General features: G+C 40.8%; 2 protein-coding genes across 2 annotated transcripts; one reads left to right on the top strand and one right to left on the bottom strand.

Annotated features, from left to right (window-relative positions):
* Nucleotides 1–2,658: 2,658 nt before the first annotated feature.
* Nucleotides 2,659–4,335, bottom strand: LOC106610932 (oligodendrocyte transcription factor 3-like). Its single transcript, XM_014210621.3, has one exon. The coding sequence runs from the start codon at nt 4,139–4,141 to the stop codon at nt 3,392–3,394; it is 750 nt and encodes a 249-aa protein (XP_014066096.1). The 5' UTR covers nt 4,142–4,335; the 3' UTR covers nt 2,659–3,391.
* A 32,771-nt stretch (nt 4,336–37,106) lies between these two features.
* Nucleotides 37,107–56,124, top strand: LOC106610821 (tumor necrosis factor alpha-induced protein 3). Its single transcript, XM_014210436.3, has 9 exons — nt 37,107–37,396; nt 38,396–38,737; nt 47,163–47,353; nt 51,177–51,318; nt 51,584–51,754; nt 51,952–52,132; nt 52,359–53,146; nt 53,447–53,646; nt 53,772–56,124. Exons 2-9 carry the CDS (start codon nt 38,431–38,433, stop codon nt 54,048–54,050), a joined length of 2,259 nt encoding a protein of 752 aa, XP_014065911.1. The 5' UTR covers nt 37,107–37,396; nt 38,396–38,430; the 3' UTR covers nt 54,051–56,124.
* Nucleotides 56,125–72,089: the final 15,965 nt, after the last annotated feature.

Consider the following 72,089-nt stretch of genomic DNA (forward strand, 5'->3'; position numbering starts at 1 on the left):
ACCTGACAGGTGTGGCATATCAAGAAACTGATTAAAAAGCATGATCATTACACAGGTTCACCTTGTGCTGGGGACAATAAAAGGCCACTCATTTTAGAGAATTTGGCAGTATGTCCAACCGGCCTCACAACTGCAGACCACATGTAACCACGCCAGCCCAGGACCTCCACATTCGGCTTCTTCATCTGCAGAATCGTCTGAGACCAGCCACCCGGGCAGCTAATGAAACTGAGGAGTATTTCTGTCTGTAATAAAGCCCTTTTGTGGGAAAAACTCATTCTGATTTGCTGGGCCTGGCTCCCCAGTGGGTGGGCCTGGCTCCCAAGTGGATGGGCCTATGCCCTCCTGGGCCCACCCATGGCTGCACCCTTGCCCAGTCATGGGAAATCCATAGATTAAGGCCTAATGAATTTCTTTAAATTGAGTGATTTTCTTAAATTAACTGAAATTGTTGTTATTGTTATATTAAGACTTTACCTAATATCAACCGTTGGAAGTGTGGGTGGTGTTGGCTAGTTTAGGATACATGCCATGCTAATGTTGACAAGTTGGAGACATATTATTTTGGGAAAGTTAAGCCTAAAATGTAGGCCTATTGTGCATTATTCTTCATTATCGGGTGTTTAGATCAATGCTCTCTCTAAACATTTCTGTCAACACAAAAAAATCACTATATAATGCATGAGGATTTTGTATAATTCATTCTATAAAAATAGTTTCTCGGTAGGCTACATACAGTATATATAGATCAATGTCAATAATGTCTCAAATGTGGATTCTGATGGGATCAATACATTTATGCTAGTCAGGTCTAATAAGATGCTTATGTTTTTCTTAATTATGTTACGATAACTATTACATCTTATATATATATATATATATATATATAGTGTAGAAAACTCCAAAGGCAATCAAGGACTATGCCCACACATTTTCTGCAGAGACTGCCAGACTGCCAGATAACCAAGTGGTGTTAGTTAACCACTGGCCAGATAACCACTGCCAGATAACCACTGCCAGATAACCACTGGTGTTAGTTGCTACATCAAAACTCTCCTAACCTCCATTGGTTGTAATGTGTATTCAGAACTACTTCTGAACCCGTGAAATGTAGTGGACGTTCATACAACAGATTATAATAGGCCCACTTGTAAATATTACTAACTGCACTGGATATTATATTGCCAACCTGAAAAACAAATACTTTGCTCACACCTCACCACAATGAATTAACAGAAACAAATAAAAGTTAGCAAGTATCCTATTATGTTAAGCAGTCATTAGGCCTACCTCTTATGTGGATCTAAAATATCTATAGACTGTCTACAAACATTTTATATAGTCTAGATAAGTTAGGTCTACATAGTTACATAATTATTAAAAAGTTACATTAAAATTCAGGCATTATTGACATACTGCATGATTCCAATCACTCAAGGACTCCATAGGCTACTAGATCTAACCTATATTTAAACTTGGCTTTAAATCTATGAATAAATAGCCAAACCTATATGTAGACATGGCTTTAAATCTATGAATAAATAACCAAACTTATATTTAGACTTGGCTTTAAATCTATGAATAAATAAGCAACATATATTTAGACTTGGCTTTAAATCTATGAATAAATAACCAAACTTATATTTAGACTTGGCTTTAAATCTATGAATAAATAAGCAACATATATTTAGACTTGGCTTTAAATCTATGAATAAATAAGCAACATATATGTACACTTGGCTTTAAATCTATGATTAAATAAGCAACATATATTTAGACTTGGCTTTAAATCTATGAATAAATAACAAAACCCATATGTAGACATTGCTTTAAATCTATGAATAAATAATCAAACTCATATTTAGACTTGGCTTTAAATCTATGAATAAATAAGCAACATATATTTAGACTTGGCTTTAAATCTATGAATAAATAACCAAACTTATATTTAGACTTGGCTTTAAATCTATGAATAAATAAGCAACATATATTTAGACTTGGCTTTAAATCTATGAATAAATAACCAAATGTGTATTTAGACATGGCTTTAAATCTATGTATAAATAACCAAACGTATATTTAGACTTTAAATCTATGAATAAATAACCAAATGTATATTTACACTTGGTTTTAAATCTATGAATAAATAACCAAACTTATATTTAGACTTGGCTTTAAATCTATGAATAAATAAGCAACATATATTTAGACTTGGCTTTAAATCTATGAATAAATAACCAAATGTGTATTTAGACATGGCTTTAAATCTATGTATAAATAACCAAACGTATATTTAGACTTTAAATCTATGAATAAATAACCAAATGTATATATACACTTGGTTTTAAATCTATGAATAAATAACCAAACGTGTATTTAGACTTGACTTTAAATCTATGAATAAATAAGCAACATATATTTAGACTTGGCTTTAAATCTATGAATAAATAACCAAACGTGTATTTAGACTTGACTTTAAATCTATGAATAAATAAGCAACATATATTTAGACTTGGCTTTACATCTACGAATAAATAAGCAGACATATATTTAGACTTTAAATCTATGAATAAATAATCCACAGGAATAAATGTCCTTAATTGAGGCTATGTTAGATACATCCTGACATGGTATGGACAGGCAATGCAGCATACATGGTTCATTATATCAGTTTTATTGACATTTCATCCAGGAACACTGGGCAATAATAAATATTTCATTAGTCATCAATACAAAAATAAAGACGCGGGGTCTCCGGACATAAAACATTATTTCCAGCAAAACAATCATGCAGCCATGCTAAAGAAGTTCAACATATGGACAATACGCCACCGCAAAGCTAAAAGTATTTTCTGAATTCTATGGAGTCATCAAGAGCCATATAAGTTCAACCTTTCCGAACTTAATATATAAATCATACAATTTTCATACACTGTAGAATGCGATTTCACCATCCTTGTTACAAGGAAAGGGCATTCTTCACTTTCACAAATGATGCCAAAACAAACATATTAAATCTACTTGCAACTTTTTTCACCCTTTCGGGTGAGCAAGTATTTTGTGCTACGATCAGCTTCAGTGCTCCAAACATGAGGTCCTATTCAGACATCTCCAGCTTAATGCTTTAGGTTTTTTTTCACAGAGCGTCTTGTAAGAAACATATTTACATAGCGTGAATGCATCTCTGGTGACACCAAATGAACAGCTACATTTTTACCGTGAAAAAAGTATTTTCACAGGGTCTTTGTTACAAGGAGGAATACTTTACGGTTCTCATACGCAAAACAAATAAACAGACATACAATGCATGCATGGAGGTCAATTCTTCATGTCCAATTCATAATTTACTGTACTGTACATCTTGACACCATTCTGTATCGGATGTCCCGAATTACTTCATCACATCCTTGTTTCCGTTCGTAAGTCTCGTCAGTCCCGCTGAACTGATAGGAATATGAGGGGGTGGAGGTACTTGGCATATGGGGCACGGGCATGGTAAACCTGCCCAGTGTTGGAAGCCGCTGCCGAGCTGAAGAGGGTGTGCAGGGGCACTCTTCATTAAGGAGTGAGGCGCTCGGATGGAGGTAAGTCCAGGTAAAGTGGTGGTGAGGGTAGAGGATGTGGACGAGGACAGCGCGCTCCCGAGCAGCGGATGCACCTGATGCGCCGGGTTGCCAGAGTGCCCGCTCACTGTCCCGCAGTGGAACGCAGAATGATGTCCGCCGTAGATTTCTCCAACCAGCCTTTTCATCTCGTCCATGGAGCTGTTGAGCATCAGGATGTAGTTTCTGGCGAGCAGGAGAGTGGCAATCTTCGACAGCTTTCTCACAGACGGGCCGTGTGCGTAAGGCATAACTTCCCGGAGGCCGTCCATCGCCAGGTTCAAGTCGTGCATCCTCTTGCGCTCTCGCCCGTTGATTTTCAGCCTTAGATGCTGAATCTCTTGCTCGGTCACCTGCTTCTTGAGTTTGTACTTGCTCCCGCCAGATGACGTCTTTTCCCCGTGCCTGGAAAGGTGCTCGCTCGTCATCTTCTGGAGGAGTTCGTTCTGCGCCGAGGACACTGAACTGAGGTGGTCTCTGAGATACATCCCATCCATGTCTGGTGAGGAAGATCTGCTCGAGCTGGAGTCGGAATGCATTTTATTAGCTCGGTTTGGGTAGGAGGTCGCTGCTTCCCTCTATCTCTGCCTCTATTTTTAAGTCACACTCGATCACCTGCTTCTGTCGTTTGAGTTTGGTCCTCTTTTTGGGATGGAGGTCTATGAGGGCATGAATGGACGCACTGGGCTTGTTGGCCGTATAGCTGCGCGTAATCTTATCCCGCGGGTGCACCTCTTCTTGCTCTGTGGTGGGGTAAAAGACTGCTCCGAGTATTTATAGTGCGGTTGAGAAGGGGAACAAAAGGAACCCTCCTATTGATAATAATGGTCTTGTTAGGATGACGTCCCCATTATACAGGGCGGTGTGCTTTGACTGTCCCATTGACCAAAGGGACATCTATTCCTATTAATTCTAATGCCACCGCGGGGGGAACACTTCAATCCTGGATAATCTGAACCAAGACAACTTGAAAACACTGCTTTCTAGAAATAATAACGAGTTAGTCTGAAATTATTGTTTCATCAGCTTCACTTTGTAATGTATTTTTGTAACGCTTTTATTAAAACTGTTTATCACTCAAATTCTGGAAAACTTAGAGTGGTGTAACGTAGTCATGCATCGTGTTTTAGTGATTGCGTGTATGGGATCGGCTACTATATTATCTGCTTCGCTAGAAAATGTCCATCCACAATTGAACTTTGTCGTGCTGTCGAGAGAAGGGGAATAACATTGATGACCAACCAGCGTGATCTTTGTGCACGAGCAGCAGCATATTATATATTCCCTAACACCATATTAATAGCCTAATAAGAATATATTTGTATTTATTATTTATTTAACCTTTATTTAGCTAACTAATAAGAAAATCGATTCAAAGTCTACTCAGCCTCATGACGTTTCAGCTTAATCAGCAATGAACCTGAACTTCGTGAAAAGATATTGATTTAGAATTTGATAAAATAAAAATAAGGTAGCCTCTCACACTCCTTTTACATCAATTAGATAAAATAATATATACGATGCTATCACTATAACGTGCTATAATGTGCACTTTATTTGTTAATTCATTCATTATCAGATCTTGTATGAGAACTTATATTCTTTTGACCTAAATTGACAAATTTGGTGTCTCTCACTGTTCTCAGCCATGCAGGAATCCACATAACATTGGCTATATGTTCTCTGCTGATTGTAGTGTTATACAATGTCCTTCCGCCCTAAGTACACACCTGCCATAACATGACATTCAGATTGGATAGGAATTTATTCTACCATCACAATTATAGGCCACGTATGACATCCAAAAATAGTTATCCCGATCAGAGGCCAAGCTGGAGGCCAAGCTGGAACTGGAATGGGCCAGGAGGAATGATGCACCACTGCAACAGAATAGGCTATGACATTTCCAATCAAAAACTACATGTGCTTTCCGTTTAGTTATACACATTTTTCACACAAATAGACGTAGTGCATTTTTTTTATTAAATAGAGGATTTTCTATTATGTTGAAAATATGTTTGAATTGATTATGACAACCACAACTATTCTTCTTATTATTACAATGTTATTTCATTAGCCTGTAGTTAGTGCTTTCATTCTTGTTGCTACAAATATAGACGTAGGCCTACTTTTTTAACCGCTAAACATTTCATTACGGGGCTTACTACATTTGGAGGTTAAATTAGACCCCCTCCAGAATGGAAACCAAACCGACTTGAAGATCAATTGTCCAAATATAGCATCGCAACCCGGATTTCCTCAGGTGGTTGGTTTTAGTAGGCCTGTACTCTACGTGTGCATAGCCTACTGATATTACATTAGGCCTAAATATTTATTCTTTTATTTCTTTTATTTGTACTTAACCTTTATTTAAGTAGGCAAATCAGTTAAGGACAAATTCTTATTTACAATGACGGCCTGCCAAAAGGCAAAGTCCTCCTGCGCGGGCAGGGGCTGATATATTGCTCATGTGAACATGTGGTAGAACTTTATAGCATATTTTGCCACCATTCCGAACGTTGAATTGTGTATAGTTTAAATTAAATATCTGTTCAATTCATACAGAACATTATCTATTTTTTTCTAAAAGTTTTATTGGGCTAGCTATAGGCCATTTCATTTGGCTGCTTGTTTAGTTGCTGTAAGTACGTCATTTAAATGAGTCTACAAAGGAATCTCAGTCCTTTTATCAGATAACTTTCTGGGAATATAATGTCTCCTCATAATAATGTTTCATTTGTGATGAGTTTCAGCAGTATTGTGATGGACGTCGATCAATTCATAAAACAGAAAACATGAACTAAATAATAGATTTAAAAAGTATATGTACAATGTTAATAATAATAATAATAACATAGATCCTCTAGTCATGAATAATACGATCGTTGCTGTCCATTAACCTTTGATCCTTAAAATAAATTAATATATCCTTCAACCAGAATGTATGGCAGTGCTTACACATCAGCGAATCATATCTTGTAGAAATGTTGACGTAGAACTATAGAACTTGTTGATGCAAACTTTGTTGGAAAAACTTTGCCAAGAAAATGCTAATGTCTAGAATAATGACAACCTTGCATGTAGAAACCAGCCATTATCACTTACTTAATAATTTCAGCTACATTATATTGGAGTTCAACCCATACATGTACTGTATACAATCATTAGAGAGATGACTGAAGTCCAGAAGGTAACTTAAATTCAATATAATTTAAACCAACTCTGTGATGAAGTATCCTAAAACAACACTGGGAACCATATTATTGAGTTTAAGAAAACATTGAGACTAATTCCTATCTTCAAAGGGGTATACTCATGTATTTTGTCATGGAGGAGAGGAATAATTGAATGCACAGTAATTGGAGGGGTACAGGCATCATCCACCCCATAATACAAGCCACAAAACAATTCAATCTCATAATGTTCTTGGTGTTCCACAGCAATAAACACCCCGCCCCCCAAAAAATAAATAAAATGTGTATTCACCATGTCTCTGTTGGAATAGAATAGAAACCAACCCTCATAAAGGTGCTGCAATGCAAAGAAAAGCGCTGGACTTCTTTGCTCTCTCTTGGTGCCATTTGAAAATGTAAGCTTTGAATACCAATTGCTTGAACTGGACATATGTGAATCCCTTTTAATCCCACTAATCCTGTCCCCAAGTGTTTCTTTGTCTGTCGGGCAACCACATAGATCTAAGTGAAAGTGTTTCTAATCCAGGCAATGTGGAGAACTGTCTCAGTGAGAGAGCCAGGGGAAGAGGGAACTGCTCTGAGGCACAGGGAGGTGAAAGGAAGGTGTCATGGTGGTTTGTGAGACTGTGGAGTGGTGGTGGTGGTGTGTGTGTGTGTGTGGGGGGGGGGGGGGGGGGCTTGCCTACTCTCAACTACCCCAGGGGAGGGAAGCACCAATCAGCAGAATGAGTGAGGCCCCTCCCACCATTTCGCCAGTGAACAGGGCACACGCACCAAGGACCAGGACATTGGCCGAAATTGAGGATTTTAAAAAAAAGTCCCCCTTATTCAGCAGTACAGTCCCAGCAGGTTACCTAAAATGTGCCTCAATTCATTCCTTAAGACCCTCCTCTTTTTCATCATTCACCCCGTACCACACTTTCTCTCTTCCCCACGGTCTCGCCAGTTCCTCCCAAAACAGACCTGATACCACGTTGTTGGTCAGCTTGGAATGGTGGCAGAGAACATAATCTCTCCAAAGAGTGGACATAACAAGGCTGTTTGAAAAAGCCCCATTGTGTGTAGACAGATGTTTAACGTGTTCATACAGTTCACACAAGATACTTGAACGTTGTTCAAAAAGTAGTTGAGATATTTGAAAGTAAATCTGATTTAAAAAATGGTGAATATAAATAGATACTTGTATTGTGTCCTCATATCATAATAACATACAATGTACCAAACATTAGGAACACCTTCCTAATATTGAGTTGCACCCCCTTTGCCCTCAGAACAGACTGAATTCTTCAGGGCATGGACTCTACAAGGTGTTCGAATACCTGCCACATTAATGCTGGCTCATGTTGACACAAATTACTTGTTCTAAATTCGTGACAGGCACACATAAAAGTCAACTTTTTCCTGTACAGTACATGATTTTGTATACAGTGCATTTCAATCCAACCCAGACTTGCAGGACTGTTCAGCTTCCTTGACCATGCAGGGCTGACAATGTGGTCCATCAAGAGGTTTATGTCTGTCCACACTAAAACAAGTACAGTCAATCCAGGAAACGGTTGAGCGTGAAAAAACCCAGCAGCATTGCAGTTCTTAATTAACACATTCAAACTAGTGCACCTGGCACCTACTACCATACCCCTCTCAAAAGCACTTACATCTTTTGTCATGCTCATTCACCCTCTGAATGGCACACATACACAATCCATGTCTCAATTGTCAAGGCTTAAAAATCTTTCTTTAACCTGTCTTCTCCCCTTCATATACACTGATTGAAGTGGATTTAACAAGTGACATCAATAAGGGATCATAGCTTTCACCGGATTCACCTGGTCAGTCTATGTCATTGAAAGAGCAGGTGTTCCTCATGTTTTGTACACTCGGTGTACAACACACACACCACATTTGATTTCCAGTGTTGCGGGAGTTTAGATGCTCAGTGTCTTCTAAGTCATCATGACCAGAATTGGGATTGACTGTACTTGTTTCAATGTGGAGAGACATAAACCTCTGGGTTGGATTGAAATGCACTGTATACAAAATCATGTACTGTACAGGAAAAAGTATAATTTTTTTGTGTGCCTGTCACGAATTTAGAAGAAGTAATTTGTGTCTATTTCACAATAATCTGTGATAGTAGAGTCCCACAGCGGTCAAACAGGGAAATGGTTCCAATAGTTTAACCACCATTCATTTTTCCCATAGGGGATTTAGAAACACTTAAAATAAAGTCTGTGTTTCGTGTAGGCTTACCCTGGTGTTGGTGTCTGAAGACCAGCACAATCCTCCGGCACAATGACCAACACTGAACAGCCCTGGATTACACCTTTGTGATATTCTATAATAACTGATTCACTGGTTACACAATGGTGCAGCGAGTAACACCATGGTGCAGTGAGTAACATCATGGTGCAGTGAGTAACATCATGGTGCAGTAACATCATGGTGCAGTAACACAATGGTGCAGTGAGTAACACCATGGTGCAGTGAGTAACATCATGGTGCAGTGAGTAACATCATGGTGCAGCAACACCATGGTGCAGTGAGTAACATCATGGTGCAGTGAGTAACATCATGGTGCAGTAACATCATGGTGCAGTAACACAATGGTGCAGCGAGTAACACCATGGTGCAGTGAGTAATATCATGGTGCAGTGAGTAACATCATGGTGCAGTAACACCATGGTGCAGTGAGTAACATCATGGTGCAGTGAGTAACATCATGGTGCAGTGAGTAACATCATGGTGCAGTAACATCATGGTGCAGTAACACAATGGTGCAGCGAGTAACACCATGGTGCAGTGAGTAATATCATGGTGCAGTGAGTAACATCATGGTGCAGTAACACCATGGTGCAGTGAGTAACATCATGGTGCAGTGAGTAACATCATGGTGCAGTGAGTAACATCATGGTGCAGTGAGTAACATCATGGTGCAGTGAGTAACATCATGGTGCAGTGAGTAACATCATGGTGCAGTAACACCATGGTGCAGTGAGTAACATCATTGTGCAGTGAGTAACATCATGGTGCAGTGAGTAACATCATGGTGCAGTAACATCATGGTGCAGTAACATCATGGTGCAGTAACACAATGGTGTAGCGAGTAACACCATGGTGCAGTGAGTAATATCATGGTGCAGTGAGTAACATCATGGTGCAGTAACACCATGGTGCAGTGAGTAACATCATGGTGCAGTGAGTAACATCATGGTGCAGTGAGTAACATCATGGTGCAGTGAGTAACACCATGGTGCAGTGAGTAACACCATGGTGCAGTGAGTAACATCATGGTGCAGTAACACCATGGCGCAGTGAGTAACATCATGGTGCAGTAAGTAACATCATGGTGCAGTGAGTAACATCATGGTGCAGTAACATCATGGTGCAGTAACACAATGGTGCAGTGAGTAACATCATGGTGCAGTGAGTAACATCATGGTGCAGTAACACCATGGTGCAGTGAGTAACATCATGGTGGAGTGAGTAACATCATGGTGCAGTGAGTAATATCATGGTGCAGTAACATCATGGTGCAGTGAGTAACATCATGGTGCAGTAACACAATGGTGCAGCGAGTAACACCATGGTACAGTGAGTAACACCATGCTGCAGTGAGTAATATCATGGTGCAGTGAGTAACATCATGGTGCAGTAACACCATGGTGCAGTGAGTAACATCATGGTGCAGTGAGTAACATCATGGTGCAGTGAGCAACATCATGGTGCAGTGAGTAACATCATGGTGCAGTAACATCATGGTGCAGTAACATCATGGTGCTGTAACACAATGGTGCAGCGAGTAACATCATGGTGCAGTGAGTAACATCATGGTGCAGTAACACCATGGTGCAGTGAGTAACATCATGGTGCAGTGAGTAACATCATGGTGCAGTGAGTAACATCAAGGTGCAGTGACACCATGGTGCAGTGAGTAACACCATGGTGCAGTGAGTAACATCATGGTGCAGTGAGTAACATCATGGTGCAGTAACACCATGGTGCAGTGAGTAACATCATTGTGCAGTGAGTAACATCATGTTGCAGTGAGTAACATCATGGTGCAGTAACATAATGGTGCAGTGAGTAACATCATGGTCCAGTGAGTAACATCATGGTGCAGTGAGTAACATCATGGTGCAGTAACACCATGGTGCAGTGAGTAACATCATGGTGCAGTGAGTAACATCATGGTGCAGTGAGTAACATCATGGTGCAGTAACATCATGGTGCAGTAACATCATGGTGCAGTGAGTAACATGGTGCAGTGAGTAATATCATGGTGCAGTAAAACCATGGTGCAGTGAGTAACATTATGGTGCAGTGAGTAACATCATGGTACAGTAAGTAACATCATGGTGCAGTAAAACAATGGTGCAGCGAGTAACACCATGGTTGAGTGAGTAACACCATGGTGCAGTGAGTAACACCATGGTGCAGTGAGTAACACAATGGTGCAGTGAGTAACACCATGGTGCAGTGAGTAACACCATGGTGCAGTGTGTAACATCATGGTTCAGTGAGTAACACCATGGTGCAGCGCGTAACACCATCGTGCAGTGAGTAACACAATGGTGCAGTGAGTAACACAATGGTGCAGTGAGTAACACCATGGTGCAGTGCGTAACACCATGGTGCAGTGACAAAAAATATGTTTCTTTGAGTTTTTGAGTTTCTTTGGGCCGTACTGTTGTACATCCAAAAATATACTTAAATTATCTTGTGTTCATTAAGTTTCGCTATTAGGTTTCATCAGTCAGAACAGATAAACACCTGATCATCAGCTTTTAATGAAGGTCTTTGTAACCAGTTTTTGCATTAATTTTGCGGCCATTGGAATATGAGTGTATTCAGACTGAGACAGTAACTGCATTCTGAACACATAATATACACATGACCAGGATCTGGGTTGCGTTCATGTCACGACTTCTGCCGAAGTCAGTGCCCCTCCTTGCTCGGGTGGTGCTTGGCGATCAACGTCACCGGTCTTTTAGCCATCATCGATCAGTTTTCATTTTCCATTCGTTTTGTCTTGTCTTCCTACACACCTGTTTCCAATCCAATTCATAATGTTGTGTATTTAACCCTCTGTTTCCCCTCATGTCCTTGTCGGTGATTGTTTTTGATGTTATGTTAGGTGGGTTTGTGTATCGGGGTGCGACGGGTAATTTTACCCATTTATTTTGTAAATTGGTTTTGGAGTTGGTTTTGTTATTAAATACTCCATGTTAACCAACTTGGTTTCTCCTGCACCTGACTTCCCTGCCACCTACATACAAGAACATGACAGTTCAGGAGTGTGCAACGTACCGAACATTGCAGATAGAAATTCCACGAATAGTATATCTGAACGGCCGAACTTTGTAACATTCCTGAACAGACCCATGATCCCCTGGTCTCAGCACATGCAACATAAGTCATTTAAGAGGACTAATTCAGCAGAAACACAATATATACTGAACCAAAATATATATGTTTTATGAGCTGAAATAAAAGATGCCAGAATTGCTCCATATGCTCAAAAAGTGTATATCTCTCAAATGTTGTGCACAAATTTGTTTACATCCCTGTTAGTGAGCATTTTTCCTTTGCCAAGGTAATACATCCACCTGACAGGTGTGGCATGTCAAGAAGCTGATTAAACAGCATGATCATTACAAAAGTTTACATTCTGCATGGGACAATAAAAGGCCACTCTAAAATGTGCAGTTTTGTCACACAACAATGCTACAGATGTCTCAAGTTTTAAGGGAGCGTGCAATTGACGTGCTGACTGCAGGAATGTACACCAGAGCTGTTGCCAGAGAATTTGATGTTAATTTCTCTACCATAAGCAACATTCCAACGTTGTTTTAGAGAATTTGGCAGTACGTCCGACCAGCCACAAAACCGCAGACCATGTGTTTAACCATGCCAGCCCCGAACCTCCACACCCGGCTTCTTCACCTGCGGGATTGTCTGACACCAGCCACCCGGACAGATGATGAAATTGTGGGTTTGCACAACAAAATAATTTCTGCACAAACTGGCAGAAACCGTCTCAGAGAAGATAATTTGTGTGCTCGTCGTCCTCAACAGGGTCTTGACCTGACTGCAGTTCGGCTTCGTAACTGACTTCAGGGGGAAAATGCTCACCTTCGATGACCACTAGCATGCTGGAGAAGTGTGCTCTTCACGGATTAATCCATGTTTCAACTGTACCGGGCAGATGGTAGACAGCATGTATGGAGTTGTGTGGGCGAGCGGTTTGCTGATGTCAACGTTGTAAACAGAATGCCCCATGGAGGCAGTAGGGTTATGGTATGGGCAGGCATAAGCTACAGACAATGAACACAATTGCATTTTATCAATGGCAATTTGAATGCACAGAGATACTGTGACAAGATCCTGAGGCCCATTGTAGTGCCATTCATCCGCTGCCATCACCTCATGTTTCAGCATGATAATGCACGGCCCCATGTCGCAAGGACATGTTCACAATTCATGGAAGCTGAAAATATCCCAGTTATTCCATGGCCTGCATACTCACCATGTCACCCATTGAGCACGTTTTGGATGCTCTGGATCGATGTGTACGATAGCATGTTCCAGTTCTCGCAAATATCCAGCAACTTCGCACAGCTATTGAAGAGGCATGGGACAACATTCCACAATCAACAGCCTGATCAACTCTATGATCAGGAGATGTGTCAGGTTGCATGAGGCAAATGGTGGTCACACCAGATACTGACTGGTTTTCTAATCCATGCTCCTACTTAAAAAAAAAAAAGGTATCTGTGACCAACAGATGCATATCTGAATTCCCATTCATGTGAAATCCATAGATTAAGTCCTAATTAATTTATTTGTATTGACTGATTTCCTTATATGAACTGTAACTCAGTAAAATCTTTGAAATTGTTGCATGTTGCGTTTATACTTTTGTTGAGTGTAATTAGCAACACAACAAACCACAGCTTTCAGCCGCTCCAGGGTGGCCAACACGGCCCAGTAATGGCCCAATAACCCACCAGGGCCCAACAGTAGTAAAGTGTGAATGAATTAGCAATAGTCAGCATGTAGGGCTCCCGAGTGGTGCAGCGGTCTAAGGCACTGCATCTCAGCAACACCAATATCTGTGGCTCAGTTGGTAGAGCATGGTGTGTGCAACGCCAGGGTTGTGGGTTCGATTCCCACGGGGGGCCAGTACATTTTTTTTTTTATTTCATAAAAATCCATGAAATGAAATGTATGCATTCACTACTGTAAGTCGCTCTGGATAAGAGTGTCTGCTAAATGACTAAAATGTAAATGTAAAAATCTCAGTGCAAGAGGTGACACCACAGTCCCTGGTTTGAATCCAGACACATCCGGCTGTGATTGGGAGTCTCATAGGGCGGTACACAATTGGCACAACATTGTCCGGGATTGGCCGGGGTAGGCTGTCAACATAATTAAGAATTTGTTCTTAACTGACTTGCCTAGTTAAATAAAAAAAATGTAAAGCCAGTGGCAGCCAGACAGAATGAGTTCCCTGGTTTGATGAGAATCAACGTGCCACTATAAGACTGAGAGAGGAGTCAAGGTCAGAGGTCGTCTTGGAGGCCGTCGATGTTGTGCTGAATGTTGAAGGAGTTGGTTTGATAGTGTTGTTGCACAAAACAAATGGAATTTAATCACTATACATTTCAGTTTTCGTCTGTTAATAAGAAAGTTGCCATTTAGATATTAAACTTCAAGGAGTTACCACTCTTTTCTCTAGACTAGAGCCTTAGCAAAGTTGAATCCATTAGGCTACTCTGCACTGTAAAACTATGAAACATGTTACTAACAAATTTATAACCTTAACATCAGTGTTTAAAACTTAAATATTAGGCATTATGATTTGCCAAGTGTTGTAATCTTAAACACAGGCATTTAAAATGCAAGATTAAACATGATAGTCAGCTTTTTACAGTCAGTTTCCAACCAGGAGAACACCTGCAGTGCTTTCAGATAGTATACAGTACATATCCCTTGACTTATTCCACATTTTGTTGTGTTACAGCCTGAATCATTATTTATTTTTTTACTCTGACCCATCTACACACAATACCCCATAATGACAAGTGAAAATATTTTTCAAAACTTTGGCAAATTTATTGAAAATTAAATACATAAATATCTAATTTATATAAGTATTCACAATACTTCTATAAAGTCAATAATTTATAGAAGCACCTTTGGCAGCGATTACAGCTGTGAGTCTGACATTGCTCGTCCATATATTTCTATATTCTTAATTCCATTCCTTTACTTAGATGTGTGTGTATGGGGTATATGTTGTGGAATTGTTAGATATTACTTGTTAGATATTACTGCACTGTCAGAGCTAGAAACACAAGCATTTCGCTACACCCGCAATAACATCTGCTAAACACGTGTATGTGACCAATACAATTTGATTTGAGATTTGATTTGATCTCTCAGATTCACTCGAAAGGCATGATGGGAAATTGCCAAATACGGCTTTACACCCTACAGTGTTAAAAACAACATCTCCAGTGTTTAGTGTTTAAAACTTAAACACCTTGTGCTGAATAAACGTGTTCATGTGTTTAAATAGTGTTGCAACAAATAAACACGTTCTGGTGTTTACCGTCTAAACACTGTGACATGTTTTCATCAAAACTCGAAATGCCTTAACGTGTTTAAAGTGTTACAGAAAAGTGCTTAGTTATGTGTTCAGATGCTAAACACTTGGTTTTACAGTGTACAAATGTAGGATCTTAATATTTGTGAGTTTGCTACAGCAGGAAAATAATCCTGCAGCAACAGGAAATGGGAATTATAATGTGGATTATAATTAACAGACATTTCTGTAGGGGTTGATAAGGGAAAATCATGTCTGAAATTTTAAAGTGGAAATTACAAACTTCAGAAGTTTTAAATCTTTTCCATTGCAGGAAAGTTCTCCAGCAGCAGGGTGATCAAATTAAGATCCTAAATCTGTACATAAAAATGCAGAGAAAACGTAGCAAAATAAATGTTAAGAAATGTATTACTTAAAATACTTTGCCAATCCAGATATCATGAGGTTTGCTGAGTGAAATAAGATATATCAATAACACTTTATGTTCCTTGATTCTGTATTCTGTTATCTGACAAATAGACAAATTAGACCTTCAAATTAGAAATATTTCACTAACATTACAATCAAACGATAAAAGCTCCCTAATAGCTCCACTTAGGATATTTGGGTTCTAATTAATATTTGAAAGGTTGTTTTGTTCAGAGAACACATTCACATTAATTAGGCAAAACAAAAAAACAAAATGTCAGCGCTAAATATGTACCTTCATGTTCTTTGTTGAATTAAAATGTTCAGAAACAAAAATCACTCTTAAGCTGTTTGAGGCATTCCGTGTTATTTAGTTCACAAAGCTATAACTCACTTTTCAATCAAAACTCCCTACCCATTACCACTGTTTAAAGGCGTTACAATATTGAAGCAAGCACTTGATCTAGTTCAAAACACTTTGAACTATCAAGTAAGTCATGTCTTGATGAATAGGACTGCATTTTAAGCTCTGAACAATGACCTTGTAAATGCAGTGAGGACGCGTACGTCAACAGTTTGTTCCCACTCATCTCAATCTTTTCCATCCATTGACAGGATGGGAATTCATATAAAAAATGTAAGCTATGACCTGTTGATTTTGGAGGGATACGATGATAGTGGCATTACTGGTAGAGATGGGAGGTCAATGATATTAGGACGAACATGCACTGTTTTTAAACATCCTCAAAACATTTACATTTACATTTCCTCCGTTATAGTGGCTGAGTGCTTGTATGCCTGCTCTCAAGCAGCCAGATGGCCCACATGCCCTGGTTTAGCATTAGCATGGCTCTGTTTGTCTGGCAGGTAGAACGCAAGTACCACTGTTAGCATGCTCACTAGAGACTTGGACTACATCGCTGTGGAGGCCCCTCAATGCCTTCTTTTAACCGTCCCTTTCACTGAGGACAATTGTTAGTTTCCCATGGCCTCTTTTCAGGCTCAGTTTCAGCCTGGCAGACCCTATTCTGCTTTTTATGTTACTTTGTGTCTGGTTCGCCCCCTTCCTATGGGTGCACATGACCAGAAAATGAAGGTTTGCATGGGGGCTCCCCAAGAAGGGAGTAGAAGAGAACAGATTAACATGTTAACTTGGCAGATAAACTGAAGAGAGGAGGGCTGCATTGTGATAGAGAGGGGTTACATGTAAATAGAATAGGGACTGGCCTTGCTTTAGCTGCCAACAGGGGCTGGTAAAAAGCCCACTGGTCATTGTCTGAGCAATCTGAGAGGGGTTGTTTAATTAATTACACATTCGTACATATCGGCAAAGTGGGAGGTAAGGAGTTGAAAATGCAGATGTGTGTGTGTTTGTGTCAAAAAAACAGTCTAGAAAAAAACCTTGATCCTGTCCAAAGGGCATCTTGAACCAAAAGGACCATGCAGTCTCAGTAAACAATAGAGAATAGGGAGGGGTTCTCCTCCCCACCCATAATGCTGAATAGCATGGTGGCCCTGCTTGTTCCTCGTCAGCAATAAAATGACCAGGTCCTACAGAGTTCTCCTTGTACCGTCTTGATGAACAACTAGCACCATATGTTGCCTATACTCCATCCACAGAGCGTAAGGTTCAATAGGTCTGAAGACGGCCCAGATAAGTTTACTAGTTTACTAATAACACATTGGGTAAACATAGTCTTTATCAGCTAAGAGATCCCCATCAGGAATGGTCTATAGTTTACAGTTGGACGGGAACTTCTTCCTCCCTGTCATCATTAACATCTGTCTCAGACCACTAGCACACCCCTTGTCGACAGTCTGGGAGGGGACACACTTTACAACAGCTGTTCACTGAGGAATGTTTTCTTTAATAGCTTTTTGTCATTCTTGTGCAAAATAATGTCACAATTCAGATTTGACCAAATAGGAAATGTCAGTGTTGTCAAGTAGAGAGTACACTGTGACCTTTTGAATAATAAACCCCTTTATGATATGGTTTCCCTCTGAGGAAGAACCTGTTGAGGACCTGATCCCGGTATTGGGATTTATTGTCAAGAGACCATGGCGGGAAATTCAAAACTGCAAGAATCTAATAATTTCAATTTCTCAAACAATCAACTATTTTTCACCATTTGAAAGATAAACATCTCCTAAATCCAACCACATTGTCCGATTTCAAAGAGGCTTTACGGCGAAAGCATAAAGTTAGGTTATGTTAGGAGAGTACATTGAAAATAGCTGTGTGTAATGTTTTGTCAAGTCAAAGACAGGCGTCACCAAAAGCAGATAACCAGCTAAAATTATGCCCTAACCTTTGACAATCTTCCTCAGATGACACTCCTAGGACATTATGTTATACAATACATGCATTTTTTGTTCCATCAAGTTCATATTTATATCCAAAAACAGCATTTTACAGTAGCGGTGAAATTCAGATTTTTTTTTCCCTCAAATGCTTCCTGTGAATCAGCGTTACAATTTACAAAATTACTATTCCAAAACATTGGTAAATTATAATATTGTCATTCAAAGAATTATAGATTAACATCTCGTAAATGCTACCGCATTGCCAGATTTCAAAATAACTTTACTGGGAAATCACACTTTGCAATAAACGGGGTGCTATGCTAAGAACATGCTAAGAACAATAGGCTAGGATATACAGGTTAGCAATATCTAATATCAATAATACTATTGTAAATAAAACCTTACCTTTGATTATCTTCATCAGAAGGCACTTCCAGGAATCCCAGGTCCACAACAAATGTGGTTTCTTTCGACAAAGTTCATAATTTATGTCCAAATAACTCCAAGTTGTTCAATGTTGTTAGGCTCCTCAAAATGTAGGGTGGGGGGGGGGGGGCACGCCGAAAAGTAAAAACATCAGTAATATTTCAACCCGACCTCTCCTGTGTCTTGAAAAACGTTTTTGAAAAATGTCTCGCCTCACATGCACGCGCAGGTGCGCACAATAATGAAGTGACAACATCCCAGGGACGTCAACTTCCCTGCATTCTAATTCGGTCTCTGTTCATCATAGACGCTTCAAACAACTTTATAAAGATCGTTGACATCTAGTGGAAGCCGTAGGAAGTGCAAAATGAATCGTTTGTCACTGTGTGATCTATTAGCAATGACTCGAAAATAGTACAGCCACAAAATTCTAATTTCCTGGTTGTATTTTTCTCAGGTTTTTGCCTGCCATATGAGTTTTGTTATACTTACAGACACCATTCAAACTGTTTTAGAAAATTCAGAGTGTTTTCTATCCAAATCTGTTAATAATATGCATATCCTAGCTTCTGAGTTGGTGTAGGAGGCAGTTAAAAATGGGTACATATTTTTTTCAAAATTCTCAATACTGCCCCCTAGCCCGTAGAGGTTAACTAAAATTTAAGAGCAGTTTTTGCAAACATTCCCCATTCTTTTCCAGAATGGGTAAGTATTTTGTGGCCATGAAGATTATGTCAAAACAAATGAACAAGCTACCCCCATCATTTCAAGGAGTGTACTTGCAGCACCCTACTGTCTCTAAGGAAACTGTTCGAAAATGTGCTTTTCTGAGCAGTCTTTTTCCTTTAGTCTAGGCTGGATGTTAGCCCTGGGGGTCACTCCTGAACAAACGGGATGTTAGCCCTGGGGTTCACTCCTGAACTAATGGGATGTTGGCCTGGGGGTCACTCCTGAACAAACAGAATGTTAGCCCTGGTGGACAATCCTGAAAAGAAACAGGATGTTAGTGGCTCCTCCCCTTTTGCACTCATGTCTTTTTCTTTCTTTCTTTTTATTGCACCCAATCACAAGACTCACAGGCGGGATGTCTTGACTAACCACAAGACTCACAGGCGGGATGTCTCGACCAACCACAAGACTCGCAGGCGGATGATTCGACCAACCAAAAGACTCGCAGGCGGATGATTCGACCAACCACAAGACTCACAGATGGGATGTCTCGACCAGTCACAACACTCACCGGCGGGATGTCTTGACCAATAACAAGACTGACAGGCGGGATGTCTCGACCAATAACAAGACTGACAGGCGGGATGTCTCGACCAACCACAACACTCACAGGCGGAACGTCTCGACCAACCACAACACTCACAGGCGGAACGTCTCGACCAAACTGTAGCAAGAGAAAGGGCTGTGGCAGAACAAGAAAATAAATGCAAAGCCTTCCTGTAAACACTGCAAAGAAAGTAAAATCTCATGGTACAGCACATAAAAGGGAAATTGTCTCAAAACTGTCTCAACAACGAAGAATTCATGAGTGCTAGTTTCCCTTCTATGGATAGTTATAGTATGAAAGAGTCGTCTAGTCAGGATGATACTCCTAAAGCTGATAGAGATTTTTGGGAGAGTTGTGGGATGTGTCTTTAAAAGAGCATGTGACCTTTGCCTCCTGCCTGTCAATCATTCATATTAAGAGCATGGGTGGGTACCCTCCTCACTAACCTGATGACTATTAGCTGGCCTCATGTAGTCATTAGAACTATTAAACTCTCACATGAAACAGAGCACAGCTCTCATTCTCTCCGCTGGGAGCCTAGACCAGACCCACCACTGAGACAACACACCTCCATGTTCACCACGCAGCAGTCCCCTGGGAGCCTAGACCAGACCCACCACTGAGACAACACACCTCCATGTTCACCACGCAGCAGTCCCCTGGGAGCCTAGACCAGACCCACCACTGAGACAACACACCTCCATGTTCACCACGCAGCAGTCCCCTGGGAGCCTAGACCAGACCCACCACTGAGACAACACACCTCCATGTTCACCACGCAGCAGTCCCCTGGGAGCCTAGACCAGACCCACCACTGAGACAACACACCTCCATGTTCACCACGCAGCAGTCCCCTGGGAGCCTAGACCAGACCCACCACTGAGACAACACACCTCCATGTTCACCACGCAGCAGTCCCCTGGGAGCCTAGACCAGACCCACCACTGAGACAACACACCTCCATGTTCACCACGCAGCAGTCCCCTGGGAGCCTAGACCAGACCCACCACTGAGACAACACACCTCCATGTTCACCACGCAGCAGTCCCCTGGGAGCCTAGACCAGACCCACCACTGAGACAACACACCTCCATGTTCACCACGCAGCAGTCCCCTGGGAGCCTAGACCAGACCCACCACTGAGACAACACACCTCGTTATCAGTGTGGCCTCCAGCTCACTTCACAGGGCCGGTTCAAAGTTCAACTACTATTGAGGTAATTAAGGCACGAGTAATAATAATCATTTGGTGGGTGCTTATATTTGTCCTATTTCACACATGTACAAGTATGTATTAATTGGAAATGTGTTTTTGCATATCCCACTCTACCAGAGACACCCTCAGAAAGTGGGGTCACAGCCATTATCAACAGCAACACTGGAGCAATTAGGGCTAAGTGCCTTGCTCAAGGGCACATTGATAGATTTTCCACCTTGTCAAATTAGGGATTCAAACTAGCAACCTTTGTGTTACTGGCCCAAAGCTCTAACTGCTAGACTGCCTGCCGCACAGACAGGAGGTAGTCCCAACTTCTGTAGCAGAAAGATAGATGAGATTCTTTTGACCAATCACAGGGACTCCTCACACCAATCACTAAGTTGGAGTTGGATTTTTTTAAATACAAAACGTATTACATTTATATATTGTATCTATAGAAAATAAGCTATTATCTTGTGCTAGAGAGAATACTGCATTTGAGAAGAGATTACATTTGGAAATAAATGCCGCACTATCCCAAATGTTCTGTGGGCTATTTCCAACAGAATTAGTTTCTCTATTTTATTTGCCATTAAATTGCATTATTTTAGTACAGTAGTTCCTTATCACTTCCAAACCATTTCAGTACACTCTTTACATTCTCATATTCATCTGCCGCAGAGTGAGACATTTCTGGCAGGAGTAAAGAGTTTGAATATGCTTCTGGATACCCAGACTCCTTTTCAGATGGTCCACATAAAATATAGTACATCAATAAGACAGAGGCAAATTCAGCCACATTCATTCATGGTTGTGGTTGTTTGAATCTTAGCCCATAAATGAATAGCTAATAGGCCTGTGATAGGAGCTGCAGCAATTTGGGGTATTAGTCTCATCATTTGTCACCGGTTCTTGTCAAAGCAGAATTGTCCTCTCCGTGTAATGTGAATTTTTCAAAGAAACATATCATTTGCATATATAAATGATCACTCTGAGAGTATCTTTAAAGTGAGTGAGTGTGTGTGTGCTTGAGCAGGTGGGGGGGGGCTGTCCATGTCCCAAAATTATGGCGCATACGGGTTAGAAGAGAAAATGAGGAATGGCCCAGAGAGAAGGAGGATGATTTGGGGATATTATGACTTATTGTAGCCTGCCCAGGCAATGGAAAGGAGTATGGGACATGTCTGTCTGGGCCTGTGTTTTTGTGCTCCTCCTGGCCCTCTCTGTTTTGTCAGCACATCAGCTTATGGACAAAGTTAATTGTGTTGGTTGTGAGGACATCTGTCACACTAGCATCATCTCCATACTAATGTGGACAGAATGCCTTGCCGATGACTGGGAATCTTGTGCATCTATTCAACTTCTGACTCCTAAAGATATATACAGTGCCTTCAGAAAGTATTCACACCCCTTGACTTTTTTTGTCACTGGCCCACACACAATACCCCATAATGTCAAAGTGGAATTACGTTTAAATTCACGAACTAATAAAATATGAAAAGCTGAAATGTCTTGAGTCAACAAGTATTCAACCCCTTAGTTAGAGCAAGTCTAAATGAGTTCAGGAGTAAAAATGTGCTTAACAAGTCACATAATAAGTTGCATGGACTCACTGTGGGCAATAATAGTGTTTAACATGATTTTTGAATGACTACCTCGTCTCTGTACCCCACACATACAATTATATGTAAGATCCCTCAGTCGAGCAAGGAGGTGTTCCAAAGCCTCGTAAAGAAGGGTACCTATTAGTAGATGTGTGTAAAAAAAAAAGCAGCCATTGAATATCCCTTTGAGCATGGTGAAGTTATTAATTACACATTGGACGGTGTATCAATACAATCAGTCACTACAAAGATACAGTATAAATAATGTCTTATTTACATACACAACCATTCAAAATGTTGGGATCACATAGAAATGTCCTTGTTTTTGAAAGAAAAGCAAATTTTTTGTCCATTAAAGTAACATCAAATTGATCAGAAATACAGTGTAGACATTGTTAATGTTGAAATTGACTATTGTAGCTGGAAACAGCACATTTTTTATGGAAGATCTGATACAACGCTGTGTACTACTACTCCCTTCACAGAACAGCGCAAACAGGCTCTAACCAGAATAGAAAGAGGAGTGGGAGGCCCCGGTGCACAACTGAGCAAGAGGACAAGTACATTAGAGTGTCTAGTTTGAGAAACAGACGCCTCACAAGTCTCCAACTGGCAGCTTCATTAAATAGTAGCCACAAAACACTAGTCTCAAAGTCATTAGGTAAGACGCGACTTCAGGATGCTGGCCTAACACAGCATGCCATTGGAACACAGAAGTGAAGGTTGCTGATAATGGGCCTCCGTACACCTATGTAGATATTCCATTAAAAATCTGCCGTTTCCAGCTACAATAGTAATTTACAACATTAACAATATCAACACTGTATTTCTGATACATTTTAATGTTATTTTAATGGACCCAAAATGTTATTTTCTTTCAAAAACAAGGACATTTCTAAGTGACCCCAAACTTTTAAACTGTAGTGTAAGTATTCACACCCTTTGCTATAAAGACTCGAGATTGAGCTCAGGTGCATCCTGTTCCCATTGATCATCCTTGAGATGTTTCTACAACTTGATTAGAGTCCACCTGTGGTAAATTCAAATGATTGGACAATATTTGGAAAGGAACACACCTGTCTATTTAAGGTCCCACAGTTGACAGTGCATGTCAGAGCGAAAACAAAGAAATTGTCCGTAGAGCTCCGAGGCAGGATTTTGTCGATGCACATATCTGGGGAAGGGTACCAAAACATTTATGCAGCGTTGAAGGTCCCCAAGTACACAGTGGCATCCATCCTTCTTAAATGGAAGAAGTTTGGAACCACCAAGCCTCTTCCTAGAGCTGGCCGCCTGAACACACATGAGAAACAAGATTATCTGGTCTGATGAAACCAATATTGAACTCTTTGGCCTGGAGGCCAAGTGTCACGTCTGGAGGAAACCTGGCACCAACCCTATGGTGAAGCGAAGATGATCGGAGCATAGTACAGAGAGATCCTTGATGAAAACCTGTCCCTGAGTGGCCCAGCCAGAGCCTGGACTTGAACCCGATCAAATATCTCTGGAGAGACCTGAAAATAGCTGTGCAGCAACGCTCCCCATCCAACTTGATAAAGCTTGAGAGGATTTTAGATAAGAATGGGAAAAACTCCCCAAATGCAGGTGAGCCAAGCTTGTAGCGTCATACCCAAGAAGACTCAAGGCTGTAATCGCTGCCAAAGGTACTTCAACAAAGTACTGAGTAAAGGGTCTGAATACTTATGTAAATGTCATATTTCACTTTTTATTTTGAATACATTTGCTAAAATAAAAGAAAAAACGTTTTTGCTTTGTCATTATGGGGTATTATGTGTATATTGATGAGGGGAAAAAACAATTTAATAAATGTTGGAATAAGGCTGTAATCTAACGAAATGTGGAAAAAGTCAAGGGGTCTGAATACTTTCCCGACGGCACTGTATACAGTGAGGAAAAAAGTATTTGATCCCCTGCTGATTTTGTACATTTGTACACTGACAAAGAAATGATCAGTCTATAATTTTAATGGTAGGTTTATTTGAACTGTGAGAGACAGAATAACAACAACAAAAATCCTGAAAAACACATGTCAAAAATGTTATAAATTGATTTGCATTTTAATGAGGGAAATAAGTATTTGACCCCCTCTCAATCAGAAAGATTTCTGGCTCCCAGGTGTCTTTTATACAGGTAACGAGCTGAGATTAGGAGCACACTCTTAAAGGGAGTGCTCCTAATCTCAGTTTGTTACCTGTATAAAAGACACCTGTCCACAGAAGCAATCAATCAGATTCCAAACTCTCCACCATGGCCAAGACCAAAGAGCTCTCCAAGGATGTCAGGGACAAGATTGTAGACCTACACAAGGCTGGAATGGGCTACAAGACCATCGCCAAGTAGCTTGGTGAGAAGGTGACAACAGTTGGTGCGATTATTTGCAAATGGAGGAAACACAAAAGAACTGTCAATCTCCCTCAGCCTGGGGCTCCATGCAAGATCTCACCTCATGAAGTTGCAATGATCATGAGAACGGTGAGGAATCAGCCCAGAACTACACGGGAGGATCTTGTCAATGATCTCAAGGCAGCTGGGACCATAGTCACCAAGAAAACAATTGGTAACACACTACGCCATGAAGGACTGAAATCCTGCAGTGCCCGCAAGGTCCCCCTGCTCAAGAAAGCACATATACAGTGGGGAGAACAAGTATTTGATACACTGACGATTTTGCAGGTTTTCCTACTTACAAAGCATGTAGAGGTCTGTAATTTTTATCATAGGTACACTTCATCTGTAAGAGACGGAATCTAAAACAAAAATCCAGAAAATCACATTGTATGATTTTTAAGTAATTAATTTGCATTTTATTGGATGGATGGGGCCTTGACATCCAAATGAAACAATTTAAAGGCAATGCTATCAAATACTAATTGAGTGTATGTACACTTCTGACCCACTGGGAATGTGATGAAAGAAATAAAAGCTGAAATAAATCATTCTCTCTACTATTATTCTAACATTTCACATCCTTAAAATAAAGTGGTAATCCTAACTGACCGAAGACAGGGAATTTTTACTAGGATTAAATGTCAGGAATTGTGAAAACCTGTGTTCAAATTTATTTGGCTAAGGTGTATGTAAACTTCTGACTTCAACTGCATATAAAAAATATGAAAAACAACTAAAATCACAACAGCAATGCCAACTGTATATGTTTGTGTGCATGTCTGGCACTATTACATCTATGTGTGTGTTCTTGTATGTGTTTATTTGAATGAGAGTGTGTGTATATGCATGTGTACAAACACCTGCACGGCACCAGCCTCAGGCAAACCAGCATTAGCTGTAAAAACACTGCCCCTTAGTGTCATTCAAATGGACTTTTTATTATGTTTTATTTAGACATCATTTTTTACTTTAATCTTTGACCATCATTCTATCTCTCACACAGCAACACCACTCCCACCTGTCTCCAATTCCACATCCCAACCCTCAGCTTCCCTCAGCCTATCCCATCTATCTCTGCTGGCCACCCTCTTCGGATTTCTACGCAACACATATCTTTCAACTGTTCTGTGATGTTTAACTTACAATTTCAATCTATCTAATCGAATAGAATCCACAGATTGCGAGTTGAAGATAAATAATTTTACTAAGAGTATTAGTATATTAGTAATTGACTGACCCGGTCTCTACAGATTTCCTAACAGTACTATTTCTAGGGTCAATTTTAGATCAATGCATAGCATTTTCAGCCATTCCTGAACCTGAGACCACACAAATGGAGCCGGAAGAAATGGCAGCAGTTTTACGGGCGCCCAACCAATTGGGCTATTATGTGTTTTTTTTCACTATATTTGTAAATTATTTTGTACATAATGTTTCTGCAACCGTATCTTACGGCAGAAAAGAGCTTCTGGATATCAGGACAGCGATCACTCACCTCAGATTAGACAAAGATTTTTTCTTCAACAAGCAGGACGCACTGGACATTCTCCAAACACACGACAGGGCCAACATCCCCGTTATTTGCAAGAGGAAGAGACGCAGAGGACACAGAGCAGGATGCCTCGTGAGGACCCGCAGAAGGTGTGTGGGAAAGCTGCCGTTACCGTCAATATTACTCGCCAACGTGCAATCACTGGACAATAAATTAGACAAGGTAGTCTGCTTTACAAGTATAACAATGAGTCTTTCCCAGGACGACGACAGGTGTCTGTAGTACAGCCAGCTAGCACTCGCGGAATCCACACAAAAACACGTTTGGTATTCATATTTACTTATTAACGGTTTTGTTTTAACCAAAACTAACAAACCAAGTGTTTTTCCAGCATACAGTGTTCAGCTGCGCAATCTGATGACAAGCTTGACAGGAAAACAGGCAAACACAAAGCAGTGTTTGGCCCTTAAGGTATATATCCCTTAATAAGGCTGATGGAACAGATCAGAATGTTTAACAATTATTTCTTTACAATGTTAACCGCAACAATATGCACACGGCCGTAGGCCTACACACAAATGTTCCAAATTCAATTTGCGGAAAAATGTGCACCACACATGCAACTGGTGACAGGGATGGAAATATCTGTTATAAAATTAGAAAGAGGGGAGATCTAAAGATGCAACAACTATCATGGGTTGCTAACATCAGTAGGATAATTCCTTTGGCTGATAGACAATCAAAGAACATTTATTTGAAAACCAATAGAACAGGAGAGCAAATATGAGGAAGTCTTTATAAAATAATTACCTCCACATTTCTATGATGGGATTTTGACTATAGGCTACTTTGAAGCAAAGTAAGACATGCCTCATAATATGAAGTAAAACGTCTAGGTTGCAAACAATTGAGGAACAGCAAAAATATAGCGATGCTAATGATAGGCCTAACCATCTTCTGGTAGATCGAAAGGCTTTCCCTATAATCTTCTCAATGAAATGTTAACTTGCTACCAAGTAGCTTATGTCTACCTGGCAGAATTATATGATTATTTGCATTAATCCAGTAGCCATTTGTTTTGCGAACTCCATCTCATGATTGCTACAGAAACACAGCTAATCAAACAACAGTGCTGCCAGTTGAATTAAAAGGTAACTACACTCAAAAATGTATATTTCTTATATTTTTCCCAGACCTCAAAAGGGGTCTCCTGATTTGCTTTAAGTGTTGTTGTGGACTTACAACATCCTTTGTTAGTTATTTTTCTATTAAAAAAGTGTTACTTTGAGAGTGAAAATCTGAAGAAAATGTTTTTTCTGACTCAGTTGACAGCCTCATTTATCTATTTCAACAGTAGGTCTACTATCAGCCTACTTGCACAGTACAGCTTGGGTTGACCTGAATGTGAAAAAACAATATTTATTCATTTATTTTATTTCACCTTTATTAAACCAGGTAGGCCAGTTGAGAACACGTTCTTATTTACAACTGCAACATGGCCGAGATTAAGCAAAGCAGTGCGACAAATAAAACAACACAGAGTTACACATAAACAAACGCACAGTCAATAACCCAATAGAAAAATCTATGTACAATGTGTGCAAATGTAGAAGAGTAGGGAGGTAAGGCAATAAATAGGCCATAGCGGCGAAATAATTACAATTTAGCATTAACACTGGTGTGATAGATGTGCAGGTGATGATGTGCAAGTAGAGATACTGGGGTGCAAAAGAGCAAGAGAAAAAATAACAATATGGGGATGAGGTAGTTGGGTGTGCTATTTACAGATTGGCTGTGTACAGGTACAGTGATCGGTAAGCTGCTCTGACAGCTGATGCTTAAAGTTAAAGACTCCAGCTTCAGTGATTTTCGCAATTCGTTCCAGTCATTGGCAGCAGAGAACTGGAAGGAAAGGCGGCCAAAGTAAGTGTTGGATTTGGGGATGACCAGTGAAATATACTTGCTGGAGCATGTGCTACGGGTGGGTGTTGCTATGGTGACCAGTGAGCTGAGATAAGGCGGGGCTTTACCAAGCAAAGACTTATAGATGACCTGGAGCCAGTGGGTTTGGCAACGAATATGTAGTGAGGGCCAATCAACGAGAGCATACAGGTCGCAGTGGTGGGTAGTATATGGGGCTTTGGTGACAAAACGGATGGCACTGTGATAGACTACATCCAGTTTGCTGAGTAGAGTGTTGGACGCTATTTTGTAAATGACATCGCAGAAGTTGAGGATCGGTAGGATAGTCAGTTTTACAAGGGTATGTTTGGCAGCATGAGTGAAGGAGGCTTTGTTGCGAAATAGGAAGCCGATTCTAGATTACATTTTGGATTGGAGATGCTTAATGTGAATCTGGAAGGAGAGTTTACAGTCTAACCAGACACCTAGGTATTTGTAGTTGTCCACATATTCTAGGTCAGAACCGTCTAGTTGGGCGGGCGGGTGTGAGCAACAATCGGTTGAAGAGCATGCATTTAGTTTTACTAGCATTTAAAAGCAGTTGGAGGCAACGGAAGGAGTGTTGTATGGCATTGAAGCTCGTCTGGAGGTTAGTTAAGACAGTGTCCAAAGAAGGGCCAGATGTATACAGAATGGTGTCATCTGCCTAGAGGTGGATCAGAGAATCACCAGCTGCAAGAGCACCATCATTGATATATACAGAGAAAAGAGTCAGCCTGAGAATTGAACCCTTTGGCACCCCCATAGAGACTGCCAGAGATCTGGACAACAGGCCCTCCGATTTGACACACTATCTGAGAAGTAGTTGGTGAACCAGGCGAGGCAGTCATTTGAGAAATCAAGGCTATTGAATCTGCCAATAAGAATGCGGTGATTGACAGAGTCGAAAGCCTTGGCCTGGTCGATGAAGACGGCTGCCCAGTACTGTCTTTTATCGATGGCGGTTATGATATCGTTTAGGACCTTGAGCGTGGCTGAGGTGCACCCATGACCAGCTCAGAAACCAGATTGCATAGTGGAGAAGGTACGGTGGGATTTGAAATGGTCGGTGATCTGTTTGTTAAGCCAGGTGAGGTCACTGCATGTGTGGGGAGTGGAACAAAAAGGCCACAGTTGAAGTCGGAAGTTTACATACACCTTAGCCAAAGATATTTAAACTACGTTTTTCTCAATTCCTGACATTTAATTCTAGTAAAAATACACTGTTTTAGGTCAGTTAGGATCACCACTTTATTTTAAGGATGTGAAACGTTAGAATAATAGTCGAGAGAATGATTTATTTCAGCTTTTATTTCTTTCATCACATTCCCAGCTGGTCAGAAGTTTACATACACTCAATTAGTATTTGGTAGCATTGCCTTTAAATTGTTTCATTTGGATCAAACGTTTCAGGTAGCCTTCCACAAGCTTCCCACAATAAGTTGGGTGAATTTTGGCCCATTCCTCCTGACAGCTGGTGTAACTGAGTCAGGTTTGTAGGCCTCCTTGCTCGCACACGCTTTTTCAGTTCTGCCCACACATTTTCTATAGGATTGAGGTCAGGGCTTTGTGATGGCCACTCCAATACCTTGACTTTGTTGTCTTTAAGCCATTTTGTCACAACTTTGGAAGTATGCTTGTGGTCATTGTCCATTTGGAAGACCCATTTGCAACCAAGCTTCAACTTCCTGACTGATGTCTTGAGATGTTGCTTCAATATATCCACATCATTTTCCTTCCTCAGGATGCCATCTATTTTGTGAAGCGCACCAGTCACTCCTGCAGCAAAGCACCCCCACAACATGATGCTGCCACCCCTGTGCTTCGCAGTTGGGATGGTGTTCTTCGGCTTGCCAGCCTCCCACTTTTTCCTCCAAACATAACGATGGTCATTATGGCCAAACAGTTCTATTTTGTTTCATCAGAACAGAGGACATTTCTCCAAAAAGTACGATCTTTGTCCCCATGTGCAGTTGCAAACCGTAGTCTGGCTTTTTTATGGCGGTTTTGGAGCAGTGGCTTCTTCCTTGCTGAGCGGCCTTTCAGGTTATGTCGATATAGGACTCGTTTTACTGTGGATATAGATACTTTTGTACCCGTTTCCTCCAGCATCTTCACAAGGTCCTTTGCTGTTGTTCTGAGATTGATTTGCACTTTTCACACCAAAGTATGTTCATCTCTATGAGACAGAACGTGTGTCCTTCCTGAGCGGTATGACGGCTGCGTGGTCCCATGGTGTTTATACTTGCATACTATTGTTTGTACAGATGATCGTGGTACCTTCATGCATTTGGAAATCGCTCCCAAGGATGAACCAGACTTGTGGAGGTCTACAATTTATTTTCAAAAGTTTTGGCTGATTTCTTTTGATTTTCCCAGGATGTCAAGCAAAGAGGCACTGGGTTTGAAGGTAGGCCTTGAAATATATCCACAGGTACACCTCGAATTGACTCAAATGATGTCAAATAGCCTGTCAGAAGCTTCTAAAGCCATGACATCATTTTCTGGAATTTTCCAAGCTGTTTAAAGGCACATTCAGCTTAGTGTATGTTAACGTCTGACCCACTGGAATTGTGATACAGTGAATTACAAGTGAAATGATCTGTCTGTAAACAATTGTTGAAAAAATTACTTGTGTCATGCACAAAGTTGATGTCCTATCCAACTTCCCAAAACTATAGTTTGTTAACAAGAAATTTGTGGAATGGTTGAAAAACTAGTTTTAATGACTCCAACCTAGGTGTATGTAAACTTTCAACTTCAACTGTTTCTGATATGGGCAGAAATCTTAAATTCTTGTTAATCTAACTGCACTGTCCAATTTACAGTAGCCATTACAGTGAAAGAATACCATGCTATTGTTTGAGGAGAGCGTACAATTATGAACTTGAAAGCGTATGAATAAACCAATTAGGCACATTTGGGAAATCTTGACACCACATTTTGAACAGTCTAAAATCTTGCACATACACTGCTGCCATTTCGTTGCCAAAATCGAAATTTCGCCTGGGCTGGAATAATACATTATGGCCTTTCTCTTGCATTTCAAAGATGATGGTATAAAATAAAAAAATCGAATGTGTTTTATACTCCTACATTAATTTCACATTTCCACAAACTTCAAAGTGTTTCCTTTCAAATGCTATCAAGAATATGCATGTCCTGAGCTACAGGCAGTTAGATTTGGGTATTTCTTTTTAGGCTAAAATTTGAAAAAAATTGTCAGATCCTTAATTAAAGTATTGATTGGGGACTTATTTGTGTAGGAATGTAGCTGTTTTCTGGGTTATTTGTGATGTTTTATTTGTGCTTCCCATGCCTGTATTTCTGTATTTTTATGTGTATATGTTTAGGTATAATTATGTATATTTGTATTGTATATACAGGGCACATTTGTAAAATAGACCTAGGTCTCAAAATGTTTCCCCCTTCTAAAATAAAGGTTAAATAAAAAAATTAACCGTAAATGACTCAAACAATGCGATTTTGTTAGATATGTTTCCCTTTTTGTTACAACATTGACTGCATGCAGAATATCATCCCTGCACATACTACATGTATAGAAAAAGTTTAGATTTTGACCTGTTGAGAGAGTATGGATGCACTGATCCAGGGACATCTATTCTTACCCTAATCCATAACCATGAATTACCAAATTATGGGGATGACCCTGTATAAGGGATCAGGGCACCACTCATGGTCATGGAAGCCCTAGTTAGCCTAATCATCCTCAGTCTACTCTCAGTATTAGGCTAACCAAGGAAGCACCTCACTCCCCAAATTCCTTTAACAGATGGCCTGACGTCCGTCTCCCTGGACTGGGCACCTAGCGGTGTGAACCACACTGGGTTGCCAGAGGAAGGCAGGGGTAGTGGTTGAGCAGAGGCATATGGCCACAGCCCTGTCCCCTACTGACTGCTTGTCTCTGGGTAAGTCTCTGCTCTGCCTTAGCCTGTCCCTCTCCCAGTCACACTCACTACCGCACCGTGACAACGCCTGGAAGATTGCAGCAGAGACATCCCTCTCCATCTGCACCTAAAGACATGCATGCCCCGACAATGAGGTGACCGAGTCACCGCCAGCACAGAAGCAAAGGGGCTGATGAGGAAGGAAGGATGCTGTGTGTGGGTTGGGAGGGTGGGACACATTAACAAGCTATAATCTCAACTGCCTTATCCATAATGCATTGTCTGGGCCAATTTACATGGTGTTATATGGTGTTACATGGTGTGTTACCTGGTGTTACCTGGTGTTACATGGTGTTACATGGTGTTACCTGGTGTTACATGGTGTTACCTGGTGTTACATGGTGTTACATGGTGTTACATGGCGTTGGACCATTTGTGAAGAGAAGATAATCCATCATATTACTTTATTAGCTTTTTTCCCTCTCCTTCTCCCTCTCCTTCTCCCTCTCCTTCTCCCACTCCCACTCCCACTTTTGTCAGGGTTATTGTGCCAATCGTAACTGTCCCCTTAAAAACTACAAACTGCTTAATTGCTGGGTTGTAAAAAATGTGTATGTTTGTGACAGCCAAGAGTTTGGGATTAGTGTTAAAATAATGTGGCATCAAGCACATTTACACTATTTCCCCCTGAATATATTCCCAACTGAATAACAAGAACCTGGACCTGTTTCAGGTTAAGGATCTGTTAAGGTCGAACATGGCTTTGTCACCTTGTGATACGTGCCTGGACTACTGAACAGTCTCATTTTCAGACCAGTCTTCATAACAACAACAGGAAACAACAAACACTAATCATGAATACTCTCATTATCATGAAATCCCTAGCTGAAAAAAGCTGAATGTGTTAATGACTGACCAAATAAATAGCTGAGGATAATTTGTTTATAACAGTAAGTATATTGACAAAGGAAACCCCTATTGGTTCAAAATGTAATTCAAGGAAATAGTTTTCTCTGTTCAGATAGCATTTTGAGAATGTTGAATTGGAGCATAATCTACAGAATCCACAGAAGAAAGACTGAAATTGAAGTTAAAGTTGTTCATTTGAGTAAATCAATTAACTGAATTAAAGAATTCTGATCTCATTAGCAATAACTAACAAAGCAGAAAAAGCCACATTTATAAAAAAATTATATACATAAAAATTATGTAATAAATTTTTTATGTAGCTAATGTGGCACTTTATAGAGGCACTGTTGATATTTTTAAGCAGCATATCAAACACGAATGTTTTGAAAACTTTAGAAGCATTTATCAACACCTGAAATAAAAATGTGTATTTTATTCTTATAGGGGCAAATGAAGAAAAGAAAGAGCACAGAATCTATTATCAGTGAACATATGTTTGTATTTATAATTTTCTATAAATTCCACTTTTAAAGAGAACAAAAAATGTGATCATTTTTTATGACAAAGTGGGGGTAAACGAAAGATGGTTTGCAACACTTCCAGTCTTGATGCACTTGTCAAAGAAATTAAAAAATATGAAAATGTTGTGTTTTTCGTATAGGTTACAGCAAATGGAGAACGTTGTGAGAGGCAAACTACACTACAGTCACACACTACAGTGTACAGCCCCTGCCTCACCTCTACAGCACGTCTCTGCTAATGCTCCCAGTCAGCGATACTAATCCTGGTAATCACTGCAAATGAGAGGGATAGATGGGATGGCGAAGGAGCGCTGCTGCCATGTGTGTGATGGGAGGGCAGGGAGGGAGAGGAAGATCAACGGTGTCCTAAACCTATCAAAGTGCCAGTTTGTTTAATTGTTGGCACATCAACCATCCAGACGAGAGCCTCCACCTTCCTCCCTAACTCACTCATTACCATCACACCAACTCTGTCCATAATACACCAGACTCCTCAACACCCTGACAATGGGGATTAGAATTGTAATCATATACGGGGGGTTTTAACATGCACACCCTACTGTACCATTAGTTTCACAAATATGTAATCATTTGCTAATGACAACATTATGTTGAGTCAGTTTAGGGGCAATTAAAGTGAGTGATATTTACATATGCCTAATGAATCACAGTGCGTGGCAGCTTGAGGAAGTCTAATGAATATTCATCCAGGCATTCTCACCCGCCGCAGCAGTTTATAAACTGATTTATGGTTGATTTGCCCTTTTAAAAAATGAAAATGGGCGCATCTCCCACAAGGAGGGAATGAACAATAAAGGCTGATTATAAAAATGTTTTAGTGGTAAACTGCTGGTGAGGAGAGCAGAGGCTGATTTTTATAGACTTCCCCTACTTACATAAAGAGCACGCCTTTGCGTTTTGGTGAAAAGGAAGGGACCAATCTGCCCACCTCCTTTCGGACTCAAGATGGCAATGGGGCCAATGGTATGGCAATGATTTGCCCTGTAATTTCCATGCTTGGCAGTTAGGTTCTAACCCCTCAGGTGCAGATTCAACAGGGAATCAGTACATCCCACAACCTCAATGGTTTCTCATGCTAATGCAACTGTCAGTTTAGCAGGTGCTACGCCACATGATAAAGAGCCAGGCAAGAAAATACAATAGGCTGTAGGATGTTCATAAATATCATTTTATGGTTATGTTATTTGTGTGTGCAAAATGCATTTACTGCACTTTAAAACTCAAAATGTCAAACGATGTGATCATAAGAGCACACCCGGCCATTCGGTTTATGTTTATGATACAACACTTTTTTCTTCCCATTGCTCACAGTAGACAAAAGGCACTTTCAATTTGTTTGATGAAGTTCAGAAATACTGGGACTGCTATTTAGCATGATAGAGAGCTGAGTGCTACTTTGGTCCTGTTTACTGTAGCAGGTGATCCAATAAAGTCAAACATTTGCTGTGTATGACTGTGGTTACATTTCTCATTGGTAAAGTCCATTGACCATTAGCAGCATCCCTTGAGAAAGGCAGCAGCTGAAATGTCAGGGCTGGCTAAATATTGAATACAATAAATGTAAAACACTTGGCAAGAACAAAGTTGTATATTTTTCGTGTGCACCCTATCTCCACATTAAAGGTCCATTTACCAAACCATACAATTAGAATTCTTGACTTATTCTATGGAACAAACCCTCATTGTTTACTGTGTATTAATCCATATTATCTCCTTTTTTTGTCTTGGCGTGAATAAGCCATGGATTAAAACACAGCAGTAACCAACCTTAACAATAAGAGTGTAGTTATTAAGCAGCTATATGTGGAATGAAGGCAACCACATGATAGTGAGGGAACCCATCACTATTGGAATTTAAGACATGCCTATACAACTAATTCTAGTTGATGATGTTGAGAACTGGTTTTGAGTGAGGTATGTTGGCACCGTTTGTGTTTTGCACTTACATGGAGTATTTAAACCATTGCAGAGTATGGAGCCTCTGCTTTTTGGATGATAGGACAGCTTCAGGTCTGTGACATTCTCATCATGGAACATGCCTGCCCCCTCGTGTTGCTTTTTCCTGAATTATTTGTACAGCTTTATCCAATAGATGGCACTGCTGCTTGATAACTAAAGACAATGAACCAGCTAGCTAGACTACGATGACTCAAGCTTTTTTTTCTCCTTTATTTAACTAGGCAAGTCAGTTAAGAACAAATTCTTATTCACAATGACAGCCTAGGAACAGTGGGTTAACTGCTTTGTTCAGGGGCAGAACGACAGATTTTTACCTTGTCAGCTAAATGTTCTACACTGCACAGAGGGAGTTGCTATCTGGTAGAGGACCAGCTCTTTCCTGACTTCCTCTACAGTGGCTGCAAATAACCTTCATCAGACTGCATTACCCCAGAGGGGGAGCCCCTAAATAGTCTTTATATACAATGCAGCTAAAGTATGATGCTCTGTGTAGCTGAGGGTTATGCTGCTGCAAATAGCTGTCTATATAGAGTACACATGGGCTTATGGGTAATTACACATATCCTTTATATGGATTAGATGTGTTAATAAACTCAAATGAATTGTGGGTAAGCCCCATCACCCTAGAAGTATTCTTTTAGATGAATCAGTAATCTCCATGTAAGTTTGCTTGCAAATCGTTTAAGTGCATGCTGTATAGGTGTAATTATGTAACTACAGTATGCTTCGCCTTCCTACACTGTAATTACCCCGCACCTCTCCAAAAACCTGGATATGTAAGTGTGTGTGTCTTTCGGAGTGTTGGGTTAAAAACGGAAGTCAAATTTCGGTTGGACCTTGTGTGCAATTGACCAATAAAGTTATTTAAATCTTCATCTTAATTACTGTAGGCCTACTCACATGTAACAAACATGTAGGTATTTTTGAGAGGTTAGAGAGGCGGACCAGCAGCCATTCTAACCAAATGGACAATAAATTCCATTCCATTCTAATCCATTTCATTAAATTCTATTCCATTCCATTCCATTTCATTCTATTACATTCTATTCTATTCATGGCAATGCATAGGATTGTGGAAAGCCAACGTCTACATTTTAATCGTGAATCTGAGTCAGGATTTAGGTCAGATTTATGACTTATCTCATTCCAATGTAATTATTTATTCTAGGGCTTGCTGTCTCTTAAAAAAAATGATGCTCCCTCTTTGTGCTCACCGACGCGCCTCCATTGTGCACAGTAGGTGGGACCATGCATTTCAGTGCGCTATTCGTCACCAACACGACCCAGAGAACGTAGCCTAATGGCGCTTTGCTCAGACACCCCCTATGTGTGTGAGATGTAACTGCGTCTGAAGGTTGTGAGAGATAAGTGGAAAGTCCCTAACACTGGAAATCCCCTTTGTCTGTCTTGGCTTTTCCGCAGTCTACATGAACTACATTAAGTTGGAGGACGTGATCTATGCTTTGACAGCCTATAGAGTAAACATACCAACATATAATTGATTGTGAAGAAGACTGAATGGCGTTGTTTTGACTGCTGCGGTTACCCTGATTGAAGTGGCCGAGGACTACCTGGAGCATCCTTAGGGCTTTGTTGGTGGTCTTATTGTACAGGTAATATTCATTCATATTCTATATTTTTCTCTATCAATAATTGGAACTCACTTTCGTTTTAGCGTTTGAAATCTATATACTATAAGTCGTTGCGTTGTGTTTCTGGGGAGACAGGTTGCGCACGTCGGTGGGCGCCATTGTTTACGAAGACGTCACCATCAAGCAATTAAATATGGAATTAATAGTTCATGTTACATTGTAACTATGTTTATGACAATACTCGCGATGCAATGTTACAATGTTTCAAACGTTGCTGTCAGCAGGCTCCCGTTACTGTCTTTTGTGTCAACCGCAGCGCTCACCATTCTGGTGCTCTGACCAAAGTCTGCCAATATCGAAAGAGCAACACTCTCCTTATTACATAGATATTTAGAGGTTATTCTACAATTACAGTATGCGCCTTCAAGGTAGGCTATACTGTATTTGATGAAGGATGCTTGAATAGTTTTGTTGTCACTGTACGCGGTGCATATAATATACAGTGTATACATCTTATTTTATCACATTGTAGTTAGGTGCCTCTTCAATAAGATCATAAGAGCCTATTGTTATGTTATAAGTCATGTCTGACTGACAAGTTCCTGTTTCAATGGTCCTCCATTTTGACAAATGGAAAGAACTGTAAGGGTTTGTAATAGTTTCATTCTGTGCAACTGTTATGCAACAATCATTGCCAGTATTATCAAAGCATGACTTTTCTGTGATGGTGGTTGTGAGTGGGCCTTATTTGTTTTTTAACTAGCCCCTGCCTAGAGCTGTCCTTTGGCTTAGGGTCTGACAAATCACCATCAGCTTGTAGAGGGCGCCATGTGCCTCATCCCATTGGGGCAACAGAGGTTGTGGGGGAATTCTAACTTGGAAAAGAACACAAAAGCTGTCTTGTTTGTCTTTAGTCATGACCCCCACTTTGTCTAGTATTAGAAGTGGCCCATATAGTCCAGTGATCAGAACCACGTGCTGCCAATGACACCAACCAACAACTGTTTTCCTACTCTTCAGTTCTGCGTTGGTACACGTTACATCTGGTGAACACCATGTCCCAGGGACAGAATTTCCTGCCCAAGTTCCTCTTTGTGAGTAACCTGCTGAAAGCGGTCAAGATCCGGGAGCGGGTGCCCAACGATGTGGTGAAGCCGGCGGGCAGGGAAAGCCTGATGCACCACCTGCGGGGCATGCACCGCTACACCCTGGAGATGATCAGCATGAGCCAGTTCCCTCAGGCCTTCCAACAGGTCATCCAGGCAGCCATCTTGGACAGGGCCATGCAGAGCTCCCTAGAGCAGGAGAAGAAGCTCAACTGGTGCCGCGAGGTCAAGAAAATGGTACCACTGAGGACCAATGGTAATGTATTAGTTTGGTTTGGGTTTCTGTTCCCCTTGTTGGTCATTCTAGTAGGAAGGTAGGAGGTATTTGTCAAAAGAGTTTAAAAGACCCTGACACTGAAGATCATTTTTTCAGCAGAGTAACTTGGGTTGGGGGATTTGTGTCACTTTTAGAATGACCATTATCAGCTCTTGATTTGACTGGTACCTAACATGACTCTGCAGATTTACAGTACAGTATTTGTAGATCATAACGTCTAGGGTAATTATGTGGGACATCCCAAAGCAGAAATTCGATGATGTCATACTGATCATTTCCCATCCATTGTTCTAAAGACCATGTTGACCAAGTTAATTCTGTTGACACATTCAAACTCTGTAATGATTTGTTTCTGTCTGCTTTGCAGTGGAGGTTTGGTTATAACCCATCTCTCAATAAGTAGCTAAGTGAGTTGGACCTTTATTCACAAATCATACAGCAAACAACCCCACTTGTCTTGACTCACACGTGGGTTAGTTAACATGTCAATCATGTCATTTCATTGAATCATTGCAAAGATGGAATGTTATTGTCAGGTGGATATATAACCAGGTTATTAGGCTTGTTGTCTTATTGAGGGTAATATCTTATCACCTGGCATCTTGAACCTTTGCCATTTTAATGCTGTCACACCATAGTAACAGTACATGAAATGGGAATCAAAGGCTATTGTCTTTTCCCTATATGTTGAAACTACAGTATTTCCAGTAAAATTATAGGGGTAAGAGAAGTTTGTCTTCCTGTAAATCCAAACCAGAAAGACCCTTGACATGATACATATTTCCTTTCTATTGAGTGAGTGGAATTTCCTCATCTAAGTCTCTGGAGGGCCCACCCATGCCTTAATTTGGAAAATATAGAAGTCTCTGGAGGGCCGAGCCAGGCCTTGATTTAGAAAATAATGGTATAGAGTAGCTTTTCCTATGAATGACATAGCAGCCATGACTTTCAGACTAAGGAGGACCACTCTGTCTGTTGCTGGCTGGCTGGCTGCTGACTCACTGGAATGAATCCATTGCGTAAGGTGACTGGTGAATAAGGACAGGACACCAGAGGTAGAGGACTAGAGGAGGACCGTACCGGAGAGGTAGAGGAGGACCGTACCGGAGAGGTAGAGGAGGACCGTACCGGACAGGTAGAGGAGGACCGTACCGGAGAGGTAGAGGAGGACCGTACCGGAGAGGTAGAGGAGGACCGTACCGGAGAGGTAGAGGAGGACCGTACCGGAGAGGTAGAGAAGGACAGGAGAGGTAGAGGAGGACAGGAGAGGTAGAGAAGGACAGGAGAGGTAGAGGAGGACAGGAGAGGTAGAGGACGGGAACCTTGTGCTAGGGACAATAAAATATGCAGTTTTGTCACACAACGCAATGCCACAGATGTCTTAAGTTTTGAGTGTGCAATTAGCATGTTGACTGTAGGAATGTCCACCAGAGCTGTTGTCAGATAATTAAATGTTCATTTCTCTGTCATAACCCACCTCCAAAGTTGTTTTAGAGGATTTGGCAGTACTTCCAACCGGCCTCAAAACAACCGCAGACCACGTGTATGGCGTTGTGTGGGCGAGCAGTTTGCTGATGTCAACGTTGTGAACAGAGTGCCCCATAGTGGGGTTATGGTATGGGCAGGCATAAGCTACAGTAAACGAAAACGATTTCATTTTATCGTGATACCATGACGAGATCCTGAAGCCCATTGTTGTGCGACCATCACCTCATGTTTCAGCATGATAATCCACGGCTCCATGAAGCTGAAAATATCCCAGTTCTTCCATGGCCTGCATACTCACCAGACATGTCACACGTTGAGCATGTTTGGGATGCTCTGGATCAACGTGTATGACAGCGTGTTCCAGTTTCTGCCAATATCCAGAAACTTCACACAGCCATTGAAGAGGAATGGGACAACATACCACAGGCCACAATCAACAGCCTGATCAACTCTATGCGAAGGAGATGTGTCCTGCTGCATGAGGCATATGGTGGTCACACCAGATACTGACTGGTTTTCTGATCCACGCCCCTACCTTTTTTTTTTAAAGGTATCTGTGACCAACAGATGCATATCTGTATTCCCAGTCATGGCGAAACCATAGATTAGGGCCTAGTGCATTTATTTCAATTGACTGATTTCCTTATAACTCAGTCAAATCTTTGAAATTGTTGCATGGTGCGTTTATATTTTTGTTCAGTATACATATGAGGATTCTGACAACACAACAAGCATAGTGTGTTTTTACCAGAAATGTGTGTTTTGTACAGTATGATTCAACCTCCAGATGGAACATGATCAAGGTGAGCTGAGCGGAAGTTTGTTGTTGCTCGGTTGGAATGTTCCCTTTACTGACAGAAGAAAGCTATTGCTCCAATCATACCTCAAATTGTTGAAAGAATAGTAATCAAAAAACATAATTTTTACTTTTTCAAATTGTATTACATAGTTATAATAGTAATGTACATATTATACTTATAATAGTAATGTACATATTGCATAGTTATAGTTGTAATATACGTATTACATAGTTATGATAGTAATGTACATATTACATGGTGATAATACCTATTACATAGTTATAATAATGTACAAATTACATAGTTATAATAATGTGCATATTACATAGTTATAATACCTATTACATAGTTATAATAATCTAATATTACATAGTTATAATACCGATTACATAGTTATAATAATGTGCATATTACATAGTTATAATACCTATTACATAGTTATAATAATCTAATATTACATAGTTATAATACCGATTACATAGTTATAATAATGTGCATATTACATAGTTATAATACCTATTACATAGTTATAATAGTAATGTACATAATACATAGTTGTAATACCTATTACATAGTTATGATAATAATGTACATATTACATAGTTATAATACCTATTACATAGTTATAATACTAATGTACATATTTTACTTATAATAGTAATGTACATATTACATAGTTATAGTTGTAATATACATATTACGTAGTTATAATACATATTACATAGTTATGATAATAATGTACATATTACATAGTTATAATACCTATTACATAGTTATAATACTAATGTACATATTATACTTATAATAGTAATGTACATATTACATAGTTATAGTTGTAATATACATATTACGTAGTTATAATACATATTACATAGTTATGATAATAATGTACATATTACATAGTTATAATACCTATTACATAGTTATAATAGTAATGTACATATTATACTTATAATAGTAATGTACATATTACATAGTTATAGTTGTAATATACATATTACGTAGTTATAATACATATTACATAGTTATGATAATAATGTACATATTACATAGTTATAATACCTGTTACATAGTTATAATAGTAATGTACATATTATACTTATAATAGTAATGTACATATTACATAGTTATAGTTGTAATATACATATTACGTAGTTATAATACATATTACATAGTTATGATAGTAATGTACATATTACATAGTTATAATACCTATTACATAGTTATAATAATGTGCATATTACATAGTTATAATACCTGTTACATAGTTATAATAATGTGCATATTACATAGTTATAATACCTGTTACATAGTTATAATAATGTGCATATTACATAGTTATAATACCGATTACATAGTTATAATAATGTGCATATTACATAGTTATAATACATATTACATAGTTATAATAATGTGCATATTACATAGTTATAATACCTATTACATAGTTATAATAATGTGCATATTACATAGTTATAATAATGTAATATTACATAATTATAATACCTATTACATAGTTATAATAATGTAATATTACATAGTTATAATACCTATTACATAGTTATAATAATGTACATATTACATAGTTATAATACCTATTACATAGTTATAATAGTAATGTACATAATACATAGTTGCTCCAATCATACCTCAAATTGTTGAAAGAATAGTAATCAAAAAACATAATTTTTACTTTTTCAAATTGTATTACATAGTTATAATAGTAATGTACATATTATACTCATAATAGTAATGTACATATTACATAGTTATAGTTGTAATATACATATTACGTAGTTATAATACATATTACATAGTTATGATAGTAATGTACATATTACATAGTTATAATACCTATTACATAGTTATAATACCTATTACATAGTTATAATAATGTGCATATTACATAGTTATAATACACATTACATAGTTATAATAATGTGCATATTACATAGTTATAATACCTGTTACATAGTTATAATAATGTGCATATTACATAGTTATAATACCTATTACATAGTTATAATAATGTGCATATTACATAGTTATAATAATGTAATATTACATAATTATAATACCTATTACATAGTTATAATAATGTAATATTACATAGTTATAATACATATTACATAGTTATAATACCTATTACATAGTTATAATAGTAATGTACATAATACATAGTTGTAATACCTATTACATAGTTATGATAGTAATGTACATATTACAGTTATATTACCTATTACAGGGTTAATAGTAATGTACATATTAGTTATAATACCTATTGCATAGTTATAATAGTAATATACATATAACATAGTTGTAATAGTAATGTGCATATTACATAGTTATAATAGTAATATACATATTACATAGTTATAATACCTATTACATAGTTATAATAGTAACGTACATATTACAGTTATAACACCTATTGCAAAGTTATAATAGTAATGTACATATTATAGTTATAATACCTATTACATAGTTATAGTAGTAATATACATACAACATAGTTGTAATAGTAATGTACACATTACATAGTTATAATGCCTATTACATAGTTATAATAATGTACATATTACATAGTTATAATACCTATTACATAGTTATAATAGTAATGTACATATTACATAGTTATAATACATTTTGCAGAGTTATAATAGTAATGTACATATCACAGTTATAATAATGTACATAGTTATAATACATATTACATAGTTATAATAATGTACATAGTTATCGTACATTTTACAGAGTTATAATAGTAATGTACATAGTTATAATACATATTACATAGTTATAATAATGTACATAGTTATAATGCATATTACATAGTTATAATTAAGCAATAAGGCCCGAGGAGGTGTGGTATATGGCCAATATACCATGGCTAAGGGCTGTTCTTATGCAAGAGGCAACACAGAGTGCCTGGACACAGCCCTTAGCCGTGGTATATTGGCCATATACCACAAATACCTTATTGCCTTATTACTATTATAAACTGGTTACCAACGTAATTAGACCAGTAAACTGTACTTTTTTGTCATACCCATGGTATACGGTCTGATATACCATGGCTTTCAGCCAATCAACATCCAGGGCTCAAAACAACCAGTTTATAATACATATTTCATTGTTATCCTCTTACATCTAGATGTTCCACTAGTGGAACGCCTCGCCAATATCCAATGATAGAGCGTGGCACGAATTACAAACTCCTCAAAAATCCCCAAACTTCCATTTTTCAAACATATGACTATTTTACACTATTTTAAAGACAAGACTCTCCTTTATCTAACCACATTGTCCGATTTCAAAAAGGCTTTACAACGAAAGCAAAACATTAGATTATGTCAGGAGAGTACCCAGCCAGAAATAATCAGACACCCATTTTTCAAGCTAGCATATAATGTCAAAAAACCAAAACCACAGCTAAATGCAGCACTAACCTTTGATGATCTTCATCAGATGACACTCCTAGGACATTATGTTATACAATACATGCCTGTTTTGTTCAATCAAGTTCATATTTATATTAAAAAAACAGCTTTTTACATTAGCATGTGACGTTCAGAACTAGCATACCCACCGAAACTTCCGGTGAATTTACTAAATTACTCACGATAAATGTTCACAAAAAACATAACAATTATTTAAAGAATTATAGATACAGAACTCCTTTATGCAATCGCGGTGTCCGATTTTAAAATAGCTTTTCGGTGAAAGCACATTTTGCAATATTCTGAGTAGATAGCCCGGCCATCATGGCTAGCTATTTTGACACCCACCAAGTTTGGCACTCACCAAACTCAGATTTACTATAAGAAAAATTGGATTACCTTTGCTGTTCTTCGTCAGAATGCACTCCCAGGACTTCTACTTCATCACCCAATGTTGTTTTGGTTCCAAATCCATAGTTATATCCAAATAGCGCCATTTTGTTCTTGCGTTCAAGACACTATCCGAAGGGTGACGCGCCGGCGCGTATCGTGACAAAAAAATTCAAAATATTCCATTACCGTACTTCGAAGCATGTCAAACGCTGTTTAAAATCAATTTTTATGCGATTTTTCTCGTAAAATAGCGATAATATTCCGACGGGGAGACGTTGTTTTCGTTCAAAGACTGAAAGAAGAAAATGGTGTCTTCACGTGCACGCGCACACCCGTGTCATTGTTCTCAGATCGACCACTTTCCAAATGCGCTACTGTTTTCCGCCCAGGGACTGCAGAGTCATCATTCCCCGTTCTGGCGCCTTCTGAGAGCCTATGGGAGCCTTAGAAAATGTCACGTTACAGCAGAGATCCTCTGTTTTCCATAAAGAGGCTATAGAAGGCCAAGAAATGGTCAGAGAGGGCACTTCCTGTATGGAATCATCTCAGGTTTTGGCCTGCCATATGAGTTCTGTTATACTCACAGACACCATTCAAACAGTTTTATAAACTTTAGGGTGTTTTCTATCCAAATAAAATAATTATATGCATATTCTAGTTTCTGGGCAGGAGTAATAACCAGATTAAATCGGGTACGTTTTTTATCCGGCCGTGAAAATACTGCCCCCTATCCTAAACAGGTTAAAATAGTAATGTAAATATTACAAGGTTATGATAGTGATACACATTACAAAGGTATAATATTTGAGAGCATACAGTATGCAAAAACAGTGTTGCACTTATCGCAACACAGTGTCTCCTCCTCTGCTGGTGTTTTCAGCACGCTGTCCACCTCTACTGGTGTATTCGACACGCTGTCTACCTCTACTGGTGTATTCGACACGCTGTCCACCTCTACTGGTGTTTTCAGCACGCTGTCCACCTCTTCTGTTGTTTTCGACACGCTGTCCACCTCTATAGACCCAGACTGGTGTATTCAACATGGCGGAAGACAAAAAGAGGAAGGCAGAAGGTATTCAGTGTCAGAACTCAGAACGTCTTCTTTTAGCTAAAGAAATATGCGGGTGTAAAATATAAATATATATCATCCCACACAAAATGAGATCTCTATTGGTTGTTGGTGAAGCTCGTGAATAGAAAACATTCCAGCCGAGCCAAGCACCGCCCCTCTGGAAAGTCCAGGGCCACATGTCTCGGATGTCTCTGGAGTAGCTGACAAGGGGAAGAAAGAGTCAAATGGCAGCTTCACGGCACTTAGTCACAGAGAACCACAATCAGGGAAATTCCTCTCTTTGGTGTGGCAGGCAGCAGGGTATTTCAAATGCTTTAGGCCCATTTTGTTACAACGACAAAAAGACCCACCGCCCTGCAGTAAGAGTTAGACGGTTTGTCTGCCAGACCGTTTATCATTGGTTTATTAAACTTGGATTAAAACCTGCAAACGCAACTTTACCTGATTTACTCATTTAGCCCATCTGTCACACTCTCCAGTCAGCACTGTAGGCTGTTTTTTCATTCTCTTATTTAGTTTAGGTTGTTTTAGTGTTAACGTGCCAAGGGAGCATATGACGGCCTAATTAAACTACAGTTAAAGTTTAAACCAATACTGTATGTGTCATTGGCCTAGTGGTCCAGTCTGTTTTAGCCATGTTGTATGGCATGATGACAACCATAGAAGACAACACATGGAAAGCGATGAAAGTACACCACAAACCAACAGTGCTGATAGTCTGTGACATCATTTCCACTGTAAGGTGATGAATGGTGGTCAGATATAACAAACCAACAGTGCTGATAGTCTGTGATGTCAAACTTTCTCAGGCCGTTTTATATTTCCTCTGTAAGGTGATGAATGGTGGTCAGATATAACGGATGCCTAAAGAGCGCTGCGAGAGCTGCTCTGGAAATTCCCTCTCTCATTTTCCTCCTTTTTTTGCAGAGCGATACAGGTCTTTGTCGGCGATGGATAGTTTTGCTGTTAATAACTCGCAGTCTTACCTGTGGTGTTGTGAAGATGGGAAGTTCATAGTAAAGAGTTGTGTTAGTAACGGCACTGTAGATAAACTTACCCTCCACTCTACCTGGATCAAACCAGATGGAACTCTACAAAGTTTGAATGCATGAACATAATCAGTTCTCAGCAACAAAAGAGTGATCAAATTAAGAGCCTACACCTGTATGTAATATCTACCCCCATATGTCATGGCTTTGTGTGTGTTGCAGGAGATGGGAACTGTCTTCTCCATGCTGCCTCTCAGTACATGCTGGGGGTGCAGGACACAGACCTGGTCCTGAGGAAGGCCCTACACAGTGTGCTCAAGGAGACTGAAACAGGCAACTTTAGAACCCGTTTCCAGACAGAGCTACTGCAGTCTCAGGAGTTCACCCAGACTGGCCTGCATTACAGCACCATGGTGAGGAACGGAGGCCCCCTCCACGACCAGGATTGTGTTAGAATAGCAGACCTCCTCTACGACCAGGATGGTGTTACTATAGCAGACCTCCTCTACGACCAGGATGGTGTTACTATAGCAGACCTCCTCTACGACCAGGATGGTGTTACTATAGCAGACCTCCTCTACGTCCAGGATGGTGTTACTATAGCAGACCTCCTCTACAACCAGGATGGTGTTACTATAGCAGACCTCCTCTACAACCAGGATGGTGTTACTATAGCAGACCTCCTCTACGTCCAGGATGGTGTTACTATAGCAGACCTCCTCTACAACCAGGATGGTGTTACTATAGCAGACCTCCTCTACGACCAGGATGGTGTTACTATAGCAGACCTCCTCTACAACCAGGATGGTGTTACTATAGCAGACCTCCTCTACAACCAGGATGGTGTTACTATAGCAGACCTCCTCTACAACCAGGATTGTGTTACTATAGCAGACCTCCTCTACGACCCAGATGGTGTTACTATAGCAGACCTCCTCTACGACCAGGATGGTGTTACTATAGCAGACCTCCTCTACAACCAGGATGGTGTTACTATAGCAGACCTCCTCTACGACCAGGATGGTGTTACTATAGCAGACCTCCTCTATGACCAGGATGGTGTTACTATAGCAGACCTCCTCTACAACCAGGATGGTGTTACTATAGCAGACCTCCTCAACAACCAGGATGGTGTTACTATAGCAGACCTCCTCTACAACCAGGATGGTGTTAATATAGCAGACCTCCTCTACGACCAGGATGGTGTTACTATAGCAGACCTCCTCTACGACCAGGATGGTGTTACTATAGCAGACCTCCTCTACGACCAGGATGGTGTTACTATAGCAGACGTCCTCTACGACCAGGATGGTGTTACTATAGCAGACCTGGGCCAAAGTACATAACGTCAAATACTTGAAAAGTGTAGTAAGATGTGTGCTTGATTTAGTTTGGAGTAGCACTTTAGGAACCAGGCAAACTAAATCAAGTGCAAACCAAGTATTTGAAAGTGTTTGACATATTCTGACCCAGGTATCAGCTTTTAGTAGTATTGTCTGTTAGTAGTATCACCTGGGTATATTAGTAGTATCATCTGTTAGTAGTATCACCCAGGTCTGTTAGTAGTATCACCCAGGTCTGTTAGTAGTATCACCCAGGTCTGTTAGTATCACCCAGGTCTGTTAGTAGTATCACCTGTTGGTAGTATCACACAGGTCTGTTAGTTGTATCACCAAGTCTGTTAGTAGTTTCACCCAGGTCTGTTAGTAGTATCACCTGTTGGTAGTATCACACAGGTCTGTTAGTAGTATCACACAGGTATGTTAGTAGTATCACCCAGGTCTGTTAGTAGTATCACCTAGGTCTGTTAGTAGTATCACCTGTTACTAGTATCGCCCAGGTCTGTTAATAGTATCACCTGTTAGCAGTATCACCCAGGTCTGTTAGTAGTATCACCTGTTAGTAGTATCACCCAGGTCTGTTAGCAGTATCACCCAGGTCTGTTAGTAGTATCACCTGTTAGTAGTATCACCCAGGTCTGTTAGTAGTATCACCTGTTAGTAGTATCGCCCAGGTTTGTTAGTAGTATCACCTGTTAGTAGTATCACCCAGGTCTGTTAGTAGTGTCACCCAGGTCTGTTAGTAGTGTCACCCAGGTCTGTTAGTAGTATCACCTGTTAGTAGTATCACCCAGGTCTGTTAGTAGTATCACCTGTTAGTAGTATCACCCAGGTCTGTTAGTAGTATCACCTGTTAGTAGTATCGCCCAGGTCTGTTAGTAGTATCACCTGTTAGTAGTATCGCCTAGGTCTGTTAGTAGTATCACCTGTTAGTAGTATCACCCAGGTATGTTAGTAGTGTCACCCAGGTCTGTTAGTAGTTTCACCCAGGTCTGTTAGTAGTATCACTCAGGTCTGTTAGTAGTTTCACCCAGGTCTGTTAGTAGTATCACTCAGGTCTGTTAGTAGTATCGCCCAGGTCTGTTAGTAGTATCACCTGTTGGTAGTATCGCCCAGGTCTGTTAGTAGTATCACCTGTTAGTAGTATCACCCAGGTCTGTTAGTAGTATCACCCAGGTCTGTTAGTAGTTTCACCCAGGTCTGTTAGTAGTATCACTCAGGTCTGTTAGTAGTTTCACCCAGGTCTGTTAGTAGTATCACTCAGGTCTGTTAGTAGTATCACCCAGGTCTGTTAGTAGTATCACCCAGGTCTGTTAGTAGTATCATCCCGGTCTGTTAGTAGTGTCACCCAGGTCTGTTAGTAGTATCACCTGTTAGTAGTATCACCCAGGTCTGTTAGTAGTATCACCTGTTAGTAGTATCACCCAGGTCTGTTAGTAGTTTCACCCAGGTCTGTTAGTAATATCACCCAGGTCTGTTAGTAGTGTCACCCAGGTCTGTTAGTAGTGTCACCCAGGTCTGTTAGTAGTATCAACTGTTAGTAGTATCACCCAGGTCTGTTAGTAGTGTCACCCAGGTCTGTTGGTAGTTTCACCCAGGTCTGTTAGTAGTATCACCCAGGTCTGTTAGTAGTGTCACCTGTTAGTAGTATCATCCAGGTCTGTTAGTAGTGTCACCCAGGTCTGTTAGTAGTATCACCCAGGTATGTTAGTAGTATCACCTGTTAGTAGTATCACTCAGGTCTGTTAGTAGTGTCACCCAGGTCTGTTGGTAGTTTCACCCAGGTCTGTTGGTAGTATCACCCAGGTATGTTAGTAGTGTCACCTGTTAGTAGTATCATCCAGGTCTGTTAGTAGTGTCACCCAGGTCTGTTAGTAGTATCACCCAGGTATGTTAGTAGTATCACCTGTTAGTAGTATCATCCAGGTCTGTTAGTAGTGTCACCCAGGTCTGTTAGTAGTTTCACCCAGGTCTGTTAGTAGTATCACCCAGGTCTGTTAGTAGTATCACCCAGGTCTGTTAGTAGTATCACCTGTTGGTAGTATCACCCAGGTCTGTTAGTAGTATCACCTGTTGGTAGTTTCACCCAGGTCTGTTAGTAGTATCACCCAGGTCTGTTAGTAGTATCACCTGTTGGTAGTATCACCCAGGTCTGTTAGTAGTATCACCCAGGTCTGTTAGTAGTATCACCTGTTGGTAGTATCACCCAGGTCTGTTAGTAGTATCACCTGTTGGTAGTATCACCCAGGTCTGTTAGTAGTATCACCTGTTGGTAGTATCACCCAGGTCTGTTAGTAGTATCACCTGTTAGTAGTATCACCCAGGTCTGTTAGTAGTATCACCTGTTGGTAGTTTCACCCAGGTCTGTTAGTAGTATCACCTGTTAGTTGTATCACCCAGGTCTGTTAGTAGTATCACCTGTTGGTAGTATCACCCAGGTCTGTTAGTAGTATCACCTGTTGGTAGTATCACCCAGGTCTGTTAGTAGTATCACCTGTTGGTAGTATCACCCAGGTCTGTTAGTAGTATCACCTGTTGGTAGTATCACCCAGGTCTGTTAGTAGTATCACCTGTTGGTAGTATCACCCAGGTCTGTTAGTAGTATCACCTGTTAGTTGTATCACCCAGGTCTGTTAGTAGTATCACCTGTTGGTAGTTTCACCCAGGTCTGTTAGTAGTATCACCCAGGTCTGTTAGTAGTATCACCCAGGTCTGTTAGTAGTATAACCCAGGTCTGTTAGTAGTATCACCTTTTAGTAGTATCATCCAGGTCTGTTAGTAGTATAACCCAGGTCTGTTAGTAGTATAACCCAGGTCTGTTAGTAGTATCACCTGTTAGTAGGATCATGATGTTTAAAGGAGCTAAAGGGGTTGTAATTGATTATTCTTCTGTCAGAATTGGGAGGAGGAATGGGAGAAAATCATCAAGATGGCATCGCCTGTGTCCAGCAGCAACGGGCTGCAGTTTGACTCCCTGGAGGACATGCATATCTTTATCCTCTCCAACATCCTCCGCAGGCCCATCATCGTCATCGCAGGTACAGCCTTTCTCAATGGAGCCTCTTATCACTCAGTTCATCAGAAGTTCAAACCCAGATGTATATGCAGTTTCTGTAGTTCTTTCTGTAGATTTGTCTACTACAGCAGTAGAATCAGTCAGTGTGCTGTCTTTTTGTTGGTCTGTCTACTATAGCAGTAGAAGTAGTCAGTGTGCTGTATCTGTAGGTTTGTCTACTACAGCAGTAGAAGCAGTCAGTGTGCTGTATTGTGTTCAGTGACTAACTCATGGCTGTATCCTTACAGACCAGGTGCTGCGCAGCATGAGGTCCTGCTCCTCCTTCTCTCCCCTCAACGTGGGGGGCATCTACCTTCCTCTGCACTGGCCTCCAAGGGAATGCTACAAGTACCCCATAGTGCTCGGCTACGACTCCCAGCACTTTGCTCCCCTCATCACCATCAAAGACAGTGGCCCAGGTGTGAACAGTAACCGTCGTTGATAGATTACTGTGTTGAGAGGTGCTTGTAGGATGAGGGGAATGTGACCCATCTTCCACATCTTACTAAATTGGGTCATTTATTGTGCTGTTTTGGTGTTCAGTGTCATTGTGTCCCAGAAAGGTGCTAGCTATATACTACTTCCTGTTTATCATCATTATGACTGTGTGCCCCAGAGATCCGAGCAGTGCCGCTGATCAACCCGGGCCGCGGGGGCTTCGAGGAGCTCCACGTGCACTTCTTGATGGAGAAGGAGCAAACTCAGAAGGAGAGGCTTCTGAAGGACTACCTAATGCTGATGGAGATCCCTGTCATTGGACTGGGCTACGATACCACACGCATCATCAATGCTGCCAGGTGGGTGGGACGCTAGAGGCATGGAGAACGATAGAGAACAGGATGTAAAGCACTGTTTAAAAAGCACAATAGAAATCTGTTTTTAAAAAGTCTTTGTGGCATAATAGTACTTTATTTATTGGGGTGGGTCAAGTTGAGAACCAGTTGTCATTATTGGCGGCCTGGCCAAGAGGTGTATAATTATCCTATCAGTAGTATTGAGTGTGTTGCGTGCTGCCTTTCCCAGGCTGGATGAAGGGAACCTGCCTGAGGACATGAACCTGATGGAGGACTACCTCCAGTTGGTCAACCACGAGTACAAGCGCTGGCAGGAGGACAAGGACCAACTGTGGGCCGCCCCCCACCCCCATAGACCACCCCCCTTCTCCGTGTCTCAATTGTCCCTCATCGAGATCCGATGTGCCACACCACGGTGCACCTTCTACGTCTCCGTGGACACCCAGCCACACTGCCACGAGTGCTTTGAGAAACGCCAGGGCCAGCCCAACGGGAGGATAGAGGCTGCCCCTACAAAAGGCGGTAGTCAGGCTTGTGAGCCGGGGTGTAGTAGTAGAGTACGGCCCAGCCCCCCTGGCCGTCTGGCGGTGTTATCCAGCCCGCTCTCCGTCGCTCTACCGCGCTCGGCGTCCTGCCGTTACAGCGAAACCCACGCCATGAAGTGCAAGATGCCTGGCTGCGTTTTCACCCGCAGCAAGGAGCACAATGGTCTGTGTGAACGCTGCTTTAACAGCCGGCAGAATGCACCAGGGAGGTGCGGCATGTGCCACCAGGAGGCCTTCAGGATATTTAACGGACTGTGCCCCCCGTGTTTCCAGAGTACTGGCACAGTGCGGGGCGAGGAGCCCCAGCCGTCGGCAGCAGCGGCCTCTTCTGGGTCGTTATGGACCCAGCCCCCGCCCAGGGAATCTGAGTACTCGGGCCGGCCCTGTAAGAGGTCGGGATGCCAGTTCTTTGGAACTCAACAGAAGCGTGGATTCTGCACCATCTGCTATTTGGACTATCAGACCAACCACTGTAAGTCTAACCAGATGCTTGTTCTTAGTCATTTTAACAAGAAATGCTTTTCTTTTCATGTCCCAGCAAAATATATAGATTTAATCTAAAGGAATCAGGCCACATCAAAAGCCACAGCTGTCATGTCTTATCTTGGTCTACTTATGTCAGTATACTTAGAAACAACATGAAACTAACTCGATGTTTACACCAGACAGAACTGGAAAAGCTGCAAATTTACCTGAATCTCAAGAATAGTTGATATTGTGTGTGGTCATATGTGAGTTTGACATGTGTTTTCTCTGGGTTTATCTCCTCCAGTAGCGACCCTTCCTCCTCCTGCTCCAATCCAGACTCGCCACGCGTCGGAGGCAGGCTTCCAAAATGCTTCGCGCTGTCAGGGCCCGGGGTGTGGGGCTGAAGGCAATACCATGCTGGAGTGCTTCTTTAACGATAAGAGCTCCATGGTGAACCAGAATGCTAGCAGGGCTCCCGGTGCCCACTCCCCTCCACTGGTCATGGTAAGTGTCTCCCTCCCTCTCACACAGGGCCCAGTGGATGTACACTACATCTTGAATTGCAAATCATTTTTACAGTTTCAGAGTGTAGAATGATTTGTTTCCTCTTTGTTTTTCTCTATCTGCAGCGAACTGCTAAACCAGAACCAGACAGACCCAGACAGACCCAGACCCAGGTCACGTGCAGGTGGAATGGCTGCAGTAACTTCTTCCCTGGCTGCACAGACCTGTGTCAGGAGTGCCGGGCCACGCGGGGGCAGAGAGAGAGCCGCAGGGAGAGGGCAGGGGCACCTAAGGAAACGATGAAGCAGAGCTGTAAAGCCCAAGGCTGTGACCACTATGCCAACATAGAGAAGCAAGGCTTCTGTAACGAATGTGACCACTTTAAGCAGGTCTACAGGGGGTGAGCCCAAAGGTTTGGGGAAGATTAAAATGGTCGTGCCACCATGCTAGTCAATGCATCTCTGAAACTAGTGACCCTAAGGCCAGAAGCCCGTTTTAACATGTGCTCATGAAGAGAAAAGAGCAGGGGCAGTAGAAATGGCCGGCAGAATACCTCTTAGTGCAATTATTATTATCCCACGTGTACAGGATGAAAGGTGAGGTATGCGTGTCAAGACAACGGACAACGTGTACAGTATGTATCATGCTGGACTACTGATTGTATCTTGAAAAAAGCGCAATACGTAAGCTGCTTAATAATATGGCCAAGGAATTATCTATCAAGCAGCTAGTTTGTCCAATTTGTAAGTCGCTCTGGATAAGAGCGTCTGCTAAATGACTTAAATGTTAAATGTAGTTACCGATACAATAATGTGATAAACTGCAGCTTTTGTTTAAGAACCTCATCGACCAAAATTCTGACAACTGTAAAGTTGTGCCAAAGCCATCACGACCACTACCAAAATGAGAGTTTGGTCAGTAGAAATGTGGTTTAAACAGGATTAGGTACAGTCAAAACTGTACCTACCTAGACAGCTAATGTACAGTATCTGAGCGATTGTGAATGGGCAGGACCCTTAAGTACGGAATGGTGCTGCTTGAACAGAAGTCAAATGTAGAGGTTATGTTACATGACAGAGAAAACAGTAGTTAAAACTCAATAATATTCAACCTCAGTACATATGTCGTTGTGTTCTTGTTTTCAACCTCTCCCACTGCCACATAGATGTCTGCTGGCAGTACATATGTTGTTGTGTTCTTGTTCGCTGTCGACCACTTTTTGTATCTCTACTGTAAAAGTCCAAGTTAGTGCTTGCCCTGAGAGTTGTACCACGTTACAGTATGTTCTATATGTGTTAATGCTGGGCAATTACCTTCACACAGACTCCTAGTTAATGAGTTACTTATAGATGAGAGCAAAGTTCAGTTGATCTCGTCCAAGGGGATTGCCAGTGAGTAAAGGAGTGTGTGTTTGGAGGTAAGGAAGGAGAACATAAAGGCAGGAGAAATCCCCGTAGAGCTCAACACCTCATTCAGAGGAGGAAGGGAGGGAGAACGTTAACAAACACCTGTGGGGAAAAACAGCAACACAGCTCTTAGCTTAGTTCATACCTTGTAGCTGTGGCATGGCTGGACCCCAGGAAGAGTAGCTGCTGCTTTGGCTGCAGCCAATGGGGATCCATAATAAATACAAATACAAGCCTGCAGTAAAATACCTCACCACCCATAGAACCTGGCCTGCAGTATAGTACCTCTTTATCGTAGGGGCTCTGCTGAAATCTGCTCTGCTCACACGATGCCTCACTCTACTACTCTGTTTGATATAAAACTGACATTCCTGTGTTTTCTTCTTTTAAACCTATATATTTGAACTGACATTTCCTTTCTGCCAAAAAACGTGCCATCGTCTAGAAAGCATTGATTTGACCTCTTAACTAAGGCATCGATGAAGTCTGTTCAATATGCATATCTGACATCTGTTCAATATGCATATCTGACATCTGTTCAATATGCATATCCGACATCTGTTCAATATGCATATCCGACATCTGTTCAATATGCATATCCGACATCTGTTCAGTATGCATATCTGACATCTGTTCAATATGCATATCCGACATCTGTTCAATATGCATATCTGACGCCTGCAAAAAATGTATTTTGTTGATTAAACTTATGGCAGACTAGATATAGATCTGTGCTTTAAGCAGATGATACGCATAATATAATATAATACAAGGGTAATTAGTTGTCAGTACATGCTCTTTGGTTATGGGTCTGAACCCCATTCAGACCACTACATACGGCACAATACTTAATAAGCTGCTCTGGTACTTTCCTTGACATACATAAACATGCAAAGTTGTAACAAAACATGCAAAAGTTGTGAGACATTTTTGTGTAACCTGTCAATAATAAGGTATTGTATGAAAAGCTTTGTTTTGTTTAAGTATTTATTAATATCAAATATTATCTGTACTGTGCATTTCAATACTTATTTATATGTTGTCCTGAAATGAATTATTTTTATTAAGAAAACCTGACATTGTCTTGTTGCTTATTTCAACTGTGTGTGTGTGTGTTTGCACGTAGGCGAGTCAAATTCTATAGTACATACACTACATGACCAAAAGTATGTGGACACCTACTCGTGGTACATCTAAGTTGATCCCCCCCATTTGCCGCTATAACAGCCTCCACTCTTCTGGGAAGGCTTTCCACAAGAGCATTAGTGAGGTTGGGAATGGATGTTGGGCGATTAGGGCTGGCTCGCAGTCTGCGTTCCAATTCATCCCAAAGCTGTTCTATGGGGTTGAAGTCAGGGCTCTGTGCAGGCCAGTCAAGTTCTTCCACACTGATCTCGACAAACCATTTCTGTATGGACCTCGCTTTGTGCACAGGGGCATTGTCATGCTGAAACAGGAAAGGACCTTCCCTAAACTGTTGCCACAAAGTTGGAAGCACAGAATTGTCTAGAATGTCATTGTATGCTGTGTCGTCAAGATTTCCCTTCACCGGAACCAAGGGGCCTAGCCCGAACCATGAAAAACAGTCCGACACCATTATTCCTCCTCCACCAAAATGTACAGTTGGCACTATGCATTGGGGCAGGTAGTGTTCTCCTGGCATCCGCCAAACCCAGATACGTCCACCAGAGAACATGTTTACACTGCTCCAAAGTCCAATAGTGGTGAGCTTTACACCACACAAGCCGAAGCTTGGCATTGTGCATGGGGATCTTAGGCTTGTGTGAGGCTACTCGGCCATGGACACCCATTTCAATAAGCTCCCGACGAACAGTTGTTGTGCTGACGTTGCTTCTACAGGCGATTTGGAACTCGGTAGTGAGTGTTGCAACCGAGGACAGACGATTTTTATGCAAATCCACTAATTTGAAGGGAGGGGTGTCCACATACAATTGTGTTTATATATAGTGTATTTCTACATATCACCACATTTCACACTTATGTGGATGACTGTATGTTGCTCAATGGTTAGTTGTAAAAAATGACATTCTGTGTTTTCTGTTTGTACAGTGATTTTATCACTAGATGTGTGGGGTGTTTTCCAGTGGGGACAAACAGTAGGGGCCTGTGCCGAAGTGAAGTTAAACACTACCACACTGACTCTCTTAATTTAGCTAAACCATCCACATTACGTTTCCAAAGCATCTTGGTTCTCTCTCACACATACAGTACCAGTCAAAAGTTTGGACACACCTACTCATTCAAGGGTTTTTCTTTATTTTTACTATTTTCTACATTGTAGAATAATAGTGAAGACAGCAAAACTATGAAATAGCATGTCATAACCAAAAAAGTGTTAAACAAATCAAAATATATTTTTGATTTTAGATTCTTCAAAGTTTGCCTTGATGACAGCTTTGCACACTCTTGGCATTTCTACCAGCTTCATGAGGAATGTTTTTCCAACAGTCTTGAAGGAGTTCTCACATTTGCTGAGCACATCTCAATTGGGTTGGGATCGGATGACTGGAGGCCAGGTCATCTGATGCAGCACTCCATCACTCTTCTTCTTGGTCAAATAGCCCTTACACAGCCTGGACGTGTGTTGGGTCATTGTCCTGTTGAAAAACAAATGATAGACTCACAAAGCGCAAACCAGATGGGATGGCGTGGTAGCCATGCTGGTTAAGTGTGCCTTGAATTCTAAATAAATCACTGACAGTGTCACCAGCAAAGCACCCCCACACCTTCACAACTCCTCCTCCATGCTTCGCGGTGGGAACCACACATGTGGAGATCATCTGTTCACCTACTCTGTGTCTCACAAAGAACCAAAAATCTCAAATTTGGACTCATCAGACCAAAGGACAGATTTCCACCAGTCTAATGTCCATTTCTGGTGTTTCTTGGCCCAAGCAAGTCTCTTCTTCTTATTGGTGTCCTTTTAGTAGTGGTTTCTTTGCAGCAATTCGAACCATGAAGGCCTAATTCACACAGTCTACAGTCGTGACCAAAAGTTTTGAGGATAAGACAAATATTAATTTTCACAGTCTGCTGCCTCAGTTTGTATTATGGCAATTTGCATATACACCAGAATGTTGTGAAGAGTGATCAGATGTATTCCAATTAATTGCAAAGTCCCTCTTTGCCATGCAAATGAACTGAATCCCCTCCCAAAAATTCCACTGCATTTTAGCCCTGCCACAAAAGGACCAGCTGACATCATGTCAGTGATTCTCTCATTAACACAGGTGTGAGTGTTGACGAGGACAAGGCTGGAGATCACTCTGTCATGCTGATTGAGTTCGAATAACAGACTGGAAGCTTCAAAAGGAGGGTGGTGCTTGGAATCATTGTTCTTCCTCGGTCAACCATAGTTACCTGCAAGGAAACACGTGCCATCATCATTGCTTTGCACAAAAAGGGCTTCACAGGCAAGGATATTGCTGCCAGTAAGATTGCACGTAAATCCACAATTTATCGGATCATCAAGAACTTCAAAGAGAGCGGTTCAATTGTTGTGAAGAAGGCTTCAGGGCGCCCAAGAAAGTCCAGCAAGCGCCAGGACTGTCTCCTAAAGTTGATTCAGCTGCGGGATCGGGGCACCACCAGTACAGAGCTTGCTCAGGAATGGCAGCAGGCAGGTGTGAGTGCATCTGCACCGCACAGTGAGGCGAATACTTTTGGAGGATGGCCTGGTGTCAAGAAGGGCAGCAAAGAAGCCACTTCTTTCGAGGAAAAACATCAGGGACAGACTGATATTCTGAAAAGGGTACAGGGATTGGACTGCTGAGGACTGGGGTAAAGTTGTTTTCTCTGATGAATCCCCTTTCCGATTGTTTGGGACATCTGGAAAAAAGCTTGTCCAGAGAAGACAAGGTGAGCGCTACCATCAGTCCTGTGTCATGCCAACACTAAAGCATCCTGAGACCATTCATGTGTGGGTTTGCTTCTCAGTCAAGGGAGTGGGCTCACTCACAATTTTTCCGAAGAACACAGCCATGAATAAAGAATGGTACCAACACATCCTCCGAGAGCAACTTCTCCCAACCATCCAGGAACAGTTTGGTGACGAACAATGCCTTTTCCAGCATGATGGAGCACCTTGCCATAAGGCAAAAGTGATAACTAAGTGGCTCGGGGAACAAAACATTAATATTTTGGGTCCATGGCCAGGAAACTCCCCAGACCTTAATCCCATTGAGAACTTGTGGTCAATCCTCAAGAGGCGGGTGGACAAACAAAAACCCACAAATTCTGACAAACTCCAAGCATTGATTATGCAAGAATGGGCTGCCATCAGTCAGGATGTGGCCCAGAAGTTAATTTACAGCATGCCAGGGCGGATTGCAGAGGTCTTGAAAAACAAGGGTCAACACTGCAAATATTGACTCTTTGCATCAACTTCATGTAATTGTTAATAAAAGCCTTCAACACTTATGAAATGCTTGTAATTATACTTCAGTATTCGATAGTAACATCTGACAAAAATATCTAAAGACACTGAAGCAGCAAACTTTGTGGAAATTAATATTTGTGTCATTCTCAAAACATTTGGCCACGACTGTACTTTGAACGGTTGATGTTGAGATGTGTCTGTTACTTGAACTCTGAAGCATTTATTAGGGCTGTAATTTCTGAGGCTGGTAACTCTAACAAACTTATCCTCTGCAGCAGAGGTAACTCTGGGTCTTCCTTTCCTGTGGCGTTCCTCATGAGAGCCAGTTTCATCATAGCGCTTGATGGTTTTTGCAACTGCACTTGAAGAAACTGTGCTGGAAATGTTCCAGATTGACTGACCTTCATGTCTTAACCTGTTGAGGACAGACGTTCCCTTAGCGGAACCCCGTTCCGCCAGCGGAACCCCTAGCCAACAGCCAATGGCATCGCACGGCGCGAAAAACAAAACCAACTAAAATACCACAATTCAATTTTCTCAAACAATCAACTATTTTACACCATTTTAAAGATAAGACTCTCGTTAATCTAACCACATTGTCCGATTTCAAAAAGGCTTTACAGTGAAAGCAAAACATTAGATTATGTCAGGAGAGTACATAGACACAAATAAACACACAGCCATTTTCCAAGCAAGCATATATGTCCCATAAACCCAAACCACAGCTAAATGCAGCACTAACCTTTGATGATCTTCATCAGAAGACACTCCTAGGACATTATGTTATACAATACATGCCTGTTTTGTTCAATCAAGTTCATATTTATGTCAAAAAACAGCTTTTTACATTAGCATGTGATGTTCAGAACTAGCATACCCACCGAAAACTTCCGGTGAATTTACTAAATTACTCATGATAAACGTTGACAAAATACATAACAATTATTATTATAGATACAGAACTCCTTTATGCAATCGCTATGTCCGATTTTAAAATAGCTTTTCAGCGAAAGCACATTTTGCAATATTCTGAGTACATAGCTCGGCCATCAAGGCTAGCTATTCAGACCCGCCAACTTCGGGGCAGCCTAAACTCAGAATTACTATTAGAAAAATTGGATTACCTTTGCTGTTCTTCGTCAGAATGCACTCCCAGGACTTCTACTTTAACAACAAATGTTGTTTTGGTTCCAAATAATCCATAGTTATTTCCAAATACCTCCGTTTTGTTCGTGCGTTCAGGTCACTATCCGAAGGGTAACGCGCGAGGGCATTTCCTGACAAAAAAATTCAAAATATTCCATTACCGTACTTAGAAGCATGTCAAATGCTGTTTAAAATCAATTTTTAAGCTATTTTCCTTGTAAAATAGCGATAATATTCCAACCGGGCAACGTTGTATTCATTCAAAGAGAGAAAGAAAAAAAATGGCGAGTTCTCGTGAACGCGCATCTCCAGTCTCACTGTCCCCAGGCTGACCACTTACAAACTCTGCTCCTATACTTTGCCCAGAGACAGCAGACACCCCATTCCACTTTCTGGCGGCTTTAGACTGCCAATGGAAGCATTAGAAAGTGTCACGTAACAGCACAGATGCTGTAATTTTGATAGAGATGCAACAGAAGGACAACAAATTGTCAGACAGGGCACTTCCTGCATGGAATCTTCTCTGATTTTTGCCTGCCATATGAGTTCTGTTATACTCACAGACACCATTCAAACCGTTTTAGAAACTTTAGAGTGTTTTCTATCCAAATCTACCAATTATATGCATATTCTAGTTTCTGGGCAGGAGTAGTAACCAGATTAAATCGGGTACGTTCTTTATCCGGTCATGAAAATACTGACTGTCGTTTCTCTTTGCTTATTTGAGCTGTTCTTGCCATAATATGGACTTGATCTTTTACTAAATAGGGCAATCTTCTGTATACCACCCCTACCTTGTCACAAAACAACTGATTGGCTCAAATGAATTAACTTCTCTAGGGCCGGCGGGACGAAATCGTCCCACCTACGTAACAGCCAGTTGAATCCTGTGGCGCGTTATTCAAATACCTTAGAAATGCTATTACTTCAATTTCTCAAACATATTACTATTTTACACCATTTTAAAGACAAGACTCTCGTTAATCTAACCACACTGTCCGATTTCAAAAAGGCTTTACAACGAAAGCAAAACATTTGATTATGTCATCAGAGTACCCAGCCAGAAATAATCAGACACCCATTTTTCAAGCTAGCATATAATGTCACAAAAACCCAGAAGACAGCTAAATGCAGCACTAACCTTTGATGATCTTCATCAGATGACACACCTAGGACATTATGTTATACAATTACATGCATGTTTTGTTCAATCAAGTTCATATTTATATCAAAAATCAGCTTTTTACATTAGCATGTGACGTTCAGAACTAGCATACCCCCCGCAAACTTCCGGTGAATTTACTAAATTACTCACGATAAACGTTCACAAAAAGCATAACAATTATTTTAAGAATTATAGATACAGAACTCCTCTATGCACTCGATATGTCCGATTTTAAAATAGCTTTTCGGTGAAAGCACATTTTGCAATATTCTAAGTAGATAGTCCGGCATCACAGGGCTAGCTATTTAGACACCCAGCAAGTTTAGCACTCACCAAAGTCAGATTTACTATAAGAAAAATGTTATTACCTTTGGTGTTCTTCGTCAGAATGCACTCCCAGGACGTCTACTTCAATAACAAATGTTGGTTTGGTCCCAAATAATCCATTGTTATATCCAAATAGCGGCGTTTTGTTCGTGCGTTCAAGACACTATCCGAAAGGGTGACGAAGGGTGACGAGCATGGCGCAGTTCGTGACAAAAAAATTCGAAATATTCCATTACCGTACTTCGAAGCATGTCAACCGCTGTTTAAAATCCATTTTTATGCCATTTTTCTCGTAAAAAAGCGCTAATATTCCGACCAGGAATCTGCATTTATGTAAACAGACGAAAGAAAATAAAGCATGGGGTCGACTCGGGCACGCGCCTAAGCCCATTGTCCTCTGATCGGCCACTTGCCAAAAGCGATAATGTGTTTCAGCCTGGGGCTGCCTCGATATCATTCAGCTTTTTCCTGGGCTCTGAGAGCCTATGGGAGCCGTAGGAAGTGTCATGTTACAGCAAAGATCCTCAGTCTTCAATAAAAAGAGCCAAGATGAACAACAACTTGTCAGACAGGCCACTTCCTGTTCAGAATCCTCTCAGGTTTTTGCCTGCCATATGAGTTCTGTTATACTCACAGACACCATTCAAACAGTTTTAGAAACTTTAGGGTGTTTTCTATCCAAAGCCAATAATTATATGCATATTCTAGTTACTGGGCAGGAGTAGTAACCAGATTAAATCGGGTACGTTTTTTATCCGGCCGTGTCAATACTGCCCCCTACCCCCAACAGGTTAAGAAGGAAGGAAATTACACAAATGAACTTTTAACAATGTGCACCTGTTAATTGAAATGCATTCCAGGTGACTACCTCATGAAGCTGGTTGAGAGAAGGGCAAGAATGTGCAAAGCTGTCATCAAGGCAAAGGGTGGCTACTTGGAAAATCTCAAATATAAAATATATTTCGATTTGTTTAACACTTTTCTGGTTACTACATGATTCCATATGTGTTATTTCATAGTTTTGATGTATTCACTATTATTATACAATGTAGAAAATAGAAAAAATAAGGAAAACCCCTTGAATGAGTAGGTGTGTCCAAACTTTTGACTGGTACTGTATATATTTCACTTCGTCAGGTAGTTTTTTTCACTCTTTCTAACAATGTAATTCTGAAAGTAAACCCACACCTCTGTACCTCTTAAGGCCTTGGTTCATAGTGCTAGAAAAAGAGGCAACCCCCTTACTCAGAATCCTCACAGTTGAGTCACAGCAGAAAGGAAAGTCTTCATAAGAAGCTAATGCTGCTGAGGGAAGGAATATTTGTTGTTGGGCAGAGGTGACATTTCAGGAGTGAGTGGGAGGGAGGAAAAGCGTTAGCGTGGGTCAGCCTACCACCATTAACATGTGATCTGAAAATAACTTTGCATTCAAAGTGGGTGGCTGTATTATCAACTGGCAGTTACCATGTTGTTGCACATGGTCAAGGGTTAAAACATATGTTTTTGTTAAGCCTATGTGAAATTGTTGTAGCTCAGAACTTGTGTTCAGTTTCAATTCAGGAAGTTGAGCTGCAAGCTCTGTTTTGCAATAGGAAGTGGGTGTATCCGTGTTAGTAACCAATGCTGATCCTGTTATCTAAAAGCAAGAAAAACAAGTTGATCATGGTAACAACACCCAACAGATCATTTCACAACTATTAATTTAGACACAGGCTATGTACACCTAGCCTATGGGGTGAATAACCGACACAGGCTATGTACACCTTGCCTATGGGGTGATTAACTGACACAGGCTATGTACACCTTGCCTATGGGGGGGATTAACCGACACAGGCTATGTACACCTTGCCTATGGGGGGATTAACCGACACAGGCTATGTACACCTTGCCTATGGGGGGATTAACCGACACAGGCTATGTACACCTTGCCTATGGGGGGATTAACCGACACAGGCTATGTACACCTAGCCTATGGGGTGATTAACCGACACAGGCTATGTACACCTTGCCTATGGGGTGAATAATCGTAAGTACCTGCTGAAAATGAGACACAGAGTTTCATTTTGCATCATGATCATGTATGAGTCTGAGGTACAGGATGAGTCATAAGGTGTCTGCTAGCAGACCAGATGACACCCCTCTGGTAGACCAGACAGTTTAAAGTAAGTCAGCAGTTATCAGAGACGTACTTAGTTACATAAAGGCTGATGATAAACTAAAGCTAACTAAAGCGGAGTGTCCAACGAAAATGGAACAGACTGATTGTAAAGAATGAAAAACAAACCAGATCCTGTGTGCTTGAATGTGGTCTTGCTGTAATGTTTGTATGTTCTGCATATAGTGTTTGGGTTGGGCTGACAAAAGCAAAAAGTTACGTTTATATCACCGATTTCACAGTAAAATCACAGAAAGATTTGACGCTCCTTATAAATAAAAAACAAATGTATGTGTGTTTTACATAAATCCCAAAGAGCAAGAAATTCAGCAGTCAGGCTACTTAAAATAACCGTCTAATGAATATCTTATTTATGTACCTTTATTTAACCAGTTAGGCTAGTTGAGAACAAGTTCTCATTTACAACTGCGATCTGGCCAAGATAAAGCAAAGCAGTGTGACACAAACAACAACGCAGTTACACATGGAATAAACAACCATACAGTCAATAATACAATAGAAAAAGTATATATACATTGTGTGCAAATGAGGTAGGATAAGGGAGGTAAGGCAATAAATAGGCCATAGTTGCAAAATAATTACAATATAGCAATTAAACACTGGAGTGATAGATGTGCAGAAGATGATTGTGCAAAAGAGCAAAATAAATAACAGTATGGGGGATGAGGTAGTTGGATAGGCTATTTACAGATGGGCTATGTACATGTGCAGTGATCTGTGAGCTGCTCTGACAGCTGGTGCTTAAAGTTAGTGAGGGAGACATGAGTCTCCAGCTTCAGTGATTTTTGCAGTTCATTCCAGTCATTGGCAGCAGAGAACTGGAAGGAAAGGCGAACAAAGTAGGAATTGGTTTTGGGGGTGAGCAGTGAGATATACCTGCTGGAGCGCATGCTACGGGTGGGTGCTGCTATGGAAAACCAGTGAGCTGAGATAAGGCAGGGCTTACCTAGCAAAGACTTATAGATGACCTGGAGCCAGTGGGTCTGGCGACGAATATGAAGCGAGGGCCAGCCAACGAGAGCATACAAGTCGCAGTGGTGGGTAGTATATGGGGCTTTGGTGACAAAACGGATGGCACTGTGATAGACTGCATCCAATTTACTGAGTAGGGTGTTGGAGGCTATTTTGTAAATGACATCGCCGAAGTCGAGGATCGGTAGGATAGTCAGTTTTACGAGGGTATGTTTGGCAGCATGAGTGAAAGAGTCTTTGTTGCGAAATAGGAAGCCGATTCTAGATTTAACATAGGATTGGAGATGCTTAATGTGAGTCTGGAAGGAGAGTTTACAGTCTAACCAGAGACCTAGGTATTTGTAGTTGTCCACATATTCTAAGTCAGAACCGTCCAGAGTAGTGATGCTAGACGGGCGGGCAGGTGCGGGCAGCGATCGGTTGAAGAGCATGCATTTAGCTTTACTTGCATTTAAGAGCAGTTGGAGGCCACAGACGGAGAGTTGTATGGCATTGAAGCTCGCTGGAGGTTAGTTAGGACAGTGTCCAAAGAAGGGCCAGAAGAATACAAAATGGTGTCGTCTGCATAGAGGTGGATCAGAGAATCACCAGCAGCAAGAGCATCATTGATGTATACAGAGAAGAGAGTCGGCCCGAGAATTGAATCCTGTGGCATCCCCATAGAGACTGCCAGAGGTCCGGACAACAGGCCCTCCGATTTGACACACTGAACTCTATCAGAGAAGTAGTTGGTGAACCAGGCGAGGCAGTCATTTAAGAAACCAAGGCTGTTGAGTCTGCCGATAAGAAAGCGGTGATTGACAGAGTCGAAAGCCTTGGCCAGGTCGATGAATACAGCTGCATAGTATTGTCTCTTATCGATGGCGGTTATGATATCGTTTAAGACCTTGAGCTTGGCTGAGGTGCACCCATGACCAGCTCGGAAACCAGATTGCATAGCGGAGAAGGTACGGTGGGATTAGAAATGGTCGGTGATCTGTTTGTTAACTTGGCTTTCGAAGACCTTAGAAAGGCAGGGTAGAATCGATATAGGTCTGTAGTAGTTTGGGTCTAGAGTGTCTCCCCCTTTGAAGAGGGGGATGACCGCGGCAGCTTTCCAATCTTTGTGGATCTCAGACAATACGAAAGAGAGGTTGAACAGGCTAGTAATAGGGGTTGCAACAATTTCGGCTGATAATTTTAGAAAGAGAGTGTCCAGATTGTCTAGCCTGACTGATTTGTAGGCGTCCAGATTTTGCAGCTCTTTCAGAACATCAGCTATCTGGATTTGGGTGAAGGAGAAATGGGGAGGCTTGGGGAAGTTGCTGTGGGGGGTGCAGGGCTGTTGAACGGGGTAGGGGTCTAGCCTCTCAGCCGCAGTGGGCTGCTGGGAGGAGGTGACAGACCTCTGCAGGCTATCTCTGCAGTAGATTGCAACTCCGCCCCCTTTGGCAGTTCTATCTTGTCGAAAAATGTTATAGTTAGGGATGGAAATGTCAGGGTTTTTGGTGGTCTTCCTAAGCCAGGATTCAGACACAGCTAGGACATCCGGGTTGGCAGAGTGTGCTAAAGCAGTGAATAAAACAAACTTAGGGAGGAGGCTTCTAATGTTAACATGCATGAAACCAAGGCTTTTACGGTTACAGTAGTCAACATGAGAGTGCCTGGAGAGTTTGGGAGTGGATCTAGGCACTGCAGGGCCTGGATTAACCTCTACATCACCAGAAGAACAGAGGAGGAGTAGGATAAGGGTACGGCTAAGGACTATAAGAACTGGTCGTCCAGTGTGTTCGGAACAGAGAGTAAAAGGAGCAGGTTTCTGGGCACGGTTGAATAGATTCAAGACATAATGTACAGACAAGGGTATGTTAGGATGTGAATACAGTGGAGGTAAACCTATGCATTGAGTGACGATGAGAGAGATATTGTCTCTAGAAACATCATTTAAATCAGGTGAGGTCACTGCATGTGTGGGAGGTGGAACTAAAGGGTTAGATAACGCGTATTGAGCAGGGCTAGAGGCTCTACAGTGATATAAGGCAATAATAACTAACCAAAACAGAAATGGACAAGGCATATTGATATTAGGGAGAGGCATGCGTAGCCGAGTGATCATTGGGTCCAGTGAGTAGCTGGACGAGCTGGAGACATGGCGATTCAGACAGCTAGCGGGCCGGGGCTAGCAGGCTAGCAGAAGGGCCTTAGAGGGACGTCGCGACGGAAGAAGTCAGTTGTAGCCCCATAGTGCGGTTACATTGGAAGATCAGTCGTGATGGATCAGCAGGGCTCCGTGTAGTAAAAGGGTCCAGGCCAATTGGCAAAATAGGTATAGTAGCCCAAAAAAATTGGCTGATGGACTTCTTCAGCTAACAGTCCGGTGTGCTCTAGACAGCTAGTGGGCCGCGGCTAGCAGGCTAGCAGATGGGCATTCAGGGGACATCGCAACGGGGGAGCCAGTTGAAAAAAACCCTCGGGCGGATTACGTTGGTAGTCCAGTCGTGATGGATCGGCGGGGCTCCGTATCGGCAATAAAAGGGGTCCAGGCCAATTGGCAAAATAGGTATTGTAGCCCAAGGAGTGGCTGATGGACCTCTTCAGCTAGCTGGTAGATGGGCCTAGCATAGGCTAGCTCCAGGCTAATTGGTGCTTGCTTCGGGACAGAGACGTTAGCCAGGAGAAACCAATCGGATAGCAACTAGCTCGCTGCGATGATCCAGGTAAAGAGGTTCAGAGCTTGTGGTAGGAATCCGGGGATATGGAGAGTAAGAAGTCCGATACGCTCTCGGTTGAATCGTGTTGTGCAGACTGGCAGGAGTTGTCCGGGCTAAAGGTTAGCTGAAGACCGCTAGCAGTGGCTAGCTGACTACTAGCTAGTTAGTTGGCTAGCTTCTGTTGGGGGTTCCGGTTCTGAAGTAAAGAAAATAGCAGATCCATACCACATTGGGTGAGGCGGGTTGCAGGAGAGTATGTTGAAGTTGGGGTTAAGAAAAATATAAAAAATATATGCGAAGAAAAAAGATATAAAAAGATATATACACGAGACACGACAAGACAAAGACAAAAGACGCCTGACTGCTACGCCATCTTGGAAACTAAGGACTAAGTATGATATGCTACAAATTTCAATTTGTATTATATGTTACAAATTTGCTAAACGTACAATATGTTACAAATTCTAGCTAGGTGGCTAATGTTAGCTAGGCAAGGGGTTAAGGTTAGGTTTGAGTTCAGGAGTTAGATTAAAGGGTTAAGGTTAGGGGAAGAGTTACCCAACATGCTAAGTACAGTAGTTGCAAAGTAGCTAAAACACTTGTCCTTGATGAGATTTTAACTCATAACCTTTGGGTTGCTAGATGTTTGCGTTATACGCCCACCCAACCACCCTACTTTCATTTTTGCCTTGAGTAACCATCTGTTTTATGTAACCATATCAAATGTAACATATACTAATTTGAGTGTTGCAGATGTACATTTACTATGCTACGTATAGTCTATGAGACCAGGCTGGATATGAGAGTACTCGTTAGCCCCAAAAGTGGTTATAGCTTTGACTGCATGTTGACAGTAAATTCAAAGCCATTCAGTGGCTAGCCACACTACAAACATAATTTTACCAGGTTACCATGAAGCGATTGTAATAACAGTCCACCAAAACATACCCAAAAGTTTGCTGATTAGCAAGGGGTAGTCTGTGTTTATTTCATTGTGTATTAGAAACACTGTTTGAGATCATTGGGGGGAGATTTCACCAGTGGTTGAATTTAGAAATGGGCTTCCTGGGAAAATGTTGTCTGAGGTTGCAACACTAACCAATGGGGGCGAGGCTTAGTGAAAGGTCAATTACCCTTTTTTGGAAGGAAAACTATTTCACTCATATTGTAATTAGGTCATCATTACAATGGCTTTATAGACATCTGGACAGTTGGACAGTTGTTTTTAAGGGCCTGTCTCTCTCCTTTAGTCCAGAAATATACTTTAATAAGGGTCCAGAGTAGGTGTTGACTGGGGAACATTATGAAGGAACCTATCATCAGAATAAATTGTTAGGAACCTACAGTCCACACCATATACATTTATGTAATTATACTCCAGCATTTTGGATTTGAGATCACTGTTTCATATTAGGTGACAGTACAGAATGTCACCTTTTATTTGTGGGGATTTTCATACATATCTGTTTTCCAGTTTAGAAATGAAAGCTCTTTATGTATTTAGTCCCCCATTTGAAGAAATCATAAATATTTGGACAAATTCACTTATGGTGTATTAAAGTAGTCCAAACCTTAGTATTTGGTCCCATATTCCTTGCACACAATGACTACATCAAGATTGTGACTCTACAAAATTGTTGGATGCATTTGCAGTTTGTTTTGGTTGTGTTTTGGATTATGTTTGGCCCTTTTTAGTCAGGTTTTTGCAGACAGTCATGTTCTTTTGATAAAATTCCATTTATATTTGCAATTTTGACAGTATTGTATAGTTTTGATAAATGCATTGTTTTTAGAAGGCAACTACATTTTGAAAATGCATTTACTGTTTTGCAGAAGGCCACAGAGTTCAGTGTTTTGTGTGCACTGTTTTGAAAATCGACAACATTGTTCCCAAAAATGTATGAATGATTGAGAAAAACTGTAACTGAAGTCTTCCATGATAAGAAAAAAGCTTTAACAAGAGAAAAACATGAATCTCTAAAATGGGGGTCTAAGAAATTAGGTCACATGTCATTGGGTTATTGGGTCACAGGAGCATCATGCCCATTGGCAATAGTTTTAGTTGCATCCTAAAGACAATACTTAAACACTTCAGTAAAAAATATAAAAATTTACATATGTGGGTCGGCCCGTTGATTCTTATCGGAGCTGACATTTTCAAAGAGCCAAATCGAAAGCTGCTCATATGTAAACGAGGCACGAGAAAAGAAGTGGGGAACAGGTGTGATTTGCATGTTGGTTTAAATGTGAGTCCATCTACAGATTAAAACAGTTAGCTGACTAATTCTCTGCACATGAACTGCTGGATGGATCCCGTAAATCTGATCTAACTCTCTCAGCTAAACATATGCATCTTCACCTCAGGGGGTTGTCCCCAGTGAAAGAACGTTTCTGAATAGGCCTCTGTAGAACCAGACCCAGTCCCTTTGAAGACACTCAAAGTGCACCATGCCTCTGAGTCTGCCTAAGTCCCTGAGAAGAGGTTACAGACATGGGTGGGAGGCTGGCCTGGAGGAGGTTGGGGTAAAGGCCTATATCAGATTTTGTTCACTGTTAGTTATTTGTCCAAATATAAAATCAATCTGTTTTTATGTCACTATTCAACACAAAGAAATGGCTACAGTGCAGATTAGACGGGACTGTCATGTTATCACCTACAGTATCTATCACCTTTTGAGCTCATTTAATACCCAGCAGCTGTGAGTTGAGACTACTCATTTATAGATGTTAGATATGTTCAATCTGGTAGGAATTTCAACTTCACAAGTGAAAGGAAAACCAGGCATTGTGCCAAATCAATGTTTTATTATGGGGTCACATAATCATAACTAGCAATCTTTATGAGACCTCTTCAACTTCCTTTCTAGATGAAATTCCACTTTGTCTCTTCATATAGATTATGTCAAACTGAAGTCTAGGGATTTACCCACCTGGGATTATTTTGATTGTTCTGGGTAGTTCCACCAATTAGGTACATTTTGAGTAGTGTAAAAACTTTTGATTCACCTAATTTTAATATTCTGTCACAAAGAGCAGATGTTCAACTTAATAAAAACATGTTTTCCCATCTCAAGAGGTTAAATTAAAAAAAATGCTATATTAAGTCTCTATTAAATGCCAAATAAAGTAATAGGGTTGATTGTAACAGGGTTGATCGTAACAGGGTTAAACATAACAGCGTTGATCGTAACAGGGTTGATCGTAACAGGGTTGATCGTAACAGGGTTGATCGTAACAGCGTTGATCGTAACAGGGTTGATCGTAACAGCGTTGATCGTAACAGGGTTGATCGTAACAGGGTTGATCGTAACAGGGTTGATCGTAACAGGGTTGATCGTAACAGCGTTGATCGTAACAGGGTTGATCGTAACAGGGTTAATCGTAACAAGGTTTTCATCTTAAATAAGCCAGACATTCTCTTGTGAAGCTTGTTTTGTGCAACAGGAAGTGGTAATTCACTAAACAATTCAAATTGTTAAAACATTTCTAGCCTGGCTATCTATGGGTAACAAGGTTGTCGTGGTACTGTATGCTCGACCCACTCAGTTTTCCGCCACAAAACACCAGAAAATGGCTAAAAAGAGTAGAACCAGCTCACCTGCTTTTACACCAGGATTTGACTATTAGATGTTCAATGTTTCTTTCGAAAAAAAATATTTAAAAAAATTAATACTTTAACCGTATTAAAACAAAATAGCTAGGGCTTTACAATGATGGTGAAAACAATGATGGTGAAAATTTTAAGGTTAAGTGTGTTATCAAAATGCAGAATTTTGGTACTTCAGCAAATTTGTATTCATATTAAAAATCAGATTTATAGCATTTTCCATGTGGTCTATATTAAAGGGCACTTAATTTAATATAACAGGCTTTAAAACGTTACATATTTGGAGCACAATTAATATTTAAAATATCAAAGGGATGCAAAAGGAAGTGAATTTATTTCCCAGTTTAAGTGTCTCATCTGGGGAGTTTACAGACATGACATGAAAGCATTATGTGATATCCATTGCATATGATTTACACAAGTATGTTACATCAAATAATCCATTATTCTGTTTGGTTCCAGAGTGAATTACTTTTCAATAATATATTTTTATATGGAATTCAAGTCTAGACATTATGTCTAGACAGTAAAAGAGCATCACAACCCAACTGATAA

The sequence above is a fragment of the Salmo salar genome, chromosome 28 (assembly GCF_965601325.2).
Source record: "Salmo salar chromosome 28, fSalSal1, whole genome shotgun sequence".
Lineage (NCBI taxonomy): Eukaryota > Metazoa > Chordata > Actinopteri > Salmoniformes > Salmonidae > Salmo > Salmo salar.

Excerpts from the sequence above, each read along its gene's own strand:
- LOC106610932 (XM_014210621.3), bottom strand. The coding sequence starts at position 4,141 with ATGCATTCCGACTCCAGCTCGAGCAGATCTTCCTCACCAGACATGGAT.
- LOC106610821 (XM_014210436.3), top strand. The coding sequence starts at position 38,431 with ATGTCCCAGGGACAGAATTTCCTGCCCAAGTTCCTCTTTGTGAGTAAC. Across the intron at positions 38,738-47,162 it reads GGTACCACTGAGGACCAATG|GAGATGGGAACTGTCTTCTC; the intron begins GTAATGTATTAG and ends TGTGTGTTGCAG. Across the intron at positions 51,319-51,583 it reads GCCCATCATCGTCATCGCAG|ACCAGGTGCTGCGCAGCATG; the intron begins GTACAGCCTTTC and ends GTATCCTTACAG.